Below are 66484 nucleotides of genomic sequence, written 5' to 3'. Positions count from 1 at the left end.
TGGAGTAAACATATTTTTAATTTGAACATATGTTCTGAGTTTTGGTTTGAGTCAGATATCATTAGCTCATTTTTCATTAGCTCCCACCTCTCCTTCTCTGTTCTCTCCTCCTCTCTGTCCTCTCCCCTCTCTCACATTCCCCCTGCTCTCCTTCCCCTGCACCCTCCCACCTCTCCTTATCTGTTCTCTCCTCCTCCACATTTCCCACTTTCTCCCCACCCTCGCCCTAATCCGGGCCCGTATCCTACCCCCTCCCCTCCCCCAACCCTAGACCCTACCTCTACCCTGGCTCTCCCTCCCCTGCACCCTCCCATCTCTCCTTCTCTGTTCCCTCCTCCTCCACATTTCCCATTTCCTCCCAACCTCCTCCCTCTCACATTCCCCCTGCTCTGCCTCCCCTGCACCCTCCCACCTCTCCTTCTCTGTTCTCTCCTCCTCTCTGTCCTCTCCCCTCTCTCACATTCCCCCTGCTCTCCTTCCCCTGCACCCTCCCACCTCTCCTTCTCTGTTCTCTCCTCCTCTCTGTCCTCTCCTCCCTCTCACATTCCCCCTGCTCTCCCTCCCCTGCACCCTCCCACCTCTCCTTCTCTGTTCTCTCCTCCTCCACATTTCCCATTTCTCCCCACCCTCGCCCTAATCCGGGCCGGTATCCTACTCCCTCCCCTCCCCCAACCCTAGACCCTACCTCTACCCTGGCTCTCCCTCCCCTGCACCCTCATCTCTCCTCCTCTGTTCTCTCCTCCTCCACATTTCCTATTTTCTCCCCACCTCCCCCCTCTCCTCCCTCACATCCCCCCGCTCTCCCTCCCTCCTCCACTCTCCTGCTTTCTCCTCTTCCCGGTGTTTCTTCCTCTTCCCCCCTTCCCCCACTACTCTAAAGCATAGTACACATTCTACTCCAAAGCATGGCACCCACTCTATCCCCTCCAATATTTCGCCACTATTTAAAGCATGGCACCCATGCTCTTAGTATTTCGCCACTATTCAAAGCATGGCACCCACTCTTCCCTAAAGCAAGGCACCCATAAGCTCTATATGTGAACATGTGCTTATTTGGCAAAAGGACTCACTACTAAAGGCTTGCAGCCATTTAAATTAGGCATAGTTTGGTTGCTAAGAAATTGACATACTGTATGTCCGTTTGCAAGATGTGCGTCTATATTTCTCATTCTCTCCCCACCTCCTCCCTCCCCCTGCTCTCTTCTCCCCCATACCCCCCCCCTTCCCCTCTCCTGCTCTCTCCTCTTGCTCCTTCCCCACCTCCTATACCCTCCAACATCTCCCATTCCCTCCCCACCCCATCACTCTCTTAAGCCCTTTTCCCACATGCGCTTTGTACCGCAAAATGACCGGAACGTGGTCAAATGGCTGCATGTGGGAAAGGCGCCGTGCCGGTATAAGCGCGACCCCGTCGTCGCGGCCATTTCACCAGTCTTGAGCTAGTCAGAAGAGCGGTATGCCGCGATAGACAGACAGGTGAGAAAGGGGTCCAGTCATTTTCCGCTATCAGTGCACTGTGCACACAGTAGACAGTCCAACACCAAATACACAGCTGATTGTTCGATATTCCCCTGGTGTTGCGTACCACCAAAGGACTATTGCCAGTCGCAAACGCGCTTCCAGTGGTTTTCGCCACCGGGTGATCTTGCGTGCGGGTCGGACCAGACTCAGCACGTAATACCGGGACATGCGAAAATGACGCTTCCATTCCACGTCGTCAAAATTGTTCAGAGCATCTTCCCAAAATAAATTCCCTCCTGGTCTCTCTCGCTTCCAGACGGCTCTAGTCTCACGCAGCAGCGCAGAGGTACATAACACTGTCATGATCTGTCCCCGGTTTAGTCTATCTTCATATTCTGCGCGACACTCTCATGGGCGAGGTGCACACACGTTGCTTAATGTTCCAGCGGGCATAATCTAATCATTAGCGCACATTAAAGCAAACTGGCGAAATGATCTTGTGATAATAAGAGCAGTAGCCTATGTCAGCTTCATGTGTGTGTGTGCTGATTTTCCCCTCTCCTCTCTGCTCGCTCTCTGGCCACAGTCCGTCCTCCTCCTTCAGTCAGCAGCCCGACAGGGACTAAGCAACGTTGCCGACAGCCAAGGCAAGCCCGGACACATCAAATGAAGCCAGTCTGTAAAAAGTGCTTCAACGCGCGCAGGTGAAGGGATAAACAAGCAAACTTATTTCACCATTCGGAGTTTTGCCGACACGTCACTCCCCACCCGCTCTGCAGTGCCCCCCCCCCCCCCCACACATACAGGCAATTTCGCTGATAGATTCCCACATGCCAGAGGAGAGGTGTGAAGGGAAATGTCCGATATTGACTTACAGGTAATTTTCCGGTACGCATGTGGGAAAACGGCTTTACATTCCCCCTGCTCTTCCCCCTTCTCCTGCTCTCTCCTCTGCTCTCTCTTCATGTCTATATTTTCTATATTATCAATTGTTCAAATGTTATCTTTATTCTGTATACTCTTGTTACTGTTGTGTCAGCTAGAATCAGCTAGACATACTTTCTGTGAAGCCCTCTGAGACATGCTTGTGAATTAGGGCTATATAAATAAACTTGACTTGACTTGACTTCTTTATAGTCAAGAAATAACCTATGTTTAATGTAGCGAACACTATAATATATAGATATATTTTTTGAGAATGTAATTTTTCACATTCTGTCAACTAGACTGTCATGTTTGAAATATGGGTCTATGGGTCGGTAATATAAAATTGTGTGTGGTGTAAAAAAAAAAGAAGAAAACAAACTAGAAACTAGAAATTCCAGGTGACCCCACTTAGGGTCGCGACCCTAAGTTTGGGAACCACTGGCCTAGTCTCATTGATACTCAATCCGAGGCTCTAGAGCCACATGCGGCCCCTTTATGGGTAGTTGTGGCTCTTTTATGTCCTAGTTAAAAAATGAATAAATTAATAAAAGTTGAATAAAATAATGGAAGGGACTTTTTTTGGATTGTGGCTCTTGCAAACCTTTGTTTTTGTCAGTGTGGCCTGTCCTGAGTAGGGCAAGGTTGAGTACCACTAGTTGATTGAATGTGAAATATGATATATGACATTATCTCCACTGCAGCTCAGATAATTCTGCACTTATTTCTTTGTGTTACACAAGGACGTGTTGCGCCAACATAAGGTGGCTTTCTCATGGCAGTGATGTGGAGCCCACTTGTCAAGAGGTTTTCTGCAAAGACGGATACTTGTAATTGTTTTGGATCAACGGATGATTTGAAAATCAAGATTCAAGATTGAAGATAGGTTTATTGTCTGTCACAAGTAACATAAATGTTCCTTTGACAAGGCTTAAAATTGTACATTCAAAGACATCATGGGCCCTATCTTGGTACAGGCGATAGCCCCTATTTGTGCTTGCGCACAAATAGGCAGTGAAGATTTCAGTCCGCTGTCCAGGTGTTATGCCGAGTTTTACACCCCCGCCCAGCAGCAGCTAAATGCATCCCCACCTCACGGGAGAATATACTGTAATGATTTATACAGAAACATGACTGTTTAAAAATGATATAATTGTTTGGGTAGACGTGAACTCCCTGTTTTTAAGTTAAAACAGACCAAATATGCAATTACTCCACGACGGGCGCAAACGCAGATTAGAAGCGTGCCAAATCATTTATGCACGGCGGTTAGGGATTTGTGCGGTGTTAACCACCAGAATTATTCACAGGTGTGGCCTGGCAATGCCTGGGCGTTACATCACTCAGATTCCCGTCTCGCAGGCCATGTAATACAGTTTGCGTGAGACATGCTGTAATTCTCCCCATGCGTAATTTGGATAGGTGTAGGCCTATTGACCGTATATATTATCCCTATCTCATAACGACACCATCACATCATATACCTGTTAAAAACATCTGAGTTTTGATGCAATTCGGGTTATTTTGTTGACTGGGGTGGGACAATAAAAACATGTTTGCAGCAGGTAAATGGCGGAGACAAAAGAAAAGATTGGAGGATTTACAGTGGACTCAATTAAAACTCGACTGTGCCGAGGACAGAGAGATGGAGAGAGCTTGTGACAGATCGGCTGTGATGCCAACGACCCTCCGGGTTATAGCAGGTGAAGGTGATTAGCCTATTGCAAGTAGGCTACAATGTACAAGTTTTCTCAATTAATTTACCATAACCCCTCCTTGCAATGTGCTAAAAGTTTCTCAGTGAATTATAGTTGATTGCCTCACCGAATAATCTGCTGGTTACCCAATTTTAGCATCAGCATTTGATGTCCTTTGGTGGCACGTCCGTGCGTAATGACGTTTCTGCGCTGTGTGGAGATTATGGTGCGCTCAAGCGCAGCGAGTGTTTTAGCAGCTAAGAGGTCCTTTTCAAAGCTCTTAGCGCAAAGTAATTGCGCGCTGCTGATGATAGGATAATGCCATCTATCCCCACATTTTAGCGTTGAAACGCCTGCTTTGGCATGTGGCACGCCTATGCCCAGTACAATTATAACAGGCATGCACTTGTGCCCGCCCCCAATTTGCATTGTGCACGGCGTTAACGAGCGCAAATGCTAAATTACCTTTTGCGAAGATAGGGCCCCATATTTTCATGTTCTGTTTTCTACAAATAAGGGCGAATGTCTGATGGATGTCATCCAATCAAAAAAAAGAAAAAAAACATTTGTTTATTGAGATTTTGCATATAAATCAAGGATACAATAGTACACAATATCAGCAATATAAACAATAAAAACATCCCCCCCCCCACCACTGGCGTAGCCAGACTTGGCACATCAGGTGTGCCACAGAAAGACAGGGGGTGACAGGCCGCCACCATATTTTTTTGCCATATCAAGCCAGATTGAGAGGACCATATAACCATAACCAACAATGTTTGCTCCTTTTCTCACTCATTATTAGCAGATAGAAGCAGTCAATTAAATTGTGTTTTTTGGCAACATGTAAAACCACTTTGGTATCTCAAAAAAGTCTCACCTACTTTTTCCAAAGAGTGTTCTAGTCGGAACGCAAAGAACGCAAGTTTGGTTGGCATGCAGGTTCGTCTACTGCAGAGAGATCTGTAGCGTTAGTGTCCTCTGACTCTGCTGATGCACAAACCACCGGTGTGTTTTTGGCTGCGTCCCCCGCTGTTATTAACGTCATTGTTTCGGCTGCATCATCTTCATCGTCTGTCTCTCCACTGCCACAGGTGTGGGAACGGGTGCACTACAAGCCGTGAAGCCGCATTTGTTGAGGGGGAGGGCGACGAGTCATCTTCTTCCTCGTCAATGCGACGTTTCTTGCCTTTGTCGAAAAAGCTTAAAAGCAAGCTCTGTGTCATGTCTTCTTGATTTGGCGCTGCATTTGTTTACTTTACTAGACAGCTTAGCTAATTTTCCCATGATGCTCTGGGGCACAGAGGCATAGGTCAGTGGACAGTCGGACACTTAACAGCTGATGTGTTTTGCAGAAAAATTACCCAAAAATGTATCCCCCCTCTTTTTTTGGGTGTGCCAGCTGCCTCTTTGGGTGGCACAGGCACACCCGTGGCTACGCCATAGCCCACCGACCCCCACCCTCCCCGAACATCTCATCAGACAAAAAAAAACAAAAAACAGTGCATTCCCTTTCAAGTAAAGTGTTTGAACAGTAGTACAGCTTGAGGATTGACATACAAATGTAGAGCATAGCATAAGAATAATAAGTACTTGAAATGCAAATGTAGCCTACATCAAACACCTACAGTATAGGACAAGCAATGAGGGTTCATGAATCCAGAATGTGTTGCAAATCTTCGCTTTCAAGAATATGTAGAAAGAGGCCCCACATTTTGTAAAATGTATCAAGCTTACGTTTGAGACTATGGGCTCTATTTTCCCCCTGGCCTTAAATTTGCGTTTATGGCTGGGCGCAGCGCTATTAGTGGGCGTGGTCACGCGCAATCCCTAATTTTTCCTTGACGCTAAAGCCAGAGTGCGCGGCGCTAACCATTTAATCATGCCTTTTTAAGCATAGAATTATTCACAAGTGTGCCATTGGTGATCTCCAGTAAACCAATCACATTCTTCCCTTCTAAGCTCCGATCCACGGAGCGACTCCAGTCCGGTTGCGAAAAGCCCTAGAAGCAAAAATCATGTAAGTCAGGAGGGGATGAGAAGATGACTGGGAAAGATGTGAAAGAGAGGGGGAGAGAGTGTGAGAGAGACAGAGAGAGAGGGAGTGAGAGAGAGATAGAGGGGGGAGAGAGTGAGATAGTGGCAGAGAGTGATTGAGAGGGAGAGAGTGAGTGAGAGAGAGAGAGTGCAAGAGTGAGAGATAGAGAGAGGGAGAAGTCTATCAGACGAGCATGCAGACTGAGAGTTGCTTTGGAAAGGCATGTCCGCAAAATAAGATAACGCTATGGGTGCATCCCCGGCGCACTGAATAAGGCCTGGTTTTGAAAAGTGTTAACCGCAAAATTAACGCCTGTTGGGAAGATCGCTTTAGGCTGGTATTGTATTTAAGGCCGAAATGCCCATTGTGGCCTATTCTGGCACTGCGCCACGCCTCTTTAGCGTAAAGTGCATTTCAGGGCATAAAAACATGACGGTATCTTCCCGAGTCAGCGGTAGGCAGGCGTAAAGCGTGTTTTTTGCATTTAAGGCCTAAGGCCACTTTAAGGCCAGGGGGTAAATAGAGCCCTATCCACCTTATTTCTGGCAGCCATGGCCTCTAAGGTAAAAAGCATAGTTAACTGTTAATAAGTGCATAGTTAACTGCTAATAAGGTCATAACAAACTATTTATTAGGCTTAATAAAGTAACAAAACCAGCTAGTAAAGGTGGTTATAAAGTGCTTATAAATGTCTTATAAGCTACCAATAAATATGTTTATAATGCGATTATTAACACTTATATAGTATTATTAACATAATAATAGTGTTAATAAGCACCTTATAAGAGCCTTATTACCTATGAATTAACGCTTATTAATAGAACCTTAATATAAAGCATTACCTAAGTTGCTCTGGTGATCTATCTCAGTAAGAAGTTAACTAGCATCGTGGTATGGCAAACCTAGGGTTAAACCTGAAGTTACCTCGCTAAGCCACTAATCTTGCTTCGTTGGGACAGGCCACTGCTCACGTGTGTGTGTGTGTGTGTGTGTGTGTGTGTGTGTGTGTGTGTGTGTGTGTGTGTGTGTGTGTTATGGTTTCTGATTTCCTGTCTGCTGTCTGCATATTCTACTGCTTTCTGCTGTTTCTGTTGCAGAAATATGTTTCAGCACAATGATATATATATACAGTGCAGTCAGAAACAAAGTGACATACATTAAATGCATTGCAATTGAAATGTTGTCTATGAGACATATGGAGATATTTTGTTTGAATTGATTGCTACAGATTAAGTAGATACAGGTATACATTTCGAGTACCAGTTAGATTGACAAAGCAGGATGTCTGAGACCTCGTCAAAACAATGTTGCCATACAACAAGAATGACTTAACATCAAAGACTCAGGTCCCTCCCCTTAACATCAAAGTTCTGTGAACTCATTCTTCTTCCTCAGTATCTTGTTCACAGACACACAGATAGCACAGCAAGGCAGACAGACAGACAGACATATAGATATTACAGAAAGACATACAGACAGAGAGGCAGGCAAACAGACAGACAGACAGACAGTAAAAGACAGAACGAATTGGTCACCATCGCCTAAAAGGTGAGGATCTTATTAAATGTCTCTTTATAGAAATCCTACAGAGATTAAAACAAAGGAAATGTTGAATTTAACAATGCCGTGTACAGCCTATTGAAGCCTTAGCTGATGAAGACTGAATGGTTGGTTTGACTACAATAGTGTTGGCAAAATGTCTTGGCTTTGGACAAGCGTACTGTATATGCTAAATGACATCAAGTCTTTACTTCATTCAGTTATTACTTTTTGGAATTGCTCTTTTTCTATCGTGAAAAACAAGTCCACAACCACACCATGCCTTGTATGTTGATGGGTAGATTTTGAAAAGCTGTGCAGAGAGGATTGGCTCAACTCTATGGCCACACAACTACAGCAGCCACCTAATCAGAGGACGCCTCCAATGAAGCCCAGACGAAGCATCAAGATGATCAAAACTCCCCAAGAAGAGGAACAGAGGAACCAGGTAAAGGTTACAATACGCAACCAGATGCAGATGCTTTCAGAGTATCGTTGCAAAGTTATTAAATAAAACAGATTGAATGTTAGACGAGAAATGACATTTCAGCTCGCAAATTCTGGCTATTCACCATCCCATATATCTCAAAATGTCTAGTCTTGCTCAATTTCCTTCCTAGTGAACATTCATAATGTTGTTATGCCTCCGCCGGGGATAGCCAGGACGGAGGCATTATGGATCCGGGTTGTCCGTATGTACATCTGATGTTCGTTAACGCGATATCTGAGGAACGCCTTGACGGAATTTCATCAAATTAGCCTCAAACATAGACTTAGACTCAAGGATGATCTGATTAAATTTTGGTGGTCAAAGGTCAAAGGTCAAGGTCACTATGACCTCTCGAACGCCATTTTCAAGCTTGTTAACACGATATCTCCGGAATGCCTTGACAGAATTTCATCAAATTTGCCTCAAACATCGACTTGGACTCAAGGATGAACTGATTCGATTTTGGTGGTCAAAGGTCAAGGTCACTGTGACCTCTCGAACGCCATTTTCAAGCTTGTTAACGCGATATCTCAGAAATGCCTTGACGGAGTTTCATCAAATTTGCCTCAAACATCGACTTGGACTCAAGGATAAACTGATTAGATTTTGCTGGTTAAAGGTCAAAGTTCAAGGTCACTGTGACCTCACACACCCAATTTCCAAGCTCTGTAACGCAACATCTCAGGAGCGCCTTGACAGAATTTCTTCCAATTTGCCTCAAATGGCGATTTGGACTCAAGAATGATGTAATGGCGGAGGCATAAATCCACAGGTGCGGTCGTTCTAGTTTGAATGTAAAATCAGTGATATGGGGTGGCAACCATGCAGGTGCATCTAAAAAAAGATTATGGAAAAAGAGAAGTGTGTGCAGCATTTTTGTTGAATAAGATTTCAATATTTCTCACATCCAATTTCTCACTCCAAATTTCTGGCCCTCCACACATGATCCTGCACCTCATGTCAATCAGCTTTGATCGTGGCTAACCAGGGATACACATTTTGTATTTTTGTTTTTATTAAACAATTATCAATGGATACAGAATCATGCACCAATCTTGAATAAAATGAAGATAGTAAAAAGGAATAATGATAATGAATGCTTGAATGTGAAAATGTATTAAAATTATTATCCTATATGGCAGGGGTGCCCAATACGTTGATCGCGATCGACCGGTCGATCGCGAAGGTAGTGTGGTCGATCGCATGGCATTGAGGGAAAAAAAAAAAAAAAAAAAAAAAAAAAATTTTTTTACTGTTTTTCCACTGTTTCCACTGTTTTTCCACTGTTTTTCCACTGTTTCCACTGTTTTTCCACTGTTTTTCCACTGTTTCCACTGTTTCCACTACCAATATGTTTGGTAGATCACTTTGACTTGGTCATTTTAAAAGTAGCTCCCAAGCTGAAAAAGTGTGGGCATCCCTGCTATATGGGGATGAAGGACCCCAGTGGAAATAAGCAGGCTTCTAGTTTGTAACTTTAAGCTGCTTTACTGGGCTATCCTTGGATCATTTTTACTTTTCGATTTATATATTGTGTACTTTTTTTACTACTGTATTAATGTCAATTTGTAATGCTTTTATGTATTCTTGATCCAAAATAAACCAAACCAAACCAAGATCAGGTTGTTTGTAAACAAATGGCTTCGACAGCTTCTGGGGGCAACACTGTGATTCGTTTTAAACAGCAGTTCAATGTGAAACCTCTTTGAACTCTAAGGCCCCTATTCTCCCACAGGCCTTCGGCGCTAAAACGGGCCGTAAACGCAAAAAAACGTGCCTTGTGCCTGCCTCGGAAAGATATCAACATGGCTTTAGGCTGCCAAATGTGCTTTAGGCTGAATGGGCGTGGCGCACTCCCTGAATGGGCGAGAATGGGGGTTTCAGCCTTAAATACTGGCCTAATGATATCTTCCCACCTGGCGTAAAATTTAGCGCTTTGCGCTTTTGAAAACCAGGCCTATTCAGTGCGCCAGTTGCGCGGAGCGCTCCTCTGCCTCTCCTCTGTCACCCTTCTATGTGTCACTCCCTCTCTCTCCTCAGTCTGACAGGCACAATACGACTCTCTCTCTCTGACTCCCTCGCTCAGACCGACACAACACATGTCCCATAGGAAAAAAAAGTTGTAAGTTCACTGCCTGGCATGTGAAATGTCCCAGCATGCATTGGGCTACTCCATTTCGCTACTAAATAGCAACCAAATGAGCCGAAATACATATAAAGGTAGATCTAAATAATGTGTAATGGTAACACAACCTGCAATTGTAGAACATTTCAATATTGGACCAAATAAAACATCGAAATGAAAACACCACCCTATGTGAAACATATATGTCATCCTGGGCCTATATATATCCCTCGTCGATTTAACGTGATTTAGATAAGTGACAGCGTAACGCGCTTCTACTGTCATGTGCTATACTGTGATGTCTGCTCCAATAACTTGGCCCTACGTCACATTTAGTTTTACAATAAAAACACATTTCTGCAATGACTTTACATAATGTAGGCTATATTTATGTGCATCATCCTACCTGCAGCAGGGGAGAGAAAACTATATCTTTCTGGACAAACTTTCACCAATCTAATTTATCTCATCGTATAGGGATAGGCTATATTTTTCTAGCTGATGCGTTTAGAATTTTTTTTTCACTTTGATCTTGCTATAGTGTAGCGTATTTACAAGCTTGCCGTATTTAAACTGCAGTTAGATTGGTTTGAGAAGCATAATAATATGGAATAGTAGCCTATATATGGAGACAGACAGACGGGATGAGGGGGGGGGGCAGAGCGCTTGGCTTGTCTGGTTTTACTGGATTTCTCCGTGGAATTGGAGCTTAAAAGGCAAGCGTGTGACTCTTTACTGCACTTCTCCAATGAGCAGACGGTGCATAATTTTACGCTTAAAAGGCATGGTTATAATGCTTGAAGCCGCGTGTAGCGCCGACACCAAGATATCGAGTGCGCTGGTCCACACCCACTAATCTGGGCTGCGCCTGGCACTAAACGCAGTTTCTACGCCGATGCAACGATAGGGCCCTTTAACTCTTCATACTTTAAAGCAGGACTAAACCCCAAAACACTTTTTTTCAGATTTTAACCAATATATATGGCTTTTGGGGTGGTGTGTGAAGAATTCTGGTAAAAATGTTCACATTTAAGACCAAATTTATAATATTCTACAATCTTTATCATTTTCAACAGCATAAGTGCCCTCTATGGGTTCAAACCTGCTTGTTTTTGCCCTTCAAAATGTGGTTGCATCATACGTCACAGCCAACTCCCGCCTTCCCCACTCATGTGAAAGATTTTTTTTTCATGTGATTATTACTGTAGTTCACGCCAGGAGTTGCAACATCTCCATTCACTCCAATGGACCCGTTTTTAGCGCAAGCCCTTTAAGAGCGCAACGCATCATGGGTAATCGCCTACTGTGGCTAATGTTAGCAGCTAGTTAGTTATGTTACATGGCAGTAAAACGCCACTGAATGACCAAATTGATATCACTTTTGACCATTTCGGGCAAAACCGTTTCCATCAGCGTTGGTTAGTTGTTTATAACGTGTCTATATTTATAATATAGCCACGTTGATAAACTGTCTTGCAAAAAAATAAATAAAAAGGGGGTTGGGAGGCAGGTCATAGCGTCTCTGTCGATGAATTGATTTGACAGTTGTGGGTACTGGCATTGGCCAATCCTGGCGTGTTCCACCCCCAAAATGGCCAAATTGATTGTGTTCTGGCGCAAAGTGAGTGGGTTCCAGGACGAACAGGCTGTCTGAGGCATGCGCCAGTTACGTTGTTACAGTTGTTTAGAGCAGCGCAGTAAATACAATATTCCTGGAATGCGAGTTTAACGAAACAGTTACATGTCCTCTGCATTCTACATCAAATAAAGACATTACTGTTTGTTTTATTTTGTATGTTACATACTTATTGGCCAAGTTATGTTAGTTTATGGAGCGGTTTCAGTCAGAGGCTCCGTCAGCTTCCCTGCAGCAAGGAGCGTTACAGGAGGTCTTTCGTACCCACCGCAATAACAATTTACAATAACTCCTGGACACGCAGAGAGAGGAGGGCCCTCCTCTCCCTACCGCCCCCTCCCCTCCTGCCCTCCTGAACATTGAATCCAATGCACTGTGCACATGCCCACATTGCACACTCACTATGTATAGTATGTATAGTCATATCAATCATTATATAAATAACAAACTGTACAGCTTTAGTTTAGTTATAGAAATAATAGAAATATAAATAATAGTATTATTCAATACTATTTAGGAGTATTTAGTTGATTTGATTTAATTTACCTACAGTTTCTGGGAAACGTAAGATGTAAAGGCTGTGGAAGTAAAGTGGTATATATTGTATATTGTATATTTTCGCGTATTGGTTTGTTTCTTTTCTTATTGCAATATTTTAATACTGCTGTTTCTGCACCTTACCTTAATTGTGTAACTTTTTATTTTATTTGTGTAACTTTTTTTTATTGTTTAACTGTTTAATGTCATTGATGCTCTTGTCATTGATGCTCTTGTCATTGATGCTCTTGTTACTGTCATTGATGCTACTGCTGCTGTAACGCCAGAATTTCCCCTCGGGGATGAATAAAGTACTCTATCTATCTATCTATCTTATGGGCTAGGAATTCTGTCAGGGTACAAGGGAGTATAGGCGGTCATCTTGCCTGCAGAGTTTTCAAATTAAGTAGAATACCGTTTTGCCAGAAATCTGGGGGGTTTAGTCCTGCTTTAAGTTAGACATTAACTTAAGTTAGTCACTGACTGAACGAGTCAGTCACTGATTCACACAGAACATGATGCAACGTGACAAAATCGTGACTTACACCGCCCGAATTTAAGAAAACGCTTCAAAATTGATAAAAGTGGTCCTAATTTGTGAAGATGATCTTGCTGAACACAAAGTTAACGGGCTCATAAACCTGTGTTAACCTCTGACCTTATTTCAGGCATTTAACCAAGATCCCCGGTCAAAAATCCCATTGACTTCCCGGAAGTGCATGACTGCGTCGGGCTCTTGAACAGGATGCCGGCTCTTTATCCCGCCCCTGCTTCATCCTCATTGGTTGGTAGAATTCTGAAGTGACATTGACAAGCGGTGCGCTTCAGAGAAATTTAAATTGCTTCACATCGAGAACAGGCTCAGCGCCAGGCAGCAAGCTTTGACAGATGAAGCCGTCAAAGTGATACTGAAAGCTGTAGTTCCTCGAATGTCCACTTGAGACTGGCTTCAAAAGGGAGACGTTATCCTTTCACCCTCATGTTAAAATGCTCATCTTACAACAGGATTAAACATGTTTACAGCTTTTGGTATAGCTAATGTCACCTTTCATAACAACTGAACGTGGAGTGACTTTTTATATAACTCACCCATCATCTATTTTGAGTAAAATAGATGATATACACGAGTATGTTTTGGGCGTGATTGACAGGTCGCCTGTCCAGGGATCGCGCAGCTTGCCGATCATGGATGGACGTGAATGGAAGGGGTACGGTGGCGCAGTCGGTAGCGCTGTCGCCTCACAGTCAGAAGGTCCTGAGTTCGATTCTCGCCTGGGACACTGTGGGTGCTGTGGTTGTGTTCCCCCCCCATATCCTCAGTGCCTACTGCCCAGGTGGGGTATCTCGTCGTAAGGGCCTTTCTCTCTGTGTGGAGTTTGCATGTTCTCCCCGTGCTCCCCCAGGGGGTTCCTCCGTATATAACCCCCCCACTAAAAACATGCAGAAGATCAGATCGCCATCGTCATCCGACCAGTGACGACAACATCCGAAGTTGGTCCCCGGGCGCTGTACGAGAAAGCGACCACTGCTCCTGGCCTGCCCCCCGGAGGAAAGGACATGCCTGGATGGGTTAAATGCAGAGGACACTTTTCACCGGCCACCGTCAGCATGAGTGTATTGTGGTGTTCGTGTGACAATAAAAGACGGGCTTGTCCGTTACGAGAGAGACCAATAGCTGGTGGAGCTGTGGCTCTTGTGCCATCTAATAATACAAATAAATAATCAAGGATTCACCCACCAACTCAACATGTTCTCCTTGCTACCATCTAGTAGATACAGAACCCCAAAAACTCAGACAAGCAGGCTGAGGAACAGCTTCATCCCCCAAGCCACCAGACTCCTAAATAATAAATAAAACCACCCAATAATGACTCTCAAACCCCTGGGCAATATGCAATATATATTATGGGCAACAGCAATATACATGTACAGATCTGACAGACAGCAGACTTGTAATATTGATGAGGATGTTCTGATGTTGATGTACCAATAAGACACAACAAGTATGTCTGATGTCACGGATGAACCAGATGTTGATGATGATGATGATGAGGCAATGATGATGATGATGACGATATGTAACGGAACACACACAGCTCAAGAATTTCACAAGAATTGTACTTGCACACCAAGAGTGACAATAAACATCTTGTATCTTGTATCGCGCCAGCTGCACAATAAATTATTATTATAAATAATAATAGATGATGGGCAACGGCCACACTCGGCTTCAAAACAGAAGTCCAAAAACTAATGGGTGACGTCATGCTGACTCTGTCAATCTTTTCCGTCTATATGCTCAGTGTTCACGGCTGAAATGACTACTTTTCCATTTAAACTGTGTAGCAGCAGCACTGCTGTTACACGTCTTTGTGGGCATGGGGCTAGTATTAGTCAACACATCACACGTGTTGCACGGTATACTGACATTTTGATACAATTTCAATACTTTTTGTTAAAATCGGTTCGGTATTAGACGTCCCCAAGGTTCGTTACCGTCACTTTAACTAGCCGTTGTTGTGCCTTTAAAAGGAAGTTGCGGATTTCCTCGTCTAACTAATGCTACACGTGACGCAGAAGATAAACAAACACGTTTCTCTAGCTGCCATCGCACTGGACATCAACACTAGCGGGAGACTACTCACGCTCCCGCAAATAATACAGTAATGTTATGCGTAATAAATAACATCTTACCGAAAGGGAGAGAAAGCCGCCATCGCTAACAGCTAAGCTAACTAGCCGATCAGAAAAGCATGTAAACAGCTGTGTGATTAGTGAGAAAGTCGGTAAAAGAAGGACAGAGCTGCGAGTGCTTATGCAGAACTTGTAGATGTGGTGGAATAACAGTCAGCTTTACTGTTTAACAACTTAGCTTTTATTTAGCCTCTGGCTAGCGGTAGCAGAGATAGTCCATTAGGCAACAACAACACTGCACTTCCCAGCATACCAGGGCCGGTTCCAGAACAAGATGACTAGGGGTGCATCCTAGAGAGGAAGGGGTGCAGATGCCCGGCCGAAGGCATGTTATTTTACTAAAAATAGTGCATTTGACCATCATTTCAAGTAGAATGATACCACCCAAGCAAGAATATTTCAAGTGTTTCAAGTGCTTTACTGAAATATTTGGACCATATAATGATAATACAATTATCTCAACCTTAAAAGGTTCTATAGGTGCCAAAAAGCCATAAAATCACATCAAAGAACAAAGAAAAACAACAACTATAATTCAAGTTTAAACAGTAAGTGTGCAGCTGTAGCATTTATTAAAAAAAAAAAAAAAAAAAAAAAAAAAAACTTTTCAACTGAGCATGCAGACAATTAAAATAAGGGTGCAATGCATGATTTTGCACCCCCGTAGAACCGGGCCTGCAGCATACTGAGTGTGCCGTGATATATGACGGGGTGGTTGTTATGGCAACTATCAACATATCTATTTTAACTTGAACCACAGCTATCTAACCAGAAGGCCAAAACAGTGTGCATGTAGAGTAAACAAGGTGCAAGGTTCACAAGGCACTAAAGGCAAAAGTACAAACAGGTCATGTTCTCTCTCTCATTTTTTAGTCCCAAGCTGTCAGAACGGCTGCACTTAAAGGTCCTATCCGTAAGTTATATTACTGACAACGGAGGCCGTTAGAGTAACTGCAGGCAGCATGTGAACGAGCTGACGCGCGGGCACCATACTCGCAGGCGCACAAGCAGCTGCCTGGCAACAGCAGACTGTTGGTTGCTTTGTAACGTTAACTCATAAAAGTCACTTGAAAACGGCAACCTGGACAATTTATCGGTCAGATCAGCCTCGAGATGCCCAGGAAGGATTCTGGATGAATTATCGGACATTATTGTGGCATGTTTGGTCGTGTTTTGGCTTGCATTAGCTGTGGGGAAATGGATGAGGATATTCACATTAGGAACTACCCTGCTTCCCCTGTATTGTACGGTACCGTGTAATGCCTGGAATTGACCAAACTGTTCCAATAACCAACCAACAATGTTCCACAAGCCTAACCGTAACGTTAGGCATATTTACGACTGTTACATTCATTATCCACACAAGATGGTAAAATGGGTGGTAATTTCTATAAAGGTAAATCAATATTAGTTAGCCACGATTAGCATCAAGCTAACGTTAGAATAATGTGCAGTCTCACTGCAGCCAGAGCTCCCCCGGTACCGTCTAATACCTGGAATTGACCAAACTGAACAGTCAATGTTCCATAAGCATAACATTAATGTTAGGCATGTTGTTTTTATGTTTGGACCGTTGCATGTAACCTGACCAAACATAAAAACATTGGTGTGAACATACTCACGGCTTCTCTCTTCAATCTGTGGTTATAACTGGCGCTGAAATGGCATGGAGATTCCTTCAGGAAATACTTCCGTTCAAGTGCCCGCCCTCCGCCTTGTCTCGTACTGGATTGGATGTTGCCAAGCTATCACTCCGATCGACACTGGCCAATAGGGACGTGCGTTACTTCTTTCTGCTGTAGCTGCTCAGGTTTTGCAAACAAAACTTTTCATTTCGCAAAATAAAAGTTGAGCTTTGTAAGCAAAGGTAATGGTTTCGCAAACAAATGTTTTGGAGTTGAGAACAAAATGTTTGTGTTTGCATGCAACTTTTTTTTAATTCACATTAATGAAAAATCTAAAAACTTTTTTTTATTTTATTTTTAAATTTTTCTTTGATTAGATTGTTGATAGTTTTGTTTTCAAATCTATGTTTTTGCTTACAGATCTATTTTTTGATTACAAAGTGGATTTATTTTCTCACAGATACAGTCTTTGGTTACAGGATGTAAACTTTCAGTCACAGAATAAAGACACATACAGTATATCTCTCCATATTCTCATACCCTGCTTTATTTCTGTTTCTTTCATAGTTGGTTTTTGAAACTGTCTTTTTTTTATTACCTTTTAACATTTCTTAGCACTACTGTCACTAAATGTGAATTTAAGCACCTTTTTCCATAAGTGTGGACTGTGTATGTATGTGTGTACCTGTATGTCTATTGTATGTCGTGCTGTGCCCCTACGGGACAATAAAGTATTATCTTATCTTATCTATAGGGTTAATCCATGTAAGAGTGAGACTAGCCCAACTTGAGTATGTATTTGTTCTGCAACAGTAGACCTATCTCTGTGATCTTGTGGTTAGCTTTAGCTTTCAGTCCCTTTGTCACACACCCAAAACCACAAGGTGCAGTTAAACAACGTACAGCTTCCTGTGTATCAAACTGCAGTGAAGTAACTGAGTTAACTCACAAACAAATGATCACTTCTCGTAGGACTTTCCAAAGACGAGGGCATTTATGAATAAGACTTATTGTCCAAGATACGGCCTTATCTAAACATGTTGATCTGGCTGATGAGATGATGTATTTTGTACATTGGCATGATGATGCAACATCCTTTCCTTTCTCATGTTTTTTTTGTCTCTTTTTACTTCATGTTTCCCTTTCTTAGTTAAACACCAAATCTTTCTTAGTTAAACAGCAAACTAAAATCTTTCTTAGTTAAACAGCAAACTAAAATCTTTCTTAGTTAAACAGCAAACTAAAATCCTCAGAGTTGCACAATTATAAGTTATAGAAATCATTACACCTTGAGATTTTCTTTACTGCATATACAGTCACAATTTATGACTCATGTCACCAGTGTGTGTGTGTGTGTGTGTGTGTGTGTGTGTGTGTGTGTGTGTGTGTGTGTGTGTGTGTGTGTGTGTGTGTGTGTGTGTGTGTGTGTGCGTGTGCGTGTGCGTGTGCGTGTGCGTGTGCGTGTGTGTGTGTGTGTGCGCGTGCGTGCGTGTGCGTGCATGTGTGTCGTGTCGTGTCTGGGGGAGCCAGTTTGAATGATGCAGCTGATAAAATTAATAATAGTATTGCTATTTATAATTTACAGGTGCTATGCTTAAGTTTGTCAATAGAGGAAATGCTGGATCATCAGCCAGATGAAAATGTCTTATTTGTGTTCATGTTAAAATCCACTCACCTTATTAACTCATTCTCTGCCAGGGTCATTTCGGTCTGTGTGCTCCCAGTGCCAGGATTTTGAGCATATTTCCTGATCTTCCAGGACCCACAGAATATTCTGTGCTAGGAATAAAATTACACAACATATCTCACAATAAAGCAGAGACTCTCTTCTTACCCCTTGTAAAAAACTGAAACTCTCCCATGTTTCCTTGTTTAGTTACAAGCAGTGGAAGTTAGCTTGTTTTCACTAAAAATGCCCTCCTTGGGACAGAAATATGAGATAAAGAGGTTTTTAGTGAATGACACCGTTTCAAGCAGAACTCTCTTTTGAGCCTTTTATTTTTTGCCTCAGTGACACATCAGACATATACAGTATTTGTTTTCCCAAATAAATAAAAAAAATAAGAGAATGTATTTTACAGTTGCCATGTGGATTTTTAGCTTAGCTTGATAAAAGCATAAACAAATGGAACGAACCCTTATGTGGTCACACTCACACACTCTCTCTCTCTCTCACACACACACACACACACACACACACACACACACACACACACACACACACACACACACACACACACACACACACACACACACAGGAATAACGAGTGCTGTAACGTTACCTGCTGTCACGTTACCTCTCATAACTAACGTTAGCACAGAAGATCACACAATAGCTACGTTAGTGCTGTAAACTTTGAAATGTTTATGTGACACATGTTTCGCCTTGGTTGCTGGGGACGGGTGTGTGACGCGGTTTGACGTATCCATGTGATTCCCCCTCCCTTGAGTGTGACAGAACTCTCCCTTGAGAGGGAGAGCTGGCAAGAGGAAACGCTGTGAAGGGGAGCCTTCGTCGCCATGGCGCTCCGTCGTGGAGCAATAACAAAAACGCTGGCGTCTTCCTCACCATCGTCGCCAGCCGAGAACTCTGGATCGGACTCTGTTTCGACCACAGGCTCCACCCATAAATACTAAACTAGCGGGTTCCTTTTATCAGTTTGACTTGAAACAATGTCACAGGCTGGGAAAGTGTCTGATGTAATGTAAACAGCCAAAACATGAAAGTACGTCCGAGTACGTCTTTGGCACAGAACGCCATTGTTAAAAGTACGTCCGGGTACGTCTTTGGCAGAGAATGAGTTAAGATTCTATAGAAAATATTATATTCATTCAATATTGTTTGTTTAGGCTTAGTAGGAAGGCTGATCCGTGAGCGGCTGCTTCTGGGACGAGGGTCAGGGTCTTAATCGGCCTCGGCTGGGTCTACTGGGCGAGGGTGTATGATGTTCTTGTATTTTGAACCGTATGAGTATGGCTCCCATGGCCAGTGACACTTAGGAATAGTCTAGGTGACAACCAAGTATAGATTGGTGACAAGCTGGAGAGACAGTTGACGGCCGGAGAGACGGCACCCGGTACGGGATGGGTTAGCACCCCAGCCTGGCTCTCTCGTGAGGGAGAAATCCACAAACGCTACGGATTAGCCTCCTGAAAAGCTGTATAAAGATCGGCGCGGCCTGGGGTCCTTCAGGCTAGAGCGAGGTGCTCGCCGCAGGCGAATGACGTGCAGCGCACAGGCCTCCTTGAGGCATCCTCTCTGTCCATGGTACGCCATGATGGTACGGCATAGTAGGATTGCCTTTTGGAGGGTCTGGTGAGACGAAGGAGGAGCGCGGCCGGGAGAAACCCACAGAGCCTTAGCCCTCCATGCACCGAAGGGTCTTTCAATGCTGCGGTGTAGCACTAGCTCTATTGCAGCGGATTGGGCATGATCAACCCTTCCGCGGGCAACGCTGCAGACAGAGTAGGAAGGCTGATCCGTGAGCGGCTGCTTCTGGGACGAGGGTCGGGGTCTTAATCGGCCTCGGCTGGGTCTACTGGGCGAGGGTGTATGATGTTCGATAGACCAGAAACACCTTACGACCCCAGGTAACATCACTGATGACGCGTCCCAGCGCATGCTGAAGCATTGTATTTTGAACCGTTTATAGCCTACCTCATTCTTTTCTGTACTTATTCTTAGGCCAACAGATCGAGCAAACTGTTTAGTGTTTCTCAACTGGTGGGTCTGGACCCAAAAGTGGGTCGCAGGGCCGTTTTGAGTGGGTCGCGGATGTGTGCATGAGAAGGGAAAAAATCGACTCATTGAAGATGTTGGCGTCCGTGGCCAACATTACAGTCTTTCAGAGTGTAGAGGGCTCATTTTTAAATCCAGAGTGAAGGTACTGGTACCAGATGAAACTAGAAGACCTAAGGCATCCATTGGTACCAACATGCCATGCTAGCTTGTTGCAAAGGGGGCTAAATTATGCTACAAAGTTAGGCTAAATTCTGAAAATTGGGTCGCGACTTAATGACTAAGGAAAAATGTGGGTCGTGAGGCTAGACCAGTTGAGAACCACTGGTTTAGAGGGAGGATTTGTAGTGGGAACACTGTGATGTCAGGTGTGATGACTGGGTGTCACGGCACTGCCTTAATGTAAATATGTGGTCTTTATTGCCATAGTCAATTTCTCTCTTTTTTTTTTATGTGTAAAGCGGAAGGAGGGGGGGGTGGGTTACTTCAAGTGTGGTCACCCAGGGGCACCACTGTGTTAATCTGGGCCTCACCAGTACCCTTAAAGTGACACCGCTACAGATAGAGTGGCAATAATAAATACAAAGGATTAAAGCTCTCAACAATATGAGGTCAAACTGCATGTGATATTGGAATGTGGTTCCCCAGTACTATTTTGTTGCTAAACATTTGACTTCCCAACTCCCAACCTTTCAGACTGAGCGAAGTCAGCTGCCCCGCCTCAGCCAATCAGGACACCAGCTGCGCCGCCTCAGTCAATCAGGACACGAGCTGCTCTGCCTCAGCCAATCAGGACATGAGCTGCCCTGCCTCAGCCAATCAGGACATGAGCTGCCCTGCCTCAGCCAACCAGGACATGAGCTGCTCTGCCTCAGCCAATCAGGACATGAGCTGCCCTGCCTCGACCAATCAGGACACGAGCTGCCCTGCTGGCTGTTTGTTTGCACTAAACGCAGGTAGACACATGACTGCATCACATCAGCTGGCTTTAGGGCATTGGTTCTCAAAGTGGGGGTCTGTGGACCCCCAGGGGTCCTTGAGGGAGTTCCAGGGGATCCCCAGTAAAAAGAGGGGAATCATTCATGTTCACTATAATTCCATCCATAAGTAACACTATGACAGAATGTATTGGTATTGGCCATGGGTTTCATAAACGTTCTGTTATAAAACCTCTAAGAGCAAAAATCTTATCAGATGGGGGTCCCTGGTCTAATTATTGTGTCTGTTTAGGGGTACTTGACATGAAAAGGTTTGAGAACCACTGCTTTATAGAGTTGTAGCAGAAGCGTGTTCCTAGAAATGTGGGTCTTGTTTTGTTGACTTGTGAATGTGCATGTTAGAGGCAGACAGTAACACAGGAACACACAGACAGATGTGAGAGGCAGACACTAACACAGGAACACACAGACAGACAGACAGACAGACAGACAGACAGACAGACAGACAGACAGACAGACAGACAGACAGACAGACAGAGAGACAGACAGGAGGCAAGAATAAGCAATTGAGGAATCATGTAAAACAATGATAAAATAACATTATATTATATTGTTAATATATCTAACCCCCCAGGTTAGAGGTTTGCTGCAGTGCATTTTCTTGTCAAAATAAAAGCTCCACGATGCTGCCACAAAAATAGCAGCAGTTCAACGTTTTATTTATCACAGGGTACAGGGTACATTAGCCAGGCAGTGAGATGAGGGTCCAGATACAAAATCCATATTCCATATTGTGAGAAATATTGCATATGGCACCAAGTATGTTGTATGGTATGTAAGTATGGTATAGACATGTACTGTATGTGTTTACCTTGTGTACAAAGCAGAGTCATTTTGTCTGTTGTTTGCTTCTGTAACGGACAGAGATGCTGAAGAGCTGTTGAAGGGCAAACCACAAGGCTGCTTCCTGCTTCGACTCAGTGAGTCACGCTGCGGATTTGTCCTCTCATATAGGTAAGCACAAGCACACACACACACACACACATTCACATACGCACACAACACACACATTTTGTGGTCTAGCATTCAGTCACATACTGTACACACTATTCTTCGTGCATACTGCACATGTCAGACACGCACACACATGCACACATGCACGCACGCACACACACGCACACACACACACACACACACACACACACACACACACACACACACACACACACGCACACACACACACCAGTTTAGTTAAAAACATGAAAACATAGCCTCCATCAGCTAAGTGGGGTCCAGCCCATGAGGACAATATTCTCATCCACACTCTCTCTCTCTGAGATGGTCTGTAGAACTGGTCCCAAAATAAGGAACAAGCTTAAATTCTCACTGTCAGATCTCAGATTTCAGTGAAAGTCATGTGACTGCTGGTGAAACAGTGTTTATCCAATTGAAATGTTGTCCGCATGGTGAGGCTATATCCACCTTATTTCTGGCAGCCATGATGCCTCTGGGTTTTTCTTCCGGTGTGATCCTCCCAGCCTTGTTGCTGACAGCTTGACACCCGTCTGGGCGAACGGAGCAAATCACTAATCAGGTCCAGCTGGGTAAAAATCTCGTCGATAATCTCTTTAAGACCGCAGTGCATCATGTGTAATCGCCTACTGTTGCTAATGTTGACGGCTAACTAGCTATGTTACATGGCAGTTAAATGCCACTGAATGACCAAATTGATATAACTTTTAACCATTTCGAGTAACACTGTTTCCATACAGATCACCAGCGTTAGTTTGTTGTTTATAACCATAACGTGGCTATATTTGTCACGTTCTCTATCTAACTCTGATACACTGAAAATACTGGGAGGCGGGCCATAGCGTCTCTGTCGATTATTTTATTTGACAGTTCTGGGCACTGACGTTGGCGTTGGCCAATCCTGGCGTGTTCCACCCCCAAATCGATTGTGTTCTGGCACAAAGCGAGTGGGTTCCAGGACGAAACAGGCTCGAGCCAACTATGTTATTTTAGAGCAGCGCAGTAAATACAATATTCCTGGAATGCGAGTTTAACTAAACAGTTACATGTCATCTGCATTCTACATCAAATGAAGACATTACCATTTGTTTTATTTTGTATGTTACATACTTATTGGCCAAGTTATGTTAGTTTATGGGGGAGGAATTCTGCCAGGTTAAAGAAGGGAGTATAGGTGGCCATCTTGCCTGCAGAGTTTTCAATTCAACCGTTTTAGGAAATGGCAAGCTGCAATAATCAGGTCACTTAAACCGGACCTTGTACCCATAATTATTTTTACAGCGGGGCATTCAAAAATAAGGTGGATAGCATCAAGTTTAAACCATGTGGTCTCACGCTTCATATGATGTTGGATTGCTTGACCATTTAGGTTATTAAAGCTGCAATAAACGATTTTCATCACATTGCAACACAGAAAATAATGCAAAACAAAGCGACTGACCTACGGAGTCCCCTAAGGACAAACCTAGTGAAGGACTGCACATAAACAATGAACATACCTACGGTGAAGTGTCTTTACCAGTCTGGCTTCGCCAGCTTGTTCTCCTGCTGGTAGCTAACAGTCACAACTTAATTTTGTTGCCTGACCCATGAGAGTTCTTATGCTGATACACTATGTTACTGCATGCTGCAGATCTCTCTCTGTGTCTGATATACTATGTTACTGCATGCTGCAGATCTCTCTCTGGGTCTGATACACTACGTTACTGCATGCTGCAGATCTCTCTCTGTGTCTGATATACTATGTTACTGCATGCTGCAGATCTCTCTCTGTGTCTGATACACTACGTTACTGCATGCTGCAGATCTCTCTCTGTGTCTGATACACTACGTTACTGCATGCTGCAGATCTCTCTCTGTGTCTGATACACTACGTTACTGCATGCTGCAGATCTCTCTCTGGGTCTGATACACTACATTACTGCATGCTGCAGATCTCTCTCTGGGTCTGATACACTACATTACTGCATGCTGCAGATCTCTCTCTGGTCTGATACACTATGTTACTGCATGTTGCAGATCTCTCTGGTTCTGATACACTATGTTACTGCATGCTGCAGATCTCTCAGGGTCTGATACACTACAGTACATTACAGCATGCCGCATATCTCTCTGTGTCTGATACACTATGTTACTGCATGCTGCAGATCTCTCTCTGTGTCTGATACACTATGTTACTGCCAGGGCCGTAGCCAGGGTTCCGAAATAGGGGAATCCGCCGAAAAAAAATTGAGTTTTTTCCCCCCCCTTTTTAAGCCATATTTAGAGTAATATATCATTTTAAATCAACATTAGGATTATACTGTTGTGATGTCATTATTCAGTATATTCTCTTTCATGTCACCACCTGCTCAGCTCTCCTGTCAACATAATTGTAACTAACAAACACAAACTGTTTTAGCCAAATGACAATGTTCTATAATTTTTTATCAGTTATCAAATATATATTACTATAATTATACTATATATACAGTGTATATATACAGTTTAGTATATTCCAAATGAAAAATAACATTTATTTATTCCTGATAGGAACGATTGAAAAATAAAATAAAATATATTATGTTGTTTTTAACTTTACACCACCTCTTTTTGTTACTTATTGGGTCATGAAACTGAAACCATGCATATAGCCACCTGCATACCTGACTTCGGGAGCTTGGCAATTGGCATCATGCATGATTAGCCAGTAGCATCCCAACGTGTCACACAGGTAACATTACTTAGACATACTAGACACTTACTTTCTTGGTTGTTGCTAAAAAATCTGTCAGTGTGTGTCACTCACTGTCTGTCGTTCACTCGCTCACTGTCTCGCAGCTCGCTCACCTTCAATTATCTCGCCAGGCAGACAGACAGTCATCACTCACCACCATGCTGGCGCTGCTGCTCTCTCAGAATCAAGTTACCGCGGACGCGGCGTCAGATGACTTCCTGCCTGACCTGCCTTTCGTTTCAAAATAAAAGCGATCCCGTGTTTTTCATGCTTTTCCTGTTTTCCATGCAGATTGTTTTATTTTTTTACAATCTTCGTTCTCAGGACACTCTACAATTTTCTGTTCCCAAAGTCCGAACTGAATTGGGGAAGAAAGCTTTTAGGTTCTCTGCACCCACCGCATGGAACAGTCTGCAGTCTGATCTTAAACTTAATAGCTTAGTAACCTTAAATGGTTTTAAGGCTATGGTAAAATCTCTTGAGAACAGGCTGTCTGTATGCAAATGTTTTATTTGATCATTTTAATGTTTTTCAATTGTATGTGTTTATGTGTTTGTTTGTTGTAACTTTGTGTTGCTGCTGTTTCTTGGCCAGGTCTCTCTTGTAAAAGAGATCTTTGATCTCAATGGGACAAACCTGGTTAAATAAAGGCTAAAAAAAAAAAAAAAAAAAAAAAAAAAAATCTCTGAAATATTAAAAAAATCTCTGAAATATTAGGGGAGGTCCGGACCTCCCCGTCCTCATAGCTAGCTACGGCCCTGGTTACTGCATGCTGCAGATCTCTCTCTGGGTCTGATACACTATGTTACTGCATGCTGCAGATCTCTCTCTGTGTCTGATACACTATGTTACTGCATGCTGCAGATCTCTCTCTGTGTCTGATACACTATGTTACTGCATGCTGCAGATCTCTCTCTGTGTCTGATACACTATGTTACTGCATGCTGCAGATCTCTCTCTGTGTCTGATAGACTATGTTACTGCATGCTGCAGATCTCTCTCTGGGTCTGATAGACTATGTTACTGCATGCTGCAGATCTCTCTCTGGGTCTGATAGACTATGTTACTGCATGCTGCAGATCTCTCTCTGGGTCTGATACACTACATTACTGCATGCTGCAGATCTCTCTCTGGTCTGATACACTATGTTACTGCATGCTGCAGATCTCTCTCTGTGTCTGATACACTACAGTACATTACAGCATGCCGCAGATCTCTCTGTGTCTGATACACTATGTTACTGCATGCTGCAGATCTCTCTCTGGGTCTGATACACTATGTTACTGCATGCTGCAGATCTCTCTCTGGGTCTGGGTCCATCCCAAATGTGTACTGTATCTGAAGTTTGGCAAGGATATAGGAATTATGGCTCACTTCCTGTTTGCATGTCTTTGTCGTCAACTTAATTTGTTTGTTTAGATTTTCAAAACTTGTTCTATCAGGCTAAATAAATTAATTCTAGGCCTGATGATTCAGGAGCTATATTACGGAACAGCGTGACATCACGACAACAAAAAAAGCACTTCTGGGTACCAGCAGAAACACCATGAAATAAAGCCAAATATTTTGGCATTGTGAGTGACAGCAGAAGTTGGCATAGCTAAGGGTCTGATGTAAATGTGAAAATAAAGATGTAAAAAGTTGGCCTACACTCAAGGCTCCATAGGGTCCCATTATAAAAGTTGAAAAAAGTATAAAACATAAACTCTGATTTCTCAAACAGTACAAAAGATGAATTAAAGCTGAATTAAGGTGATATAGTCCTAAAGGTGGTGACTCATTTAAGCTTGAATAGACTGTCTAGTTTAAAGTATGAAGGAGCAGTTGGAGTTCAAAGAGGGCATAGTTTCACTATGAACTGCTGTTTAAAACCAACAGCATTGGACCTGGAAGTAATAGCCACTCCATTTGTTCACAAACTTGGTCCTGCGATGCTTGGACCCCTAATTATTTCTTTCCTCCAGAGGAAAGGACAGGTGTCGTCATTTCATCATAGAGGAGGAGGATGGGACCTACCTGATCTCTGGGGAGCAGAGCCACCACAACAGCCTGCAGGACCTCATCACGTTCTACACCCACAACCCTGTAGGGCCCTTTAACGAGAGACTCACCTCCCCCTGCTTGAACAAAACACTCACCTCCCCCGGCACTGAGGTAGGCTTTAACAAGACATAAGTATATACATCATGAGGTTGTCACTTTACTTGGTGAGGCCCATCACCACATCACATCACCAAACCTTGTATCTCCAAATTTGGCCATTTTCTTTTTATTTCATAAATGGATTTAGTGAGTACCCAAAAATAACCAGTGAAAGTTTCAGGTACTTTGGACCAGCAAAATATGTTATATTACTGGTTATTAATGTTGTTATTACTATTACACTATGTTAAAATGTGAATGTTTTTTCTTCCTTGTGAAAAATTGCTTTTTTGGAGATAGAAGGGTTCTGCCCGACGGCAATGATAAGTGGTTCTTGGTTTTGATATTGCCTGACAAGCCATAGCCTACATCCAGTGTTTGAGGTCTGTGGGAGAGATGCACAGTGAATACAATGTCAGAGAATGGGTTTGAGCTGGTCTGGTTCCAGGCTAGTAGCAAGGTGGGCTACACGCCTATATCAGAGCGCCAAAATCGGAAATGATAGACTAACAGCTGCTGAAATAGCCGTACCCGGCTAAGATAGGCACACAACACCGGCCACATGTTTTCAGTGTCCTGGCTTTGCATCCTGCACTGCACCAAGCCTCAACAAGGAGGAAGGGATACCCATGAATGAGGTAATGTTAGGTGGCTATTAACAGATGCACGGCTGGTAATGCTAAAGTGGCATCCCGGTTGCAGGTGGGTGGAAGTTGAGAGTGGTAATTAACACATGAATACGCTATTAATTAATGCTAGGTGTTGATGAGGAATGAATCCATGATGACATAATTAATAGTAATTCATATGACTCAGTCTGTTCATCAAACATACCTTTCATTAGTTGATGATGCGGTAAACATCAATGAATGGCTTAATTCATCATGAGTCATACAATAACTCATGATGAGGAAAGCATCAATTAATGCATATTTGTGCACCAGTATTCAAGATTCAAGATTCAAGTTTATTGAATGTCCCAGAAGGGCAAATTAGTTTGCAGCGAGCATAAAAAACACAGAGACATAGGCACACATGATTCAAAACAAACACAAAGCAGCAATTTAAAATGCACAGCAGTTCAAAGTGCAAGTAAAAGTAAAATAAAACAGAATACAAAGCAGCAATGCACAGCTGTGCGAAATGCGAGTCAAAACAGGCACAAGCAGTGCAAAGTGCAATTGGATGATAAAGTGAGGCTAAGAAATTGCCCTGACTGACTCTCAGCGCAACACATTTCAAGAAGATGCTACAATGTATCATTGTATAGTAAAAACGCAATAAACCCATAAAACAACAGCCATTTCTGCAGGTTAGATATGTATCTAACCTGCAGATATGCCTGTTGTTTTAGAGGTTTTTTAGAGGTATGTACCTCTAGTTAGAAGTTAGTTAGTTAGAGAAGAAAACTGAATGACAGACTGAACAGCGAGTCCCAAGTCAACAATTGTAAAGTGTTACCGCATTTAGCTGCTAGCCCAGCCCAGGCAGAAAGGATTGGGGATTCAATCCCTGCAGTAAACGCACATCTCAACAGACCTCTATGTAGGCTACCTGCTCTTGAATCCCCAATGCTAAAGTGTAGAGCCGCAGCACCTTCCGTTGACTCCATGGCTGAGTTTTGAATGTTTATGTTGTGCAGTCCGTAGCATCAAACAATGCAGTATACATAGCGATACTTGAAACATGTCGGTTATGTAGAAACAAAAGATCAAACCGACGGGGGAGAAAGTAGCCTACTCTCCTCTCACCTCTACCAAACCAGAAGTCAACAACACACACACACACACACACACACACACACACACACACACACACACACACACACACACACACACGCATACACACACACAGCCCACATCATTACCATGACTGAATTCAGTCTGAGCACAACACAAATACATACCGTAATAAAAAAAACACCCAACGTCTATTTGACACTGCTCTGTCTGTGGCTGTGAACTGCTTTTTGTATTTGCCAATAGGTGGCACTATGCCGAATAGCACCACGAATATCGGTTGGCCGGCGTTATGAAAGTGACATCGGGTCGCAAAGTGACACAAAACTTGACGCAAATCGTGACTCACACCACCCGCGGCCGGGCGGCCCGCCCACCGACCGGCCCACCCGCCCACCAAGGCCATTTTATTATAGGATTGTCATCCAGATGTTTATACTTTTTATATTAAAGATCGACTTTAATCAACAAAATCTGAGGGGTGTCTCACAGTCACCTCTTATACAAGCCTAGACAGCCTAAACAATTCTGCAAGAGGAGGTGGGGCAAGACCATGGAGTATTTTATACACAGAGCAGGCATATCAGAAGGTTTTAAAGTTTTGGAAATTTAGGGGATTTTTTTTTTCAGAATGTTGCCAATGTGGTAAGGGCTTTTTATCGAAGATTTTAGGGCTTTTTTAAAGAGTGATTCTATAGGCTTGAGTGTTGTCATACAAGCCAGTGACCATCTGGTTAAGCAGTAATCAATATGTGATCAAATCATTGAGTGTAGAAACATCATGGCAGCACCTTCAGTCAGCTAGATCTGTTTGAAGTTACAGTATTTTACAGTATTTGACACTTTTTTTTACGTGTTTCCTGAAGGAGAGTGCAGGGTCCAATATGACCCCCACATAATTATTTGAACTAGTTTCACAACAGTGAGCTCCTCTGCACCCAGAAACGCACCGGAATGTGTAGTTTTTGTTTAGAAAACATCATACATAAAGTTTTTTTTTTAAAATATTGAATAAAAGACAGGAGTTGGTGAGCCAGTCCTGGACATGGATCAACACTGCATTTTTAGCGGGCGTAAAAATTAATTTACCTATAACACCATTAAAGTACTGATGTTTTTATCTGCAGTTATTGAAGGCACTATGGCAGGAATGCCAAGCTATGATGGCATCTTTTGGGTGTGATCAAATCAATTTGGCCGTGCACTGTGACATTATGTTTCTGCATGACCCATGAAGGCATCCACCAAAACATGATGTACAAAACAACTTTCCCTTCTTTCAGCAGATGGCTACTCCATGTCTCTGGACCTCTCAGCCCAGCCAAGTCTGTGATGTGGGGAAGTTGGAGGATGAGGCTAAAACAGTTGCACAGAATGCAGAGTCATCAGCACCACTCAGGACCATAGGCCCTGAACTCGAACCCGACAGGGCTCCAGAGTATGCTGTGGTGAGGAAAGCACTGAAGAAATCCCGCTCAGTGCCTGAAATTAAGCTCCAGGAATGTGTGTCGCCCTCTAGTGTTGAGGTAAAGCATCACACATTACCCTGTGGTTTAACATTATTGCCAGATTAACATTTTGCATTGTGCCTGCCTGGAGGTGTGGCCAAAATGGCCCACCACTGGGGACTGGGGATGGACTGGCCATCAGGACTATTGGGAGAATTCCTAGTGGGCAGCTCTGTCTGGGGACACCTCTGTCTGTGGTGCACCCGTTCTACTATGAATCACCTCATTCAATGGAAAGGAATTGCTTCAAAATGTCCCAATTATATGGGGTGGAGTTGTACAATCTCTACAACCCAGTTTCCCTGGGGTTGGCTGCTGATTTTCCGATTGCCACTTGCCAGATACTATTGTAAAAAATATATATATTTGTATTGAATTGAACTGTCAAATCCGATTCGACTGATATTATACGAATAAAATATGATTATTATAGCTGTGTTACTGCACCCTAGCGGCACAAAGTCAGCATTACTGTCCATGCCGCCTCCTTAAGCGATAAAGTCAACAGTACAGTGTGACTAATGGACACATGAACAAATTAACAAACTGATCCATAGTGCCCCCTTTGGTGGGGGACAATGAGACAAATGTAACCAAAATAATAGCCTTAACCAGGCCTCATGTTACTTAGCCCACTGGCAGACACCTTTATACTTCTAACACCAGGAGCAGTCTTTTTCCCTCAGCGGCTCACTCAGCGCTGTTGTTCTTCCAGGACCTTTCCACCAGCAGAGGAGGACCATGTGATGTGACTGATGCAGAGTATGCCAAGGTCAACAAGCCTACCAGGGCCCCAAGGAAGGATGATACATCTCCTTATATCAATGTCAAAAGCCTGCCACAGCAGCAGGGGGCGATAGATGCTAGGTTGGAGTCTCTTCATACCTATGAGGAGCCTCCTCATCTAGACCAATGGGAACAGAAGTCCCATGAGGAAATTGAGTTTTATGCTACTGGAAGGTGGCCAGACCCTGAAGCAGACGCAGGTGAGAAGTAACAGACAGTCTCCATTTCAGAGAGGTTCAGTCTAGGAATGACTTGGAGATAACCTGAGAAAAGGTCTAATCCATACTCATTTCATTATAATTACCAGTCCACTATACTTTGTTTCTTTTCATTTAAAGTGGATTTAAAGTGCCACGTCCAAACGATAAAACAATCATATTAGTGAAGGTGCATGCAGCAGGGCAGATATTACAGCAGCTCATGCATGGCACCTAAATGAGGCACCTAAATCTGCGTTGCAATTCGGTACCAGTAGTACCGGTTGTAAAGGTACCGGTACCCTAGTGGTATCGGGTTTCAGTACCTGACCCTACTGTACTTTTTGTACAAGTATGTTTATTCAGTTTTCAGTTAGCAGAGGGATCAACAGTTAGTGTTGAATGGGATAACAGAATATGCCCTCTGTTCCCACTCACCCACAACACAACACACACAATCTCCACAAAAATAATAAAAGCAAAACAGAAAGGAAAAAAACAAACAAAAACAAACACACAGTGCACCTACAGCAGGCAGAAGGTTAATACTGTAGAAATAGGTATAGCAGGGGTATTTAGATATAATAATAAATAGATAAAGCCTTATTACATGTTAAGACCTAGATAGATATGTCCGACCGTCCATGCTAGTCCATAGAGACCACTCCGGGCCCTATCCTCTCCAATATAGTCCAGATTTGGCCTATCCTTGAGCCAAAAGCTGATAGCTTCCAAAGGGAGAAGTTTCATAACATTCCGAATCCACTGCGAAACTGTTGGGGCTGAGTCTGAAATCCACTGAAGAAGAACACATCTGCCCAGAATGCAGGAGACAGGGTCAAGGGTACATTTTCCCCGAAATATGGCCAACCCTACTTTAAAAAGGTGAATTTTTAATCCATTCTGACCCTCATGTTTGGCCCTGCAAAGCTGAACTCTGTGGAAGCGTACCTGCTGAGAGAGTGTGCAGTCTAACGCCCTGCAGCAGACAATCTTTTAACCGATCGTTAAACCAAATGATAACTTTGTTCCGGCATGTCCTTTAACAATCCATGCCAAATTTGGTTTCTTTTTCACTTACGGTTGAGGAGGAGAAGATTTTCAAAGGTGTTTCAAAATTTCCAAGATGGCGGCCAATCTACCCAGACGGGGTATGATTATGGGTCCTAATTAGAAATTTGTTTGGCATCCTAAATGACGGCTACATAGGAGGTTTCAGTTGGGTTTTCAAAGTGGGATGCTCCGACCAGTTTCAGGGGATGCTTAGTGAATGGAAAAAAATATTACATTGGTTATCAAAAGCCTAAAATGTGTGTTTTGCTTCAGAGTAGTATTGGGGAATTTCACTGTTTTTCCCCACTTGCCCAGAGTCAGAAACAAATACATCCCTTCAGACAGACCTTTTTTATAGTATGAAGCTATCTTGTCTCAGATGTTGAGATCAAATAATTGCTGGGATCAAATAACATAATCATTATCCCATAGGCATCCAAACTACAGTAAAGCAATTAGGGTGTGTTTGGGGGGGAAGCGGCTTTGTTCCCAAGCTTTGTCGGAAGGGAGGCCCACAGCCTCACACTTTGAAAAACCCTGGTCTAGGTCAAACGGGGCGGCCGGGAGGACCATTTAAGTTTCACTGCATGTCATAGCGCCCCCTGTGGGCGAAATGGGACATAACCACTTGGAGAACGGCTTACCGAGGCTATGTGTCAGTGTGTGTGCCAAATGTGAAAACTTTTCACAAATCCGACAATGAGCTACAGCCATTTACAATAGGGGAGGAAGAATAATAAGAATAAGAATCTGGACAAAAACAATAAGTACTCCCAGCCTACGCTACATTATAGATTCTTTAAAACAGATTAGAAGCCCCAAACCCACTCTGCCTCTGACCCTGCATTTAACCCTTCCCCCCTCCCCCTTCCCCGGCCAATAGGCCCTTTTCACAGCAGCCATTTTGAGTGTCAAAGCAGTGTGAAATCTGGGGCAATTTTAGGATCAGGGCCCAGTTGCACAAAGCACCTTATGGTTAAGATTTCCCTTAGAGTCAGAGTTAAGGTGTCCATAAAATAGAATCTGCTGCACAAAACACCCTTAAATCTTCTCCATAAGGTCAAACATTTTAAGGAAAACATAAGCACAAGATTTAAGGGTGTTTTGTGTAGCCAATTCTATTTTATGGACACCTTAACTCTGACTCTAAGGGAAATCTTAACCTAAGGTGCTTTGTGCAACTGGACCCAGACCTTTAGGGGTGATCAGCCCCCAATGAGACTGTGGCTGCAACTTGACTGTGTGTGTGAGTGTGTGTAGGTGTGCGTGTGCGTGTGCGCGTGCGCGCGCGTGTGTGTGTGTGTGTGTGTGTGTGTGTGTGTAGGTGTGTGCGTGCATTGTATCTTGTTGTATCTTTGTCACAGTAGTCCTCACAAAAGAAATCTCCCCTGATCTCAGCATGCAGTCAGCATCACATTTACTCAGAGGTCAACCTGAGAGGAGAGCCTGCTCACACGGCTGCCCAAAGGTCAGAGGTCAACCTGAGAGGAGAGCCTGCTCACACGGCTGCCCACAGAATGCAGCAAAGGACAGGACAGCATGCAAGGCTCAGGTAGGCTACAATAGAGACAGTCGGTCGGTGTAGGAACGCCCACAAATTGTTGCTACGGCTGTCTTTCGAGTGGGGTAAAAAAAAACATACTCTACACTACAGGATTGGGGATTCTAGAGCAGGTACATAGACGTCTGTTCGGATGTGCGTTTACTGCGGGGGTTAAATCCCTGATCCTGTCTGCCTGGGCTGGGCTAGCAGCTAACGAGGATTTACCCCACCCTGACCATGCCCCCAGCGTCTATGATGATACACTGACTGTATCTATTGAGTTCTATGCTCAGGGTTATATGCTTAAATATCCCTAACCCTAACGGCTGGGACACACTAGAAGCATCTGCGAAGCGTCGAGCAGGAGCCCTGCCATTCACACCAGAAGTGCTCTGTTTTGCTCCGCGCCGGTTACAACTTGTATTGACTTCATGCCCGGCTCGCTTCATGCGTAAAAAAATATATAGACCAGACGCAGAAACTCTCGCTGCAGTGTTGCGAGGTGAGGTGATGCAATGTAGCCGGTGTGATCCATCTCCCCTGTTAACAAGGACGCTGAAAGGGAACTGCCTCTGCGAGGTGTTGCTTCAGCGCCGGATACGCTTCTGGTGTGTTTGGGGTGTTACAAGTGACAAATATTCACAACAAAAGAGTTTAATTTAGAAGCGGTTTAGGTTTGATAACCAGAGGCAAAAATGTATCATATCAAATGAAAGTTCTTGGTGAGCTCCTTCTACTGCCCTTAAAGGAGAACCTGGACCTTACTTTTGTTTTTTTTTATGTTTAAAGCAGGACTAAACCCCTAGATTTCTGGCAGAACGTGCCATTGACTCCCATGTAACTATTGTTAAAGTGATGCTAGCCGGCCGCAGCAGCAGAGCACAATAGGCAGGAGAAACCCCCCGCTCTGAACACGCTCTAATGTAATCACAATGGGATTCTTCTGCATTGAGGTAAACACATTAAATAGTTCACCAACTTGTCCTCTAGAATGCTATGAGTTTTGAATTTTCATTTGGGGTTTTTTCGTCATTGTTTTTGTCCAAAGGTCCAGTGCAAAAATCACCCTCTGCTTTTTCTTCTCGAGCGCGAGACCAGAGCGGACCTGCAGCTGGGCCGCACACATTCTCTCCCTCCCTCCTCCTCTCTCGCTCTGCAGTCTGCACAATCGGAAGTGGTTGAGTGGTTCTGAATGTGGGGTCCGGGGACCACCAGTGGTCCTTGAGAGGATTCCAGGATTCTCTGTTATCTCTCAACCTAATATATATGGAATTCTGGACAAAATCATATCTAGGCTACATTAAAAAAGAAAAAGAAAAAAAGAAATAAACCAGATTTGCATCTGAGAGATCAAATCTCATCATATGGGGGTCCATTGCCCCAATGTGAACTAAATTAGGGCTCCTTAATATGAAAAAGGTTGGGAATGATTTACAGCAACACAATGCCATTTCCTTCCTTTTATTTATATTCATGATTATAGCTTTTATTGATAGTATTCTGTTACATCACCACATGGCCATCTTAGTATGAAAATAACAGGCGATTTTAATCAATTAACAGGTGATTAACAGGTCAAGTGACACAAACAGCCAATGAGCTATGTGTATTGTAGCGCCATATTGGTAGGAAAATGCTTGTGACATCATGGGAATACTATAAATAGGCTTGGAGTTGTGAGGAGCCGGGAAAGGGTACAGGGGGAGTAGGGGAGTTACTATCTTGAAATCCCATAGTCTTTGGTTCATCGTGACGTCAGGTTGTACCACATTTTGTGCATTTTTGAGGGCAAAAAAAAGCAGGTTTGAACCCATAGAGGGCACTTATGTGGCTGAAAATGATACAAATGGTACAATGGTAACAGTTTGGTCTCAAATGTGGAAATTTTTACCAGAAATCTTCACACACCACCCCAAAAGTCATATATATTGGTTAAAAGCTGATAAAAAGTGTTTTGGGGTTTAGTCCGCTTTAAGTACTTACCTAGATCAGAAATGTCCGGTAACACACACACTGATCATGTGATCAGTGTGTCTGTTACCTGAGTCTCGTGGGAGTCTCACAAGAGTTTGCGCTGTTGCAGGAAAAGTCAGCTATAGGGGAGCAGGCCTCCATGTTTCCCTTGGAGTAACAGCGTAGCTGAAGGGTTTTGTAAGTTATGGCTGAAAACAAGCGTTCATTTTCTCTCTCTCTTTGACAAGAACAATCTGAGTCTGTGTCTGTTCCAACAACAAGCTCGTTTCGTGGACATACTGTACGTGCAGGCTGTCGAGGCAGGAGGGCCATGCGGGAAAATCGACTGAAGCGATCTTGGTCAATACTGCACCAATTTCAAACATTTCTGCTTACATGACTTAGTTATACATAAACAAATATGAAAATAGGGTCCGGGTTGAAAAATACTGAAATTCTCCTTTAAGTGCCAAATGTGAGTTCTAAACCAATCCAGAGTTATTCATCAAAAATCAAAAGACCTAACATTGAACACACTGAAGTATTTGGGGTTCTTTGCAAAAACCTTGAACCTTACACCCCTCGAAACTTTCTATATTTTACAATGTAGCCTACTGAAAAATGTGCAAAAATGTTCAAAATGTGCATCATGTGTCTCCCAAGATTGGGCCTGACTCAATACTAACTTTTGTGCATCAAAGCACTAACCTTCTACCATCAATGCATCAGTGTTATTGTTTCAACCCAAAGCATGAGCATCTCAGTAAACCAATCATTGTTTTTCACCATGTCTCGATATGTTGTAGTGACGTGCAGATCCTGTGATGCAGACCATCTCAACATGACCAGAGCCAGCAGCTCAACTCTGTGTCACAACATGCAGCGCCCCCTGCTGACCAGAGACAGCAGCTCAGTCCACTCTCTGTCAGAACATGCAGCACCCCCTGCTGACCAGAGACAGCAGCTCAGCCCACTCTCTGTCATGTTACGTTATGCATATTGAAAGTCTATAAAGCCTTTCAATAAACTATTCATTATAGTTTTTATAGTTCATTATAGTTCAAATGAGTTTTCTTGCTACAAACATACCAAATGAAAAGGCCTGATCTTCATATTTGTTCACCATAGGTACCACACTCATCACATGGGAGCTATTAAAACACAAATTTCCCATAAAAATTAAGAAACATTAAAATAAAATACCAGAAGCACTAAAATCGACACATATTTGAGCTACGTTACGTCAACAGCTACAGAAAAGAAATGTTAGATTATTAATTATTATTAATTTGACATTACGTGGAAGGTTATCCACGGAAGATTACTCTCACAAGTAATTTCATTACACACAACAAAAGTCCATACGGCTTTTCCAATACTTTCAAGGACTTTACTAATTCCATTACTTTTCCAGGCCTGGAAATTTTTATCTTTAAATTCCATGACTTTTCCAGGTTTTCAGGTGTGTCCCTTACAGAAAAACCACATGAACTTCACACGTGCAAAATCACATGCAAAATCACGTGATGTTTTTCGCACATGTAAAATTTCACATGTGATCGCATGTGAAACATGTACTTTGCCTATGGGAAGCATGTGGTTTTGGAATGTTTTCACATTCCCATACATGTGAAACCTACGTGAGTACATGTGAAACCCATGCAAATCAGAGCATGTGAGCGGAGCGGGGAGATTTTGGCTTGAGCGGGGAGCGGGGACCAGAGCGGTACCGGAGAGAAAGTTGTAGCGGCACCGATCACCCGCTCAGTACCGCTCAGTCCCGCTCCATTTTCCATCACAACATGTTCAAAACAGAATGCATCGGTGCGTGGCTATGTGCACGCCCACTATTTTCTTGCCAGCTGCTGCGAGACGAGAAGGAAGAGAAATGAACATGCAGCCGACTCTGCTGAGCTCATGTTATTTGTAGTGAGCAATGCCCATTGCCCAGGCGTTTAAACGCAAATTAAACCACCCTGGCCTTTTTATCTCTTTTATTCTTTTGAGCGGAGCGGAGCGGTGAGTGCGAGCGGGTGAAATCTGTATCGAGCGGGGATCGGTCTGGAGCGCTGGAGCGGGTGGAAAGGACCGCTCCGGGAGCGAGGAGCGGTAGTTATCACCGCTCCGCTCCGCTCACATGCTCTGATGCAAATTTTGTTTTCCACATGTGGGAAAACATGATACTATACAACTTGTGACAAAACATGTTATCACATGTGATAACATGTTTTCCACATGTGAAAATGTTCCAAAACCACACGCTTCCCATGGGTTTCACATGTTTTCACATGTGAAATTTGACATGTGTCCACATGTGAACCACATGTGGACACGTGGTGAAACATGTGGACACATGTGAACCTCGTGTGTTTTTTCTGTAAGGGGTCATTTAACTCTAAAGACCTGACTCCACCATTGGACTCCACCACATTCACTGTTAGATGCTCAAAATCAAGTGAGAACCTTCAGGCAGTTTGTGGTCCCCTCTGGTGTCAAATATTACAGACACTGACTGAAAGCTCAAACTTCTGACAAAGGTCCTGTCAAACCGTGTACCATTAAAGCTATACTATGCAACTTTTTAGGGCCTTTAATTTAAACGTAAACAAACTTTATTTTTTTCTTCTATTTTATATTTTAAAGGGATAGTGCAAAATGCAAGGTCAATGGAGCCCTCCTGTATACAAGCTGACCGAAGCTCAGCTTGTACATACAGGAGCATGACCATTGACCTTACATTAATTTTTGCCCAACTTACAACAGCTACTATGAGGAACAGCATGGATTGTGCTGAGGAAGATCTCTACCAACATCATCAATGGTCAATGGCAAATCGAGCTAGACAAATGTGAACTATCCCTTTAAAGTATCTTTTAGCTCTTGATACAAGGAATATGTTTGTAAGAGCTACTGTAAAAATTAGTTTTGTTTGTAAACATTCGAGCAAAACACACACACATACACACACACACACACACACACACACCCACACACACACACACGTGTGTGTGTGTGTGTGTGTGTGTGTGTGTGTGTGTGTGTATACTGTATATATATATTACAAAACAATGCATTTCATTATTTTATGCTGATATCCTGGCTTCAAAACTGTAGTTTTTTTTCTTCATGTTTGGCATATCTATCTGCAGGCAATTTTGCTGGTTTCTGCTTGTGCTGTATTATGGGCCACTACAGCCCAATGGAATAAATAATTTAAGCTAAGATGGTGTCATGTGTGTACTGTATGTGTTTTGAGTTATGGTGCAATAATAACAATTATTGTGAGCACATTGGCCTTCTAGAAGTCCTAGGGCCCTATCTTGGTACAGGCGATATCCCCTATTTACGCTTGCGCACCTGTTTGCACGTGCCTTAAAGCAGGGAAGATACCGGTCTGCCATGCGCATTTGTCCAGGTGTTATGCCAAGTTTCGCACCCCCGCCCGGCAGTATCCCCACCTCACGGGAGCATTATTGTAATGATTTATACAGAAATGTAACTGTAAAAGTGATATAATTGTCTGGGTAGAAGTGACCTCCCTGATTTCTAAGTTAAAACAGCCCGGAAATATGTTGGGGATGCAATTCTTGGCGGGGATGTGGAAACGTTCACGGCACGTGTCGCAGGCGCAAATTAGAGCCGTGCCAAAATCATCTGCGCGAGACTGCGCCCCAAAATGCCTGCACAAACGGGATTTGGGCAGTCTTAACTACCAGAATTATTCACATGTGTTGCCAGGCAAGGCTGGGCATTACGTCAATCAAAACCAATCAGATTCCCATCTCACGATCTCTGTTTGCGCAATATGCTGTAATTCTCTCCATGCCTAATAGAGTGGACTCACTCGTGCCGAGGACAAAGGGAGATGGAGAGAGCTTGTGACAGATCGACTGTGGTGCCAACGACCCTCCGGGTTATGGGATAGCAGTAGGTGAATAGCCTATTGCAAGTAGGCTACACTGTACAAGTTTTCTCAATTAATTTACCATAACCCCTCCTTGCGATGTGATAAAAGTTTATCAGTGAATTATAGTTGATTGCCTCACCGAATAATCTGCTGGTTACCCAATTTTTACAGCAGAATTTGATGTGCTGGCGTGGCACGCCCGTGCGTAATGACGTTTCTGCACTGCACAGCGCGGAGATTATGATGTGATCAAGCACAGAGAGTGTTTTATAAGATAGGGCCCCATGGGCTCTATCTTCCCACTGGCCTTAGGCGCTAAACTGGCGTTAAACGCAAAAAAACGCGCTTTGCGCCTCACTCGGGAAGATAGCATCATGTTTTTAGGCCCCGAAATGCACTTTACCCCGTAGAGGCGTGGCGCAGTGCCAGAATAGGCCAGACTGGGCATTTCGGCCTTAATCTTCCCCACTGGCGTTAATTTAGTGCTGACTCCCCTACCAAAGCCACACACAGACACACATGTGAAATCTCCCAGCATGCATTGAGGCTAATACATTTTGACAAGAAATAGCAACCAAATCAGCCTAAGTAGTCTAAGTGGTAGATAGAAATAATATTTATGTTCACACAACATGCAATTCTAGAACATTTCAGTATTGGACAAAATAAAACATAAAAATCAAAACACAACCCTATGTGAAACATATATGTAATATCTGTCGCAAATACAACGTGGTATAGACGAGTGACAACTGTAACACGGTTGTACTGTAATGTCCGTTCCAACAAGACTTAGCTTACTTGACACCTACTTTTTCAATAAAAACACATTTATGCCATGACTTTACATAATGTAGGAGTACGAGTGCGTCCCTTGTGGAGCTTTTGCATGTGGGAATATTGCAGCGCATCTTATTATGTCTGCCGCCTGTGAGCTAAAGACTCCAAATGTGATGATAATGTGATGCAATTTCCTGTTTGTTTGTCTGGCGCGCGCTCGTGATGGTTAACAGCTGTGCGACGCTGAGTCAGAACAAGCCCACACACAATGGAGTAACACACGGCTAACACAGAGAGCAACAACGAGAGACATAATGCCCGAGCAATAACACGGAACGCCGACAACTTTATCCTTAGCAGCTACAGGTGACTAATTCAATTCAATTCCAACTTTATTCCAGACATACAGAGTACATACATATTATAAACATCACACATAACAAATTATACAGTTAGAAAAATAAGAGAAAAACAACAACAAACATAAGATCATAAATAGAGGCTGACTCTCCAGTGTTTACGCAGCCTGGACGAGATCCGAAGACAGCTCTTCCCAGGATTGACTATCCTCAATAATGCTGTTCTGGGACTCATCCAGGCGAGACATGAATCCATACATAGAATGCCTTAAGAGAGCCTCACATGTGTGGATTCCACACGTTACACATACACACACATAACTTTCGCCGCACCCCCAAACGGGGCTCGAGCGTGTTTAGCAGTACAGTCTACCCCCTGGTCTAGGGCTAGGCATTGCACGCGTTAGCATGCTACAAGCTATTAGAGTCGAGCATCAACGCATACCTACGAACAAACCTCCATCCACCGTGCACTCGACGAACGCGTTGCAAATGAGAGAATTTGCGGCGTTAAAATAAGAAAACGACTTGGACACGCCTCCAAATGCACTACGGCTGTGCGCTGCCCCCGTCAATGGTCAAGATAGGGCCCACGAAGTTGAAAGAAACAACTATGCTTAAGTTGGAAATTGACCAGAGTTTCAACATTTACACTCTGAGCCACACAAACAAACTCCACTTTATGAGAGTGCATTGTTCCTCTCAGGGGTTAGAAGCCTTGTGTTGCATTGCTGTGTGAATTCTCCTCAGGTTCTGTCGGACTCTGACAAACTCCATCAGCTGGGCTTCCTCTTGGACCTTCTCTTCTTGCTGCTTCTCCCTCTGGCAACATAGTGGGAAAAGCAAAAAGCATTTTGCTTTATTCCATATTCATTCATTTCATGACAGCAAAGTGTTTAAAGGAGCACTTTGTATCATTGCAATGTGACTTGGAGACATGACGGCCCCTATCTTCCCACTGGCCTTAGGCGCTAAACTGGCGTTAAACGCAAAAAAACACGCTTTGCGCCTGACTCGGGAAGATAGCATCATGTTTTTAGGCCCCGAAATGCGCTTTACGCCGAAGAGGTGTGGCGCAGTGCCAGAATAGGCCACAATGGGCGTTTTGGCCTTAAATACCGGCCTAACGCTATCTTCCCCCCTGGCGTTAATTTAGCGCTTTTCAAAACCAGGCCTTATTCAGTGCGCCGCGGATATTACTGTGCGTAATTACACGCAGCTCTCCTGTGCCGATCTCACACTCTTAGTTTAGTTTAGTTTAGTTTATTTGACATATCCGTTTAAAATACATGCAAGTCAGGCACTAAAAAAACAACAATGTCAAGGATAACACAAAAAGTCGTGGACTTGTTTCCGTTGTGGTCCTTGGTGTCAACGTATACATAAAACACTTAAATAAAATACTTAAACACTTAAAGCAGCTACGAGCAACTTTTTCGATTGTTATTAAACAGTATAATTACAATATTGATGCATCACATCTTACCTATAATAGTAGCTGAGATCAAAGCCGTGTGAATTGGAGATTGCTCCCTTGGATGATTATTAAGTCTGTGTCTGTCTAAACTCGCGTCAACAGGGGGCTCTCTCTCTCTCTCTCCTTACCGCCGGCCCGGCTACCCGGAAGTGAAACGCAGAAGTGAAACCCGGAAGTGAAACGCAGCTGCCTGCCTCGCCGTTTGCGCTGCCTAGCAACATAACATAAACAATGTGAACGCCACGCATATTCTCGCGAACATCTCTAGTTATATTCTAACAGGTTTTTTGGAAGTTATTTTGTGGTTATGGCCGAAGTGGCTGCTGCAAACCGTTTCATTTCACTTCCTGATCTTCCCTGGCCACAGACAGCCTACACTGGCCGATTCACTCGGGGCTCAAGCGAGACTACTCTGCATTGGTCTCGTCGACTATTAGAGGTAAGATGTGATGCATTGATATTAAATTTATACTGTTTAATAACAATCGAAAAAGTTGCTCGTAGCTGCTTTAAAACACCAAATTACATAATACATTGTGTACATCCTAACAATCCCTCCCTCCCCTAACGTTACCTGTCTATTCATGGACTTTGGCTAGTAGCCATTTCCTAGCATTCACCTTAAAACTGTGTGGGTTCGTGGTCTGTTTGATGGACAGAGGCAGTTCATTCCACTCCCGTGCTCGTGTACGCAAAAGAGCATTGCCCCATTTTGGTTCTACACCTCAGGGGGTGCAGGTTGGCTAAGCTGTACCTAGTCCTGTGGCTGTGTGATTCCCCGGCACTGGAAAAATAGCTGCTTAGGTATGCTGGGGCCCTGTTGTTAACGACCTTGTGTACCATGTTGAGCCTCAGCTGAGTCACTCTGGCCTCAACTGGTAGCCAGTTGAGCTCTTGGAAGTGCCTCCTTCCAACATGGTCTCGAGGGCCTAGCCCCATCACAACCCTAACCAGCTTGTTTTGAGACACCTGCAGTTTCCTTTGTAATGAGACTGTCAGACCTGTTGACCAAGCTACACTAGCGTAATCAAACTGACACTGCACTAGACTGTTGGCTAGTAGACTCTCTCTCCCAGGGGCGGACTGGGATCATAATTCAGGCCGGGCATTAGATACCAAGCAGGCCAGGCCGATACGGGCTGACACGCGGCGAAAAATGTGGGCCGTTTGAAGCCCAATTTGGGTCGTTTGAAGCCAGATTTAGTGAATATAATGCTAACGCGATGATACATGTTACCTATTTGTTCACTAATAGAAACATCAACATTGCCTAGATAACTGCAAGTATAATATGAAGAAGTAAAACCAAAAACATGCCTCTGTACAAACGCTTCACAGCAAACTTCATTTAAGGAAGAGTGATCAGATCGGGCATACTGTGTTATTCTCCACAGGCTTAAGAACTACACGTCATAACAATAATAATAAACATTGACATATTCTCAGTTTCATTAAACATCTTCCTGTTTAAGCAAGCCCCTAACATTAAAGACATGGTAGTGTGTTCTGCGCAAGCCCTAACCTTTCTTTCTGAAAAATTAGGCCAACATTAGTCTCTATAGCCTATAGCCAAGTGTTGAGCAATGCAATACTCAAGGCTCCAGAGTCCAGAAATGAATGAGTGACATCACGGTGGCTCTGTCCATATTTTCATACCGTCTATGGTTCCGAGCTTCTGAGTCCAATTTTACAATGAGATGCACCCACTTTAACCCTGCAGGTGTAATTATTACTTCAGACTAACTAATAAAGTAATAAAACCACTAGTAAACCAGTAGGCGGCGCCTGGCCTGCTGTTCAGTGAGTGGCCTGACTGTGGGCACACACACCTCCCTCCTTTTTTTTTTTTTTGCAGGCCAGGCCAGGCCACCGAGCATCGGCCCGATGTGCCCTATTATGCAGTCCGCGCCTGCTCTCCCCCTCTCTCTCTCGCTCTCTCACTCCCTCTCTCTCGCGCGTCAGACAGGCACAATGACCGATGAAAAAAAAGTTGTTATACCGTAGTTTTGAGCCCCTGTCATTCAGAGGCTGTTGTATCATCCTACCTGTGCAGTGGGGGAGAAGAAAAGGTAGCGAGAGAAAACGATATCACTCTGCCCAAACTTTCACCAATCTAATCTCATCATGACATCCAGGGATAGGCTATATTTTTCTAGCCAATGCGTTTAGAACATTCTTTTCACTTTGATCTTGCTATAGTGTAGCATATTTACATGCTTGCTGTATTTAAACTGCAGTGAGATTGGTTTGAGAAGCATAATAATATGGAATAATATATATGGAGACAGACGGGGATGAAAGAGGGAGGGGGGAGCTCAGACGCTTTGGTCGGGCTTTTCTGACCGGATTGGATCGCTCCATGGAATGGAACATGAAAGGGACATTGTGATTTGTTTACTGCACTTCTCCAATGAGCACGGTGTGAATAATTCTACGCTTAAAAGGCGTGGTTATAATGCTTAAGGCCGAGTGTAGCACCGACACGAAAATAGGCACTGCGCCGGTCCACGCCCACTAATATAGGCTGTGCCTGGCTCTAAGCGCTAATTTAAGGCCAGTGGGACGATAGTGCCCAACATCTCCTTGTTTCACAACAAATTGTTGGGGGACCCATCCAGTGGAATATTCATTAATCTGGACAGGAGCAACAGGTGCTTGATAGAGAGACATGGTGGCATAATAGAATTTCCCATTGACCCCAGAGTTTAACAGCCTATATTGAAGAAGGTCCGTATTTATCCAACAAAAGTAGAAATTGTTTCCTTAATTCTTGCACGCACAATAGAGGTGACTGCATAAATATGATCAATATAAGCTCTGGATTTTCTAAATCCGTTTTGCTCATCCACAAGCATACCTGTCCTCTCAAGATGATCAGTAACTCTACAATTGAATAGTGAGGAGTACAATTTCTCACACAACTAGGAGATTTATACCCCTATAGCTAAGAGGCAACTTGGGATAATTTTTTGAAGATTTCGGAATGGGGAGAATAACACGTTTGTGCCACTGTGCTGGAATGCGACCGTTATCGAAACAAAAGTGAACTAACTCAGAACATTAAAGGTCCCATTCCGTGCAAAAGCTGTTTTTACTTGTAAATGCATATATACTGCTGTCATCCCTCCCTGTAATGAGTGGTCACAAGCTCAGAACTGCCACAGTTGGATTTGTCCCTATCCAGCTTCCCCCTGCAGTCTCCTTCAAGCCACGCCCCCTAACGCTCTGTTCCCCAGACGGGGGATTTGGGACGTCACGATGGTCCTCAAGCATACTGCGTGGGTCTCTCTCACACAAGCTACCTGCACCATTTTGTCTATAGCCACAAAATTAACACTTCTAGCTGGAGCGACGCCAACTGTACGTGATCCAGCAACTGCGGAGGTGCATTCGGTAAGTCTAGGCATTTTGAGATGTCCTCTTTAGCGTAGCAACCGCTAAGTTAGCGATAGCTCGCAACCTAGCGTGCTGGTCCACAGACGCTAATCTGATTGGCCGCTGGGAGCCTGGGGCGGGCTCTCCCTCAGCGGCCAATGGGAACTGTTAGTTCTGAATATATTATAGAAACAGACCATTCTTGGGAAGCGACGAGATGAGGAAGTGAGAACTCCGTCACAACAAACGGGGTTGCTATATTTTCGACAAATTAATCCAGAATCATGTTTTATGGACCAGAGACACACATTTTTAAGAGGTTACAGCTGCACGAATTGGGACCTTTAAGCAGCCATGCTTAAAGATTTTAACACCCCATTATTGATTTCATCAATTCCAGTAGCTTTCTTCAATTTTATTAAATAAAGTCATTTTAAGTCACAACTTGCCCGGTGGCCTGGCCTGGCCTGCAAAAAAAAAAAAAAAAAAAATGTTTGGGGCCCGGGGCGGGCGCACCCTCTGCCCCGGTGCACCCTCCGCTACGGTCCATAGGTATATTCCTAGGTCCTAATGTTACTATGCTTATCGTCATGGTCATGGAACATTGGTTGACTGACTGCAGTAACAGATCTGTTCTGTTTGGTCGCGTCCAGCTAACAGCACAATAGTGTCAGCTTGTTGTGTTAGCTGCTGTGAGGCTGCATATTATAACGTTAGCTTGATGCTAAACGCGGCTAACTAATATAGATCATCAATTATCACCCAGAAGCTAAACTAATAATGTTACCGTCTTGTGTGGATAATGTAAGAGTTGTAAATATGCCTAACGTATGGAACATTGTTTGACTGTTCAGTTTGGTCGCGTCCAGCTCTGTACCATATAATATAGTGGGAGCAGGCTATTTCCTGGCTCATGTTAACGTGAGTATCCACTTCCCTGCAGCCAACGCAAGCCAAAACACGACCAAACATGCCACAATAACATCCGCTAATTCATCCAGAATCCTTCCCGGCCGTCTCGAGGCTGATCTGGCTGATAAATTGATAAATTGTCCAGTAACTTTTATCAGCTAACGTTACAAAGCAACCAACACTCCTGCTGTTACCAGGCAGCTGCTTGGGCACATGCGAGCATGGTGCACACGCTGCCAGCATTTACTCTAACGGCGACGGGTGTCAGTAATAGTTAGAACTTACGGATTGGACCTTTACAAAGTAAAATGCACATTTCTTGCTAGCAAAGTTATCATTAACGTCATGCTGAAACTATCTTGAACATTGCATTTCCCACCGAGAATAAAGGGAATGGGAGCCATTTTGTTTGTCTTTGCAAAAGGAAACTTGACAGTCACGTGACGTGGACACAAGCCAATAGAAAACCATAGTATTTTTTGCGCTGTGGACCAAAGCTATTACACATGTTGAGGTGAGACTGGGTTGTCATTGAGTAAATGAGTAAACTATCAAATGAAAAGGTAAAGTCCCACTGATTGTCACACACCTGAGTGTGCCTTGTTCTCCACATTTGACCCATCCCCTGGGGGAGCAGTGAGCGGCAGCATTGCCGTGCTCAGGAATCATATGGTGATCTAACCCCCCAATTCCAACCCTTTGATGCTGAGTGCCAAGCAGGGAGGCAAATGGGTCCCATTTTTATAGTCTTTGGTATGACTCGGCCGGGGATCGAACTCATGATCTCCCAGTCTCAGGGCGGACACTCAAACCACAAGGCCACTGAGCTGGTTAAAAGCTCAGTAGTAGGAGGTTATGCACGTGAGAGAGACTAATTCAAATGTGTTGTCGAAATGGACCAAAAAGGTAATCTTATTCTTCCAATTTTCTAAATTTAATTTGGCTTATATGATTAACACTAAAGCAGTTGGACACAATGTTTGAGAACCTAACATGACTATGAAAAATTAAATGAAAAGTTGTATCAATCTGCTCCTGTTGTTGGTGTGTGTGTGTGTGTGTGTGTGTGTGTGTGTGTGTGTGTGTGTGTGTGTCTGTGTCTGTGTGTGTGCGCGTGCGTGCGTGTATATATATATATATATATATATATATATATATATATATATATATATATATATGCCACGTTATATCCAATATAAGGGCACCGGCGGAGGTGCGACTGAAATGCCCAAGCAGTCCAAATGACTCCTCACCTGAACAATGACCTGTTGACGTTTGATCAACACCTCTTCCAGAGGAGTCCTGGTATGCTCCTCCTCTTCTCTGTCGCACTGCTCTCTCTTCCTCCTCTCAAGCACCTTCTGAAGCTCTGGCCTGCTGGCCAGCCCCAGGCCCCTTGGCCCATGTAGGACAGAGACAGAGCCCTGTAGTTAGATACGGTATATCTGTGGCTTGGAAAAGGCAAAGAGATAGGATGTTTGTAGATGAAATTGCGGGGATCGTGTTTTTAGGTCGCTTTCACATACAGTATAAGCTGGTGGACTCTGTGCGATTCAGGGGGGTGAAGTTGCAACATTGTTTCATTTTTCATTTGGTCCGGTTCGTTTTCGCACCAAACTTCCTGAACAATGTCATGTAGTCGAAACAGTCACTCGTCTACTGGACAGAATATAGAGAGGAAATCTCTCCTCTTCTGCTGCCTTGCCTGCTGAGGGTTGACTGAACAACACAAGTGAATCCGCGAAACAGAACCCATAGAGAAACACCACCTTTATGCGATCTTGGGATTTCTGGTTTTACTTTGGTGTTACTATCAAATAAATATGTTACAAGAATGCGCCCAATATGAGCAGCAGATGAGGCAGCGAGCTGTTGGGTTCAACATCATTCTGCAGATGAGACGAGACGAGCGAGGCAGCGCGGTGCGCACCGAGCCGTGTCCTTCTACCGCCTTCTACTCATGATGCACTGACTTTCCTATATTTGCTCGTGTTTGGTTCGGTTTGCTTTCACAGCACAAACGAACCGCGCTAGAGTTCACTTGCAAACGAACCGAGACCCACGTTTTCGACCAGTTCGCTTGTTTGTCCACAACAGAGTTTGTTTGCGCTTTCACACCACCCCAAACGAAGCGCACTATCTAACAGCTTATATGTGAAAGCGATCTTAGACACTAAGTCTGGACCCAAATTTTCTAACCCTAATAAGTAAAGTAATTTATTTCCTTTTTAAAGGAGTAATCAGTAATAAGTAACTAAGCACACTTCCTGAAAATATTTCCTTCCTTCCCAACTTGCCCAACATTGTACACACACACACACACACACACACACACACACACACACACACACACACACACACACACACACACACACACACACACACACACACACACACACACACACACACACACACACACACACACACACACACACACACACACACACACACACACACACACACACTAGGGGCCCTATCGTCACAAAGGCCACCAGCTCAGTGGCCTTGTGGTTTGCGTGTCCGCCCTGAGACTGGGAGGTCGTGAGTTCGATCCCTGGCCGAGTCATACCAAAGACTACTATAAAAATGGGACCCATTTGCCTCCCTGCTTGCCACTCAGCATCAAAAGGGTTGGAATTGGGGGGTTAAATCACCATGTGATTCCTGAGCGCGGCGCACGCTGCTGCTCACCGCTCCCCCAGGGGATGGGTCAAATGCGGAGAACAAATTTCACACATTGTGTGATAATCAGTGGGACTTTAGCTTTACCTATTTTGCGTTAGCATTGTGGTTGTGTCGGCCCACTACGCTTGGCGTCATCTCGAACAAACCTCCATATAGGCGTGTTTATGCCCAAAACAGTATTCACGAGTGTGAGATCATCATGTCCACTCCCTTTAAAAGCCACAGCGCACGTCTGTGACAGCAGCTTCTTTCTTGCTGAGTGCCGTGTGCAAGCAGAGGGACAGAGAGAGAGTGAGAGAGAGAGAAAGAGAGGGCGAGAGAGAAAAGAGAGATGATCAGAGTGAGAGAGGGGGAGAGACACACCAAAGGGCTGCTGCGCAGTTACGCAGTGAATATCCACATGGTGTTATTATGTCCCAAAGCGTGCGCTTACTGTAATTAGTCATTTCGTTCATATAGGGCAGGCTATAACATACACATTTAAAAATATTTGTTTCTTTAATAGGGTAGCGATGTGTGAGATTTTAATTCTAGCCTATTTCAATAGCCTACAGTATATCAGAATTGTCCACTCGGGTTAAGCTATTGTTGCATGGTGCAATTGCAGGGAAAGCGGTTAATGTATAGCCTACTGGCCGGCACAACTTTCTCAAAAGCAATCTACTGTTACCTCACACCACAGACCTGTATGGTCAGGAATTATGTAGCCTAATAAAACCATGACAAATGAATTCTCATTTTTAAATCAAGCTGTGTTTTTTCTACAATCTAGGCTATAGTTGAAAATCAACATGGCATTCTGAGGAGGGAAGAGTGTGTGCAGGCGTGAGGTGTTGGAGAGAGAGTGACATCCATGCTGTGCGTAATGTATCCAAGCAAGGATTTCCTGCACTGCGCGGAGAATACTGTCTGCGCTCAGGCCACGCCTACACCTGTGTCTGCGCTTAGATTCCAGCGCAAAACTGGATGGTGGAGGCAGACGATAGCTTGAGATGCAGGGAAGATAGCATAAGAGGCGCGCAAACGGCAGCGCAAACGATAGCGCCGTACGACGATAGGGCCCTGGGGATGCAACGATACAAAAAAAATCACGATACGTGTTCGTATACATCCAAGGATGCTAACTCCTTCAGTCATTACATAATGACTGCAGCCAGGAGGTCATGTCATCAGATGGTCAATCTGGCAACCCAGAGTCTATATTTATTTGAAAAATAGACTGGGACAGCCCAACCGTTTTTCCCAGCTTCCTGTACAGCGCGCCTCTCCTGCCACGTCACTTCCTTTTCCACGTCAGTCTCGGCTATTTGCCAACAACGTTAATGCATAAACACACTGCATAGTCACGGTGCAAGTTGCTATTACAGTGGAGCACGGACGCGGAAAAGGAAGTGACGTGGCAGGAGAGGCGCGCTGTACAGGAAACTGGGAAAAACGGTAGGGCTGTCCCAGAGTCTATTTTTCAAATAAAAATAAACTCTGGGTTCCCAGATTGTCCGATGGTTACCAACAGTCATTGAGTGTTTCAACCCTTAACCATAACACTCTCCTGTTGGCGGGTCAGCACTGGTGGCCAAGTCACTGCTCGTTCCCTGCTGGCCTCCAGCTTAACTCCTCCCCAGTCTGTGTACAGCTTTCCTCCTTTCTCTCCCCGTCAGTCCCATTGCTGTCAGCAACTTCCAGCCTGACTGGGCCGGGAAACCTCTGCACCCTACCTCGACCGGGTACAACCATTTGCCTGCCAACCTTTGTCTCGTCACCAGATCTCTGTAGCGGGCAGATTTCCTCTCAAATGCTTCCTCACACACCTCTTCACACGGCACAGTCAGCTCAACTGGTTGATCTTCTGTCCTTGGGTGGAGAACATGACTGCATCGGGTCTCAAGGTGGTGTGGATGACATCCGGGAATTGGAGCATCCTTTTCAGGATTTATGCCCTGGATTTATTGGGTACTGTTGCTCCTTCCCTGACTTATGTTAAAGCAGGTGGCGGCTTGTTCTTAATTTGATGTTTACTGGTTCTCTCCTGCTCTAGGATGTCAGCGAGCACGGCCAGCACTTTATCATGGCGCCATCTTATCTGCCCGGGTCAGAGCGGTCTTGCATCCTGATAGGACGTGTGCCATGATGCCCTTTTGCCCACAGAGCCTGCACAGTGGGTCCTCCCTAATTAATGCCCCACCTATGAACGTTGTTTCTGTCCTGTCACGGACTCCTCCACTGTGGATGCAAAAAGGGGTGCAGTGGACAGGAGAAATGTGTCAAGGCAGCACTTCAGTCAGTGTTGCCAGATGGCAAATGTTGAATTATCGTACCAGAGGGTCAAAATTATCGTTTTTGGAGTGAAATTATCGTACGCCCCCTCCCCAGCGCGGCGCGCCTATGTCGGGGGGGCTGCGGCTGATCACAGGCTACTTTTTGGACTTGGCATGAGTTTTCAACACTGTGATCTCAGCCTGCGTTGCAACAACAACAAAACACCCTGCACGTATTGGCTGCAAATATGTTGTTTAAAGAGATGATTGTATAAACAGATAGAGTGATAGACGTAGGATTCGTCTAAGTGTCACAAAATGATGAAATTATCGTACATTTGGGGGATTTTGGGATTATTGATCGTACAGTGTACTGCGCTTTGCCACTGTGGTGGACTGTTTTCAGAACGAACATTACATTTCACCATTCAATGAGTGACCTCTTGTTTAATGTGGAAACATTGGGAAGTAACTGCATTGTACTTTCACATGTCACAGTTCAAAAACATTTATAACTCCGCCAATATTAAATATGTTGATGGTTTTACTATGATTTAGTTCCCTGAATGCCAGATATATGTAGTTAGGCAGTTTCTAGCATGTTGTAACTAGTACCACAACATTCCTCATCCTTAAGGAGATAGAAGATATGGGATTAGCCACTGGAATCAAGATCCTAGGTGGTCTGGAACCTGAGCTACCGGTAAAATAACAACCGGCCTATGCAATGTCCCTATAGCCAAAAACAATCTTTGGGCATGCTCTAACAAAGCTCATGCTTTTATGGTCAAAGGCACATTTAATTCACATATCAGCTGTCTGACGACCCGTCCTTCTGGATGCCGTGGGGTCAGATGAGATGGCACAAACTCACGTTGGGAGTCTCAGTAGCGCTGCATCGAACCGATCGCTGACGACGTCCTGGTGGTCGGATGTGGCGATACGGATGTGCAAGCCGGACTGGACCATGTCAACAACTTTAGTGCTGTCATGGGACGATGCAGGGCAGTGAGACTCAGACTGAGTGAGTGCAAGCTGCAGTTCACGCTCAAAACTGTAATTTTTTTCCTCACCAGAGTCATGCCAGACCCCGAAAAGTGTTTTGACAAATGTTGGAACAGCCCCCTCATGTGGTACAGTATTCATGACTTGGTATGTGGAATTTTTCTGAAAGCTGCAAAGCTCACGACTTGTCTTGTGACGTTTTCACAAAATGGCGGAAGGCATGGACGTTGATGGAAAGTGACATTTGAGCTGTATAGAGCTTTTTCATACAGTAGTCATTCTCAAGTCTCTCATCTTGTTTCCTCTGTCATAAATGGCCCGTTCCTTTATCGCAAACAAACTGGGATGTGGCGGTTGAATGATGTCACATCCGTTTTGTTAGCGTTGTGAGGCGGGGTCAAGTGGATTCATTCGCAGACACTTGACGGTGTTGAAGACTGGAAGCTTGGTAACTGGGAACCCTAGGCGCTTGGTAACTAGAAACGGCAACAGGTAAATCTGAAGAATGAATGCTATTGCGAAATCGATCGGAAGGTGAATTTACGATCGGATACCGAGGGCTGGCAGAGCTGACTCTTATAGCTCAAGAACATGACATCACATTGCGTTATGACATCATCAGTGAAATATGACATCACTATAGTAGCTAGTGACCTGGACACCAGGCAGAGCCTTCTTGAACTGTATGACATCATCAATGGAGTCCAGTGATGTAGTCATGTAGTGATGTAGTCAAGACATCATCTGACAGTTCGTAGTCATGAGGTGATGTAGTTATGACATCACCTAACAAGCGTTAGATTTGCAGAAAACTGGGGGCTGGGAAGTTCACTGTTAAATTGCATCACATCCGTTTAAACGAGTCAGATCCGGTCGCTAGCCAGGCTAGCCATCGTTAACAATAACAGTTAGTAAAAGGCATTTCGCGGCAGTTTGCGCATACAAAGGGCCTGTGTCCACCTAGCGTCTTTTCCTCAGGTCCAGCGTCTTTTTTCAGTTGTTTCCAATGGAGGGAGAGCGTATGCGAGCGCACACGGACGTCTAGAGAAAGTGCACAGCGGCCAGCGTCTTTTTTCTGCGTTTTTGTGCGCCCGGCTCCCAGCGCTCCCAGCGCTTCCAGCTGAAAATATTTTAACTTTCAGAAAGACGCTGGTGTCGGCTGCTCCTTTTCTGGTAACTAATCATATGGAAAAACTATCGCAACAGAGACAGAACGGCTCAATTGTGGGAGCAGATCGGCTAGACACTTAATATTTCTGGTGAGTGTTGTGCTTACTGCTTTTAATAGCGTAGCCTACCTGTGTTGTTAGCATGCTAGCTGTCAGCTATCAAGCTGAACTAACGTTACTTGCAGACTGCTTCCTTGTATATTGTGCGCTGGGATCAGCATTCCCCAGCGCACTCCCAGCGTTTAACAGTCGGTAAAAGACGCTAGGTGGACACAGGCCCAAACACTGCAGCCTCATGTCCACACAGATAGAAGTTAGACAGTGCTGTGTGTACAGCTGATTTAATGAGACACAAACAAGACAGAAGTGCTAATAAACAGTATTTACTACGATTTTAACTACTGTTGTTGCGCGGAGCAGCCATCTTGGATTTTTGAGGTCGGGGCTGCTAAGAGTCCTGCAAGTTTGGGAGAGAAAATACGAGCACTGGTGACGTCACCGTTCGAGCTCATGACCTTTGAACCGTCACATTCCCATTTGCCAGTTTTAAAGGAATGCCCCATATGCCTCGGTGGCTTCTAGTCAACTGCCCATGTCACGATGTGACCACTTGAATGCCAAGCATGTCGTGTACATGACTTCTGGTCTCCTAAACACGAGTTCACGAGTGCCGAGGTTCTAAATAAGACGACTTCTGTTCACATCCCAGCCAATCAAGCCTGAACCTGTGACAACATGGACCAGCTCGAGCCACTTCCAGGCTACAAGAGGATGGAAGACCTGGTCCAGGTCACCGTTTGGTCCTGCCGCACATGCAGCAGACCGCATAAGGGACACAGATGCATGGTTTGACACCACTCCTTTCAAAAAGGTGCGCCCATGGTACATCATCTCTCCAGAGTCTCCACCCTACAAATGAGCATGCGAAGTGCATGAAAATTCTATATGTATGACTTTCAGGTTTGATTTGTGTACCTGCTCAACCAGATTAGCAGGATGCATACAATTAACCTCTGTGTGCTATCAATACAAGCAAGTGGTGGGCTCAGGTGAGTCACTGTTGTTAGTATCACTTTACACTGGCTCAAAGAACTGGGGCAGCATGGAGAGACGGTGTATGATTGCAGTTTGTGAGAGAGCACATGCTGGAGAGAGACAGAGTGCCTCATGTATTCTTAATGAAGCCAGTATGAGAGAAGAGGGAATAGAATGCTTTCTGATGATGGACACAAAGTTAACACAATTCACTACAATGGCATTTAGGACCTTCCAAATAGTACAATCTACAACATAATTAAAACATCTATTTTTGATAGATTCTAGCAAAATAGATGTTTCAATTATGTTTATTTTGCCCTTTGGCATGTCATCATATTGCAAAGAAATCATGGCTTCTTGAAATCACATCAGAGTACTAGTACATATTTCTGTTGGGCAAGTAACTCAGGGAGTTATAACTTATAAGTTACCCATACTTACTACTCCCTTAAAAAGTAATAACATTACTTTGAATTACTTTTCAATCAAAAGTAATTACTTAATAAGTAACATTACTTGTTACATTACTATGTCACTTTCGCTACCAAGCCAAACTAATTGTGTTCTGGCAATGCAGTACTATACTGCCAGACCTATCTCCCCACTTTGTTTTAGCGCTGTGCCAACACTTGAGAAAATAATGCTAGAAGTTACTTGGATTACTAACTGTAAAAGTACTGTTTTGGAAAGTCTAATCCATTACACCACTCATTACAGTAACACGTTACTGAGTAATGCAACACTGTCTATGGTACATACTTTGTGTGGGCCAGTAGTAGTTCCTTGTGTAGCTCCTGGTGAGTCCTGGAAGCCTTGATGGGATTTGACTGGCCTGAAGGCACTTCAGCTGAAGCACTGCGCTTGAACTCAGGCTTGACTCCATGATCTATCAGAGAAACCATGTCAGAGTTAGTTGTGTTAGAGCAACCATGTCTTAAGCGATGGTTCAGACATCAGAACCGCCTCCCTGCTTCTCCGCCGAAATGCAGAAGTCCACGGCAACAATCCAAACTTCCTTTACGACCCGACTACATCAAGTGGATGCTGCACTGGAGAAGATGAGTGAAGCCATACACTCGACAAACACAATAGTCACATTTGAAGCCAAATGGTCTGAATGCGAGACCACGGTTGTGAACTTACTTACGCCAAGGGCTAGCAGACATGGAGCAGAAACACCAAAACGATGTGACGGAGCTAAGAAACAAACTAAATGACTATGAAAATACACAGTGCCGTAAGAACCTGAGAATAGTGGGATTCCCATTCGGAGTAGAAGGGAACGATGTGGGCATTTTGGAAGATCGCTTACCAGAGATCCTGGGCCTCACCGGCTCGATAGAGACAGAGAGCCCACCGCACGCTACAGAGACACCTCAACGATACCGACCGGGGAGCCCCCAGAGCCCCCCTTCGTTTTCAAAATCCTGCGCTTCAGAGATGTGAACCGGATCATTGAGGCTGCCCACAAGAAGAAATCGCTCGTCTACGGAAACACGACGATCATGATATTCCCAGATCTCTCGCCTACCCTACACAGGAGGAGAATGGCGTTCAACCCCCCTGAAGAAACAACTCCGAAAGGCTGGGGTGATATACCCGGCTACGTTCAGGGTCGACATACATTCCTGCGGAGAGAATATCCGGACAATATCCGATTCAAAAGCTTAATATATACATATAGCTATATATATACAGTATATATATTTTTAGAGGCCCACTCGGTTGTCTAATGCTAGTTTGGTTGCTAAGCTACGTAGCTATGTCTAATGTTGTTACTCAACGCTAACTTGGTAACTGGACTATTTACATTAGCTATCCATAAGATAGACAAGAAAATAGACGGATAAATACACATATTATATAATGCTAAAGCTAGCTTGGCAACTGAGCGGCCTAGCTAACCAGATAGTAGACGGGCCCATCTATTTGCTATCTTACTAAGCCTACACACTTTCAATGTGCCTCTTTTGACAGATATCAGATGATTATGTATTTTTTGTTGTGCTTTCCTGGCCTTACGTTTTCTCTCAAGATATCTTGTTTTATCATTATCAGTTTATTTTTCACTTACGCCAAGGGGAGTCTTTCAGACTAACATTAGGCTACCTCAAAAACCAGGTATGGGGTCTGCTCTAAACCGTGGGTTAGAGACCCATTTGCACCTCCCTGAATGGACGTATTACAAAGCACTCTGCTCACAGACTGTGAAGGCCCATTCGACTACGGGGATTCTACTCACATAGGCCCGCCCATTTCCCGCACACAACTACTTAGTACACCCTAGCAACGATCTACGAACGCCCTATAGCGATCAGCCGAAAACACCCTAGCAACCAGTGAATACACCCTTGCAGCCTCCTAGAGACGTCCTAGCTACACATTGCCGATTGGGGCTGGATTTATACTGGATCGAAGGACGGGGTCGAGGGCAGGGGTGTTGCAAGGGGGGCGGGGCGTCGCGAGGGCAGCAAGCACAATTCAATTTTCTTTAGGAAATTTAGCCTGTTCTAGTTTCATCTTATTCTCTCAATCTTTTTCGCTGGCTCTTCTGGCACTCCGGGTTAAAGGTTCTATACAGACTCCAGTGTTAACTCTGCCTTCAACCATAAGTAGCGCGGCTGCTAACAGTTCACTGTTACTTTGCACTAGATATCAGCCCCAATTAAGGTCTCAGGATTGTTGACCCATTGTTTCAAAGGCTGAGGGACCACTCAACGTTACGTCAAAGTAGGTAAGAAGACCTCATTAGGGATAGAGGTAATTGAAATAGGGCTTTGTTATTACTGGTTTACTGTTGAAATATTTTGTTTTTCCTTTTGTTTAAGTTGTTTTTCTTTTCACTTGCAACGTTTTGATAATAAGGACTCTGGTGAATATAAATATGGTTGGCTCCTTCTCCATGATACAATTTATTAAATGACTAACACATCCATGCAGTACAGGTGCCTGACCCTCAATGTTAAAGGCATTAACCATTGCATAAAACGAAAGCAGATTATAAATGATTTAAAACAGCATCAAATAGATATACCTGCCTTACTACAAGAGGCTTAAACGATACAGAGCTAAATTAAAACAAAGGGGTTATAACCAGGTGTTTTATTCTTCCTTTACCTCACGCGTTAGAGGAGTGGCTCTAATCTTAATCAACAATAAAGATTCCTTTCTGCTTAACATCCACCTCGAAAGACAATGGAGGAAGGTATGTTGTTATTCAGGGATCAATTTTGTCTCAATCCATCACCTTTGTAAACATATATGCACCTAATTATGACGACCCCCAGTTTTTGTCGTCTCCCCTGTGAAACTTTGATTGGAGGTGATTTTAACTTAGCACTCAACCCCACCTTGGATAGATCTTCATCCAGGCAGGTCGCTCCAACACAGGCGGTGAAAGCACTAAAAAGGGAGTTCCAAATACGTTGGCCTTTGTGATATGGCGTACCCAGAACCCACTGATACGGGAATACTCTTTTTACTCCCTAGTCCACGACAGCTACTCAAGAATAGACCTTTTTCTATTTCCTTTAGCCAAAGCTCATCCCTATATAGACCAAAACCGTGTTTTGCCCCTCGCTGGAAATATGTTTAATCCTGTTACAAAGTCGGGCACTTTGAACATGGGGGGAATGCCTGCTGCCCCCGACACATAGTGGCCATTCGAGGAACTACAGCTTTTCAATTCACTTCCACGTCATCAGAGGGAAGCCACTGGTTTTTACATTATACACAATAACCCTGAGGAGTAGGCTTGGGCCAATTTTCGGAAATATCACGATTTTGGAAATTTGCTTTCAAAGGCTGTAGTGTTTCTGGTATCATGAAGGTGAAGGTCACATCACAACAATGTTGCATTGTTCACAGAGCAGATGTAATAGTGTCAAATTCATGCCTTCTTCCGGGTTAGGCATACACACCATTCATTTTTCCATATACAGATCCTTTCCAAAAAATTTGAATATCATGGAAAAGTTAGTTTTTTCCCATAATTCCTTTCAAAAAGTGAAACTTTCATAGATTATAGATTCACAAAGTGAAATATTTCTAGCCTTTATTTGTTTCACTTTTCATAATTTTGGCCTACAGCTCCAGAAAACGCCCAAAACAGTATTTCAAGAAATTAGAATAATGTGAAGAAAATCAGCAGTTACTTCTCAGTTATGACTGACTCCAGCCTCAGTCCACTCCCTCTGAATCTCCGCCACATTTTTGAATCATCTTTGCTTGACAATCCGCTGCTGAAGCCCGGTCATCCATGGTATTTCCATGATATTCTAATTTTTTGGAAAGGATCTGTACATTTAGTAAAATGCTCATAAAAAATAGGGATGAAAATTATGTATATATATATATATACACACACACATAGACAAAATGTGTTTTGGGTGATTGACAGGTCAGTGATCGCGCAGCTTGCAGATCATGAACCAAGGTGGAGCTGCAGCTCTGGGAAACCTGGTCTCGTGTCGTCTCGCACAAGCTCCACAAGAACCCCAAGATGGCGCCGGTCACACTAGGCTTCATAACGGGAGTCCAAAAACCAATGGGTGACATCACACTGACGTCATGCTGTCCATATTACGTGTGTGGTGTGTATACCTAACCCAGAAAAAGTGTGTATACCTAACCCAGAAAAAGTGTGTATACCTAACCCAGAAGAGGGTGTGAATGTTGGCCCTCTATGGCAGAACTGACCTCTTTTCTGGTGGTGGCTCTGTGGGGTGGTGTGGAGGCCCAAGCTGGGGGTCCTGGGGGCCAGCAGGACGTTGGGATGTGTGTGATTACTGTTAGGAAATGACCCGCTGAGGGACATGATGCCCGGATCTGGAATCAGCTCTGACAGGGGGCTGGGAGGGTCTGACAGGAGAGGAGGGTCTGTCAGGACAGGAAGGTCTGTCAGGAGAGAGGGTCTGCCAGAGAGGGTCTGTCAGGAGAGGAGGGTATGTCAGGAGAGGAAGGTCTGTCAGGAGAGGAGAGTCTGTCAGGAGATGAGAGTCTGTCAGGAGAGAGGGTCTGTCAGGAGAGGAAGGTCTGTCAGGAGAGGAGAGTCTGTCAGGAGAGAGGGTCTGCCAGAGAGGGTCTGTCAGGAGAGGAAGGTCTGTCAGGAGAGAGGGTCTGTCAGGAGAGGAAGGTCTGTCAGGAGAGGAGAGTCTGTCAGGAGAGAGGGTCTGCCAGAGAGGGGCTGTCAGGAGAGGAAGGTCTGTCAGGAGAGAGGGTCTGCCAGAGAGGGTCTGTCAGGAGAGGAAGGTCTGTCAGGAGAGGAAGGTCTGTCAGGAGAGGAGAGTCTGTCAGGAGAGAGGGTCTGCCAGAGAGGGTCTGTCAGGAGAGGCAGCTCTCAGAGGACAGCACCTGAGACCTGGCCTGCAGCCACAGCTCCTGCTGCATGCTGGGGACCTGCCAGAGGGTGAGGGAGTCAGTGGAGGGTGATGACAGGGTTAATATGGAGAGGACAGATGGAGACAGTGGAGGGTGATGACAGGGTTAATATGGAGAGGACAGATGGAGACAGTGGTGGGTGATGACAGGGTTAATATGGAGAGGACAGATGGAGACAGTGGAGGGTGATGACAGGGTTAATATGGAGAGGACAGATGGAGACAGTGGAGGGTGATGACAGGGTTAATATGGAGAGGACAGATGGAGACAGTGGTGGTGATGACAGGGTTAATATGGAGAGGACAGATGGAGACAGTGGAGGGTGATGACAGGGTTAATATGGAGAGGACAGATGGAGACAGTGGTGGTGATGACAGGGTTAATATGGAGAGGACAGATGGAGACAGTGGAGGGTGATGACAGGGTTAATATGGAGAGGACAGATGGAGACAGTGGAGGGTGATGACAGGGTTAATATGGAGAGGACAGATGGAGACAGTGGTGGTGATGACAGGGTTAATATGGAGAGGACAGATGGAGACAGTGGAGGGTGATGACAGGGTTAATATGGACAGATGGAGACAGTGGAGGGTGATGACAGGGTTAATATGGACAGATGGAGACAGTGGAGGGTGATGACAGGGTTAATATGGAGAGGACAGATGGAGACAGTGGAGGGTGATGACAGGGTTAATATGGAGAGGACAGATGGAGTCAGTGGTGGGTGATGACAGGGTTAATATGGAGAGGACAGATGGAGACAGTGGTGGGTGATGACAGGGTTAATATGGAGAGGACAGATGGAGAGAGTGGAGGGTGATGACAGGGTTAATATGGAGAGGACAGATGGAGACAGTGGAGGGTGATGACAGGGTTAATATGGAGAGGACAGATGGAGACAGTGGTGGGTGATGACAGGGTTAATATGGAGAGGACAGATGGAGACAGTGGTGGGTGATGACAGGGTTAATATGGAGAGGACAGATGGAGACAGTGGAGGGTGATGACAGGGTTAATATGGAGAGGACAGATGGAGACAGTGGTGGTGATGACAGGGTTAATATGGAGAGGACAGATGGAGACAGTGGAGGGTGATGACAGGGTTAATATGGAGAGGACAGATGGAGAGAGTGGAAGCTGATGACAGGGTTAATATGGAGAGGACAGATGGAGACAGTGGAGGGTGATGACAGGGTTAATATGGAGAGGACAGATGGAGACAGTGGAGGGTGATGACAGGGTTAATATGGACAGATGGAGACAGTGGAAGCTGATGACAGGGTTAATATGGAGAGGACAGATGGAGACAGTGGAGGGTGATGACAGGGTTAATATGGAGAGGACAGATGGAGACAGTGGAGGGTGATGACAGGGTTAATATGGAGAGGACAGATGGAGACAGTGGTGGTGATGACAGGGTTAATATGGAGAGGACAGATGGAGACAGTGGAGGGTGATGACAGGGTTAATATGGACAGATGGAGACAGTGGAGGGTGATGACAGGGTTAATATGGAGAGGACAGATGGAGAGAGTGGAAGCTGATGACAGGGTTAATATGGAGAGGACAGATGGAGACAGTGGAGGGTGATGACAGGGTTAATATGGAGAGGACAGATGGAGACAGTGGTGGGTGATGACAGGGTTAATATGGACAGATGGAGACAGTGGAAGCTGATGACAGGGTTAATATGGAGAGGACAGATGGAGACAGTGGTGGGTGATGACAGGGTTAATATGGACAGATGGAGACAGTGGAAGCTGATGACAGGGTTAATATGGAGAGGACAGATGGAGACAGTGGAGGGTGATGACAGGGTTAATATGGAGAGGACAGATGGAGACAGTGGAGGGTGATGACAGGGTTAATATGGAGAGGACAGATGGAGACAGTGGTGGGTGATGACAGGGTTAATATGGAGAGGACAGATGGAGACAGTGGTGGGTGATGACAGGGTTAATATGGACAGATGGAGACAGTGGAAGCTGATGACAGGGTTAATATGGAGAGGACAGATGGAGACAGTGGAGGGTGATGACAGGGTTAATATGGAGAGGACAGATGGAGACAGTGGAGGGTGATGACAGGGTTAATATGGAGAGGACAGATGGAGACAGTGGAGGGTGATGACAGGGTTAATATGGAGAGGACAGATGGAGACAGTGGAAGCTGATGACAGGGTTAATATGGAGAGGACAGATGGAGACAGTGGTGGGTGATGACAGGGTTAATATGGACAGATGGAGACAGTGGAAGCTGATGACAGGGTTAATATGGAGAGGACAGATGGAGACAGTGGAGGGTGATGACAGGGTTAATATGGAGAGGAGAGATGGATTGAAATGAAAGAAAGTGTTAGAGAGTGAGGGTGGAACGAGATAGCTGAAGTGCAGATGTATAATTGATCTCTCTAGTGCAGTTGTTCCCAAACTGTGGTACTCGTACCCCTAGGGGTATGTGGACGTACTACAGGGGGTACTTGAGGGAAAGGAGGGAAATGTAAGAATAAATCATGAAGATAAATGTAACATTAAAATAAATCTGATCAGGAGGCACTAAATTGCCCCCCTTTCACCCCATTTCTTATTTTGTAATGTTATAATATTCTTCAAAGTTTTCTAAGCAAAATGTTGTAGTCAGGTCAAGGATTCTTTGATTGAGAATTCAGAGAAAGGGGCGACTGAAGCCAAAGAAGTTTAAGGTCCACTGCTCTAGGAGGCAACGGCATTGCCTATTCAAATGAATGATTAGGGGGGGCGGAAGCAGTGGCACAATGACAGAGATTCAATGTCAGAACTGGCATCTAGCTCACAGAACTGAAGGGAGATAGTGGAAAAGGAAAAGTCTCGGCTTACAAAACAAGAAGATCACACAGGTGTTGACCGGCCTTTTGCACAACAAGCTTCAAACTAGATACTAGCATAGTTTGCATCAAGCACTAGTTATTTCCCTGGGTGTACTCATAGTGCAGAATTAAGTGAAAAAACAGTAGAATATACACAGACTAAACTAAATTACTAAATGTAATATTTAAAAATAATAATTAATTATATATATATATATATATACGTGTGTGTGTGTGTGTGTGTGTGTGTGTGTGTGTGTGTGTGTGTGTGTGTGTGTTGATATACAGAAATCATCATGACAAAATACAGGGAAAACCTAATCATTCCCATCTGAATTTTTGCATCGGCATGACATTTCCAACACTCAGTCTACAGAGGAGGAATTTGACAGATACAATATGAGCCATATATCTTCCACAGGATCACAGATACTTAAAGACATACCGCTGTTGTCCCAGTCCTTCATGAAGAAGCCCTCCTCGGCACATGAACCATCACCTGCCACTGACACAGTCATACTGAGTGGAGTGTTATTCGAGAGCCCTGACTGTGGCACTCATCACACGTACTGCTCCAGCCCCCATCTGCACTTCTGATGACGGTCCACAGGGGGGCGCCATGTCACAAAGAATCGGGGCAACACTGATGACATAATATCCGCCTGTCCCTCAGAAAAAGAACAATTCTCCATAGCAAGTTCCTCCCAGTAAAGAGCTTTATTTAACAAGGCCAGGTCGAAACCTGGCATACGGCCGGTGCATGGGATCACCCATGTATACCCATACACATTTTAACAATCAACAGAACACACATAAGCCGTCATCTGATTTTCCACCTTTTTTCCCTGTTTGTGTTTAGGGATGCAGGATAAAGATTTTTTTTTTAAATAAATGCTGCAGCTGCACACTTACTGTTTAAACTTGAATTATAATTGTTGTTTTTCTTTGTTGTTTGATGGGAATTTATGGCTTTTTGGCACCTATATGTAACCTTTTAAGGTTGAGATAATTGTATTATCATTATATGGTCAAAATATTTCAGTAAAGCACTTGAAATATTCTTACTTGGGTGGTATCATTCTACTTGAAATGATGGTAAAATGTAGCTATTATTTTTAGTAAAATAACATGTCACGTGTGCAATGCAATATTTGTAATGGAATCATTATGGGACACGGCTAAGAGCCAAACTTAGCCATAGTTCCATAATGATTCCATTTGCATTGCACACGTGCTACACTATGCTAGCTAACGCTGTGCCAGGTATTAGCCGTGTCCCATAAAGATTCCATTACAAAACACGTTAACGTTAACGTTAGCCAAACGTTTTTTTGGTTACACAATGCATTGCCAGCTATCTCAAAAACTAATGTGACAGGATAAGGTCCGTTTGATATGTTGTTAAACGTGTTATTTTACACTGTTTGAAAGAATGAACCCACCTTGAATTCCTTGAACAGGTCTGCCATAAAAAGTTGAATGGAGGCTAAGTAAGCAGCAGAAGCACTATTGTTTTTGTTTTAAATAATTGAGGGCTACATGCCACTGGTGTTGCACTGTCTGCACTCACTGCCATAGGCTACAGAGTTGAATGTAAGAAGTAAGCAGAAGCACATTGTTTTGTTTTAAAGTTGAAGGCTACATGCCATTTGTTCATTGGAAATGGTTGCATACTTTAATAAAGGAGATCTCACCGCTGTTTACATGCTTTTCCGATCGGCTAACACGCTAGTTATAGCCTACTTAGCTGAGCTGTTAGCTACTTATCTTAGCTCTCTACCTCGCGGTAAGATGTTCATGTTCCTTATGCATAACATTCATGTATATTTGCTGGAAGGGGAGACGTCTCCCGCTACTGTTGATGTCCAGAGACACTGGGAAATGTGTGTTTGTTTATTTGTTGCGTCGCGTGTAACGTTAACATGGGCGCGGACCCTCTGCGGTCGTGAGCGACTCTGTCAAGCTAAACAAGATCAGATCAGGGCAGACAGGAAGTCCGAAACCGGACATTCATCAAATAAAACAAATTTCAAAGTAAAAGACCATCTTGATGAAAGGGTGCCAGGAAGGGTGCCAGGAGTCGTGTATGCAGCGATTGGGACACACGTGCTCCTATAGGCCAGTGCAAGCACCGGCCTAAAAATACACACAGTCCACTGAATTAATGTCCTTAAATCAAAAAAAGACTTACAGCAGACCAGTCTTTAGAACTTAATCTACAGCAACCAGTAGCCTATAGTACATGGTTGAATCAAGCATTTGATCTTGTGGGGCGGCTGTAGCTCAGGAGGTAGAGGGGGTTGTCCACTAATGGCCTTGGATAAAAGAGGTTGGTGGTTCGATTCCAGCCTCCTCCAGTCTGCATGTCGAAGTGTCCTTGGGCAAGATATTGAAACCCCAAATTGCTCCCGATGGTGTGCCAGCACCCTGCGTGGTAGCCTGCCGCCATCGGTGTATGAATGGGTGAATGTACGGTACCTACTGATTGCAAAGTGCTTTGGATAAAAGCACTATATAAATGCAGGCCATTTACCATCTTGTCAGCAGACGGGGTGTTGGGAGTGTCCTGGAGTAATTCCTTTCTGTGAAATTTTTTAGAGGATTAGAGGATTCAGCACCCACAGAAACTATTGAGGGTTGAGCGCGTTTTTCTGGTATATTGATTTGTCCTTCTCAGTGTAAATGTATCAATTGGTGCACATATATGTTTCACATAGGATGGTTGCGGAATTGGATGTTATCCGGAGGGGAAAATGTAAAAAAACAAAAGTTTTTGCAGGCCATGCCAGGCCAGGCCACCGGGCATCTGCCCGAAGCGCCCGATTATGCAGTCCGCGCCTGCTTGCACCGGTGTTTCCCCCTGCCTTTTCGACACAAAATGGCCGCTGTGACAAGGGTCTATTTGTTCAGGGTTCAGTGCTCTTTTTTTCATATATTGACTGGCCTAATGGGTTAGTTTTCTGCAAATGTGGGTATTTAAACATAACATTTAAGAAAACTTGTAATACACAAATATATATTAATGTAAGTCATCAACTGGGGAAGTTTCATGATGATATCTATTAGTAAAACAAAATTACCCTATATTCACGGGAATTTGGGGCCCTGTCTTGGATTTCATTTCATTTTGGATTTGTCAATAAATAATTAACGGCTGGTCATTTCATTGATTCACTTGTATTCTTT

At 44.1% G+C, this 66484-nt stretch overlaps 3 protein-coding genes across 5 annotated transcripts in view; 1 reads left to right on the top strand and 2 right to left on the bottom strand.

Moving 5' to 3' along the window:
• The first annotated feature begins 7534 nt into the window (after nt 1-7534).
• Nucleotides 7535-39092, top strand: LOC310794565 (uncharacterized protein). Of its 2 annotated transcripts, none has more exons than XM_083656541.1 (9): nt 7535-7668; nt 7962-8107; nt 21202-21461; nt 22368-22457; nt 27156-27345; nt 30359-30598; nt 31296-31566; nt 34015-34168; nt 36919-39092. In XM_083656541.1, exons 2-9 carry the CDS (start codon nt 8000-8002, stop codon nt 36935-36937), a joined length of 1332 nt encoding a protein of 443 aa, XP_083512667.1. In that variant the 5' UTR covers nt 7535-7668; nt 7962-7999; the 3' UTR covers nt 36938-39092. The 2 variants fall into 2 exon arrangements, with proteins under 2 accessions (XP_083512667.1, XP_083512666.1); XM_083656540.1 differs by having other exon boundaries at nt 30356-30598.
• Nucleotides 39093-40708: 1616 nt separating this feature from the next.
• LOC310794559 (actin-associated protein FAM107A) lies at nt 40709-60162 on the bottom strand. Of its 2 annotated transcripts, none has more exons than XM_083656531.1 (4): nt 59773-60162; nt 55834-55960; nt 48176-48317; nt 40709-41980 (listed from the first exon to the last, which is right to left on the bottom strand). In XM_083656531.1, exons 1-4 carry the CDS (start codon nt 59888-59890, stop codon nt 41861-41863), a joined length of 507 nt encoding a protein of 168 aa, XP_083512657.1. In that variant the 5' UTR covers nt 59891-60162; the 3' UTR covers nt 40709-41860. The 2 variants fall into 2 exon arrangements, with proteins under 2 accessions (XP_083512657.1, XP_083512658.1); XM_083656532.1 differs by having other exon boundaries at nt 41860-41980; nt 48176-48373.
• Nucleotides 60163-60355: 193 nt separating this feature from the next.
• Nucleotides 60356-66484, bottom strand: part of LOC310794560 (EF-hand domain-containing protein D2) — a 39656-nt gene continuing 33527 nt past the window's right edge. Inside the window, exon 4 of the mRNA XM_083656534.1 lies at nt 60356-60471. Within this exon, the coding sequence (XP_083512660.1) occupies nt 60397-60471 (75 nt within the window). The 3' untranslated portion in view covers nt 60356-60396. The remainder of the gene's footprint in view (nt 60472-66484) is intronic.

Source organism: Poromitra crassiceps (genome assembly GCF_964638095.1).
Source record: "Poromitra crassiceps genome assembly, chromosome: 20".
In the NCBI taxonomy this organism is placed as follows: Eukaryota; Metazoa; Chordata; class Actinopteri; order Beryciformes; family Melamphaidae; genus Poromitra; species Poromitra crassiceps.
The sequence above is the reverse complement of the archived record's forward strand: the minus strand, read 5'-3'. Positions and strand labels throughout refer to the sequence as shown.

Excerpts from the sequence above, each read along its gene's own strand:
- LOC310794559 (XM_083656531.1), bottom strand. The coding sequence starts at position 59,890 with ATGTCCCTCAGCGGGTCATTTCCTAACAGTAATCACACACATCCCAAC. Across the intron at positions 55,961-59,772 it reads GAGCCACCACCAGAAAAGAG|ATCATGGAGTCAAGCCTGAG; the intron begins GTCAGTTCTGCC and ends TTTCTCTGATAG. Across the intron at positions 48,318-55,833 it reads CTACTACTGGCCCACACAAA|GGGCCTGGGGCTGGCCAGCA; the intron begins GTATGTACCATA and ends ACATGGGCCAAG.
- LOC310794565 (XM_083656540.1), top strand. The coding sequence starts at position 8,000 with ATGGCCACACAACTACAGCAGCCACCTAATCAGAGGACGCCTCCAATG. Across the intron at positions 27,346-30,355 it reads TCACCTCCCCCGGCACTGAG|CAGATGGCTACTCCATGTCT; the intron begins GTAGGCTTTAAC and ends CCCTTCTTTCAG. Across the intron at positions 30,599-31,295 it reads TGTCGCCCTCTAGTGTTGAG|GACCTTTCCACCAGCAGAGG; the intron begins GTAAAGCATCAC and ends TTGTTCTTCCAG.